The sequence below is a fragment of the Panthera uncia genome, chromosome C2 (assembly GCF_023721935.1).
Source record: "Panthera uncia isolate 11264 chromosome C2, Puncia_PCG_1.0, whole genome shotgun sequence".
NCBI classification, from domain to species: Eukaryota; Metazoa; Chordata; class Mammalia; order Carnivora; family Felidae; genus Panthera; species Panthera uncia.
In genome coordinates this window covers 154,517,977-154,589,296 of record NC_064810.1, presented here as the reverse complement: position 1 = coordinate 154,589,296, position 71,320 = coordinate 154,517,977, and the positions used below count along the sequence as shown (strand labels likewise).

The window sequence follows — 71,320 nt, the reverse complement described above, 5'->3', positions numbered from 1 at the left end:
AGGTGGGGATGTGGGACCCCTACCGTGCTGGGAGGTAGATGTTGGAGCCACCACTGTGGACGGCTTTCAGGCAGCATTCAGCAAAATTCAGAATCTGCTGTCTCCACCCGCCCACACACACAATCCACCCCTGGTCCCATAAATCCCATGGGAATTCTCACAAAACACCGGGTGGTTTACTGTAGTGTTTTTATGTTGGGGAGCTGGAGGCAGGCTGGTGTCTTTCGCTAGGGAAATAAGTAAACTGTGACAATGCATACTTTAGAATAACATTCAGCACTCAGAAGCAAAACAGACATCTGCAGAGCAACACGCAGAGTGAGAAAAGTCGAACCAGGATGAGATTTATAGCAAAATTCCATTATGCAAATTAAGAACCAATGCAAGGCAGTCCTGCATATTTCACGAGGCTATATACATATGCAAGGACATACACCAAACACATTTAATGGCTAAGGATGGCTAAGGGTGGGGTGGGATGGAAAGCAGCAACAAGAAGTTAAAAAAGGACCCTCATGAGAAGAGCAAAATTTTAAACCATAACATGATAACACAGGAGAAGATCCTTATGACCACGGAGTAAGAAAAAATTTCTCATGCAAAGCATAAACCTTAACGAAAAAGACTGCTAAATCTGGCAATATTCGAATTTAAAGCCTTTCGTGCAATACACTCCATGTAAGAAATGAAAAGATAAACCACAGACTGAGAGAAGATAATTGGAACGCAGGAGACTGAAAATGGATCGGTATAAAGATTATACAAACTCCTCCAAATAATGGCCAATATTTATTGCATGCTATTGAATGCTTACAAAGTGCCAGGCACTGTACTGCTCAAGGCACTTCACATGGGTGGATTAAATATAAAGCAATTAGGAAAATACACACTGGCAAAGGCAATTCAGAACCAAGGCACATTGCACAAGCAGTTCTTGGGTTATTTTGTGTGACATTATGCGAATATTACAACCCACAGAAATTGTGTTCCCTCCTTGCTTGGCATCTCAAAATCCTGCCCCAGCTCTCAGGAGGTAATGTGGCTGAGTAAAAGCTCTGTCGGCCATGGGGAGCCAAGATCTCAACCCAAGATCCTGACCCACTCTGACCTTCTGTCTCCCCTTTGGTAGGATGATAATATCTCCCAGTGTGGTTTGAAGGGCCTAGCCCAGGATTTAGCGCACAGTAAACACCCAATAAATGGTTGTTCTTTTTCTGAAGCAAAATAACAATAACTCGCATGTAGTAAGGACCTGGCCCCAAGCTTTCCATGTGCATAGTCTCAACTAATGTCCACAGCAGGTTTCTCAAGTAAATTGCTGTTATTATTCTCATTTTGCAGATGAGGAAATTGAGTCTTGGGAGGTTAGGAGACCGTCTGGGTAATGCAGTGAGATCAGTCAGGCCTACATTCTGAACTGCCATATGGCGGCTTCTATCATTAACACATAAGCTTACCAAGTCCAACTTTCAATCCAAAAAAGTATCTGGAACTATAGAAATCTTCTGTTGATGAAGCTGAATATGTTTCCAAATAACGCAGGGCAGGGAGAGGGATGTAGACGTTAAACTGTGTATTCTGACCCAGTAGGTCTGGGGGAACCCGAGAAAGTGCTTTTCTATCAAGCTCCCAGGTCGTCTGAGCCTATGGGTCCTCACATCTCACTGGGTGATTCTGGTTCTAGTGGTCACTAAGCCACTTTTTCCACACCCCAGTGGGCTCATCTTGTTATATACACTAATCCTAAAGTTTTGTGTTTGAACTTAGGGACAATAGGGGCTCTACAAGCTTTAGAAGACGGCATATGTCCTCACACACACAACAGACGCCAGAGTTCACAGCAAATTGTGGATTAAATTCCTCCGCACCTCTGTGGTTCACTGTTTTAATATAAGATTGCTGGGATGACTCAGGCACTGACTGTTCTGGGCCTCGGTCAGGTGACAGCTGATTTACAGGAAGAATGCTGTGTCTTGAGAGAGTCACATGGTTTGCTCATCGGCGACGTAGCTCCTGCTGTGAGCCAGACCCTGGACACTCACAACAGGGAAGGCCAGGATGAATGCACCTTGTGGCCAGGAGCTTGGAGTGTGTCTGGAAATGCCTTTGGTGGACCAGGTGCACGAAGCTGGGAAGATCAGGCTGCCCAGGTGTTTGCCCTAGAGCCAAAGTCAGGGGTCACCAGCAGAAGCCCTCTCCCAGGGCAGGGAGGGGAAGTTTATGGGAGGGAAGGAGCCGCCAGGGGAAAACAACAGTGGAAGCACCAGGGCAAGGGAGGAACAGGTGCTGAAGAGCCAGCTGGCCTTCTCATCCCCTCCTCCTTCCTGCCGGGCTGGTTCACCTTGCCCTGGCCCTATAATGGGGCCACACCAGCCTGACTACATGCCAGCCGCCAGTGACAAAGTCTGTGTCTCTTGGCTCCAATTCTTGAGAGGTAAGAGCTGATTGATTCATTTTGTGCCGTGGGCGGATGGTTTCTTTAGAATTGGCCAAGGCAGTCCAGAGCAGGAAACCTGCCCACGGCGGTCCACCCCTTTGCCTGCCAGTTTCACAGCCCATTTTCCGATGCAACACTTCTAAAGGATCTTCCATTTACCATGATCTAAAGGCACAAATGCACAAACACGTACACCCTTGCCACTTGCCAATGAGGGACACCCAAAGTCACGGCCAACTGGGTACAGCTGGGGGTGATACCGCTCCCCACTGTTCTCAGAGTCCAGCATTTCCAGTAATATTTTCACTCTCTGGGCCCCCAAACAGTCAAGCCCAGTGTTACCTCCCCACAGTTGTATAACCTAAGGACTCCGGCAGTAGATTTCCCTTTCGCTAATATGCCTTACACACAGTAATGAAATACAAACAGAGCAAGTTCAAAAACACTTCCCATTTGGAAAGGGGTGAAGCAGATCTGCCTCAAGGACAGCACCTTACATTGTCCCTCAGTCCACAGCAAATTTCATAATGTCATACAATGGCACACAGCAGCACAGGCCCTCCTCATCCAGTTGCCGCTGAAAGGCAGGATTCTCGTGAACAACCAGGAACGTGATAGGCCCAGAGAGTCCCACGAGCGTCATTTGTTGACCGGCCTCCGTGGCACGGGAGTGAGGCCTTTGGTCAGCAAACCTGGCTTCCAGGTGGGCAGGGACCATATCCTTGTCATCATTATATTCCTCACAGTGCTTACTAAGACAGGCTCTCTGCCCACACGAGCTTTGGTTCATTGTAAAACTATCTTTCAGGGTTGAGACGGTGCAGAATCTCAATGCTTGGTGTTCAGGATGGAGAGGAGAAGAAAGGAGAATGGCTGGGGCGTGAGCCGGTTGCTGTTGGCGGGAGACAGACGCCTGGACTGATGAAGTGTCAAGGAAGGAGGCTGGTGTGGGATGGAGAGCAGGTGGCGGCCTCGAGCTGCTTTTGCACTCCGAGGGGCCACGTGAGGCAGAAGCGACGAAGCTTTGTTCTGCTCTTTATACCCATGTCCTTGGTCCCGTCCACTTCAGAGCCAGCAGATGGCTGCCTCTCCCACCCAGCTCAGGTAGGTTGATAACGGCTGCCAGGCAGGAGCCCGGCCGGGGCGAGGGTACGGAGGCAAGCTGCTGACTCAAGGGAGGGATACTCACTAGGCCACGGGCCTAGAATTTAAGTTTGTGCCACTGTTCAGCATAATCCTAATATTTTTCACCGAGTGTTTCCCGCATCCGAGCAACAGCCTATGTGCTTTTCTGGTACGTGCCATCTCGTGTCATCTTATGCCAACCCCGTGAAGAACACACAGCAGTAGCCCCATTTCCTTTCCAGGTGGGTCTCGTGGACCTAAGTGGATTCCTTGAGGTCACGTGCAGTAGACACAGTCCGTGCCTGCCCGCTAGGCAAACAACAACTCGCACGTGCCTCCACGGCAATGGCCAGTCCCCGTGTCACTGTGGGGGACCCTTGCCCTCAGACTGCCAGAGTCCACTTTGTCCACCTGCAGGAATGCCTTTGGTGCCTGGGAATTGAGGTCTTCTGGGGGGACGCTGACGCTGGGGCTGCTGGGTGCAGGAGTATAAATGTTCTGCTGCGTTGCCTCCGATAGAGAACCCTGAGAGATGACCTACGCTGATCCCAGAGCTCCCAGAACCAGCCAAGCGGGAGCCCTCCTCCGTGGGCTGTCGTTTGCTGCCTCACGTGTCACCCCTGCCTGCTCCCACTTCCCTTCCCTCCTGGCTCTTCCTGGGAGCATTTCCCAACGAAACACTTGCATGTAAAGTCTCATCTGGAGGTCTCCTTCTGGAGAACCAGACCTTGGACATCACTTGGCTGTAAGTGCCAAAGCCTCAGTTCAAATTCAGGTCCAACGATCTACCGTGTAAACTGCCTCAAAAAGAGCACCACCCTGAGGGGCTCCTGGGTGGCTCTGTCAGTTAAGCATCCGACTTTTGATTTTGGCTCAGGTCATGATCTCACAGCTCATGAGTTCGAGCCCCATGTTGGGCTCTGCACTGACAGCACAGAGCCTGCTTGGGATTTTCTGTCCGCCTCTCTCTCTGCCCTGCTCACTCTCTCCCTCCCTCTCTCAAAAATAAAGAAAGAAACTGAAAACAAAGAAAGAGAGAGAGAGTGTCACCCTGCCAGAAACAATGACAACAACGTAACAGTAAACTTCCAAATAGAAAGACGGAAGACCTGAACTAGAACTCTCACCAGTGCCGGGCGCGGACAGCCTCTGCCTGTGGGCCACGTGGAGCTTTAACGCCCCCACCCCCACCCCATGCTTCCTCCTCCGTCGACAGGCCCAGCATAATTACGGTGGAGAAAGGGATTCCAGTTTGGGAAGCGAGGAAGGCTTTCCCAAGCCCGCTAACTTTTTTGTTCTTTCTTTCAAACCTCTCCGCAAAGAGTAGAAGTTAATTGATTGTCCTACAGCTCGGTGTGTTCCATTGTTCTCTTTTCCACAGCCAAATGAGTGTGCAGATTTGATGCGTGCGAAGTAACATCTTCTGTAGCTCCTCCCACTCGCAGAGAGAAGGGAAAGACACTCACCATGGCACTTGTAGTTCACACATTCTTCCACTCAAGTGGCAGGGAAGCAAAACGCCTCAAGCTGGGGGTGGAGGTCGGAGCGGGGAGCAGAGCGCTTTCCCTGTCTCGCCATATTTGGGAAATCATCCTAGAGTAGGGAAAACAAGATGCCATCATCGTGAATATAATCTCACATAGAGAGAAAGGAAAGTGTCTTGTGACTGTCATGAAACCCCACCTATCCAGAGTCTCCTGGAAATGCTGAGGTCCGTGGATCTCAGGAACGCTCTCACTTAACCCTTCCCCGGCCCTCCAACTCTCTCCCAGCACGGGCTTCACTTCCTCCCCGCCGCACCCCCCACACCCAGCCAGAGAACTTCTGTGGAAGAGTTTCGAGGTGACTCCTGAATGAGATGCTTTAGGGATTACGCGAGGTGACAGGAGATCCAGGATTGGCTGAAGTAAGAGTCTAGAACATTCCTTACTTTAATTGCGGGAAATTCTACCTGTAGAGCTAAAGCCAGGGGCTATGTTCCCCTTTGCTCACGCCGACTCAGAAGCCAAGCACCTTTCAGAGGGACAATGGCTTCCTTCAAGAGCAGTTGTCACTACGGGTTTGCCTCCCTGGTGGAAGTTTGCACCAGGAGCAACACAAGTAAACTTGAATCAGTCATACCCCTTATCTGGCCTTGCCTACACACACTGAGTATTTTGTCTGCTGTTTCCCAGACATTTCTGGTTCACCTCCCTCCATGAATATGATGGGATTGCATGCCTGGGCCCCCGTAGTTGCTTGAGGACATGACCAACTCTAGCCAATAAGCTGTAATGAAGTGGCATTTAATTGCCAAGGCGAGGTCCTCCAGAAGTCTCTTTTCCCTGTGGCGTGAGACCAGCAGTGCTCAAGATAGCAATGCTTCCATCAGCCTTTGCTCTCTGAATGACTATGAGCAGACCCTTCCACATCCATGATGACCCACAGTGGACATGTGAACAAGCAGGAAATTAATCTCTGTTGCTTTAAGATACTGAGATCGGGGTTGTGCAGCATCACCCAGCCTATCCTGACTTGATACACACCTGATATTATCTGTTGTTTGGCAATTGATGTAATTTTTCTAAGGGATGTAGGTAAATTATGACTAAATATATCGTATTAGGAAAATATCCTTAGGGAAAAAAAGTGTCTATCAATGAATGGTACACAAGAACAAAAGAAGGGCAAAAACTGATGTCAGAGTATATTAAAAGATAAAAGCAGGGGATAGAATTTGCCATGTGGATGAGTTTTACCAAGGATCCGGCCGGCTCCAGAGGTGCCCCTATTGGGAGTATGAATCAGGAGGATTTGGGCGATAAAAACAGCAACCCAGGTTATATGCCCCTGACGCCAGAAGCCCATTGGAGGAAAGAACAGTGTAAAATTGTTACCAAAAGGGCTGCAGCTCCTCCTTGGCTGCTACCAGCAGGGGCCAATCAGTCAATGTCACCCAGAAAACCAGCACAGCGAGAAGAGAAAGACGTTGTTACACAATAGTCATTCTCCCTCTGTAAAGTTACGAATAAAAATGCAAATTATGTCCTGGTTAGTGCGGCGTTCAGTTTAAAATACTCCCTTTCCCAGACTCCCTTGCAACTAGAGGGTGGTCAGGAGACCAATTCTAGCCAGTGGGATATAAGCTGCAACGTACTGGGTGGAGCTTCCAGGAGGATTCTGCTCCCCTAAAGGCACAGACCCAGTACCTTGTGCCTTTCCCGGAAGCGATGCCTTTCCCGGAAGCGATGCCTTTCCCGGAAGTGATGCCTGGCGGCGCTGCCTCCGTCCTGTGAGCATAAGGGTGAGCGCCACGGGCCCAGGAGAGTGGAGATGAGCCAAGCCTGGGCTTCTGACCCAGCCCTGGGAACCGCCACATCAGCCCTGCGCCATCTCCTGACACCTCAGCCCTGCACGGCCACCTGACACCTCGCGCTGGGTGACAAAGCCAACTTCGCTGGCTTAGGCCCCCCTTGGCGGGTTCCTGCTGCGCACAGCTGGACCTACCCCCACCGGCCCACCTGGGAAAGTGCAGCTCCCGGCGAGGGCCTGACCCACAAAAGGGTCTGGCTTGGCCAGCAGAGCGTTTTAAGTGGTGATGTTTTAAATGTGGGGAACCGCATTCCAATTTCAGGTTTCTGGCTTCTTTTGAGGAGCTCTAGGGTATGAGAAGATTGGGCATCCCTACGTGGCGGTGCTGCCCTCTCTGCTCCTGGGGCTCCCTCTGACTACGGCGAGGGTCCCCCGAGGTGGCCCTGCTCATGCAGACGCTCAACCCGTCCCTGAGCTGCTCCAGCCACTGTTTTGCTTGCTTGGCCCCCGCAGCCGTGAGTCTGAAGCCCTCGTGGAGGAAGGGGCGCAGGCTTGGCAGTGGCCACTTCAAATCCCTGCTCCGAGCCAGTTATTCGGTGTCTCTGAGAGATAAACAGCTACCAGAAGGGGACTGTGGGTTTAGAGGGGACGGTGTAAAAGCACTTCACGCGTTATCTGCTATTTCAAATAAATCCATAGAGCCCCTCAATAAATCTTAGTTCCTCTTCTCTCCTCTGTCCTTGAGTTCTCACGCCTCAAGGCGTGACTGAATAGCTCAGGGGTATGCTTGCCCAGGCTTAAACACACCAACGTCCCGTCCAGAGGTGACACCCCCAATTTAGTGACCAAGTTCCGCCTCTGACTTCTGACTTTCAGGACGGTCCCGGGCAGAGCCTCCTTTACAAACATCAGAGTTGGATTCTGAAAAATTCCCTTCAGTGAAATGAACCTAATGTGACCAACAGGTCCTTTTTCTGGCCCCCCTTTCCAGCCTGGAACATTTGTCGAGGTCTCTTGTCCATCGTGGTCCCCTAGGGCTTAATGGTTTCTGTTGGCCCAGGGTCCAGGCAGCTCCACCCCATCCGTCAGGGATTCTGAGCCACAAAAGGGGTGCACCTCTTTCTCTGCCTTCCTCCCTAACGAGCTGGGTGAGGCTGAGGGTGGGAGTCAGGTTGAGGCGGGAGAGAAGGGGTGAGCAGAGGGAGGGTACAAAGAAACAGTGGCTGACAGAGGGGCACAGTTACCACATCAAGGGGGGATGTTCTGAGGGGCCCAGTCTCTCCCCCCCCCCGGTTTTTTGCCCCCCCCCCCCCCCACCGTATCTGTGACACATCTGTGCCTTCATAGCATCCAGCCCAATCCCCGGCATAACACCACCACCTGGCCTCCCCGCCTCTCCTCTGACTCGCCAAGCCACGGGTACCACCCCCAGATCAGGTGCCTTCTGGACCTGACCATCCTCTCTCCCGACTGTACTTCTATTTCTCCCCCGGCGTGGGGCGGGGTGGGAGGGTCACCTCCTGTTCTCTCTTGCAGGCCATCAGTCCCTCGCCCCCACCTATGCCTCCCAAATAACATCTTTCCCCACAGAAACCTTCTCCCCACAGCTACAAAGACATTATTTGCACCTTTAAATGGGGTCACATGGGAAGTTTTCACGCTTGCCGTATCAGAGAATTCAGTTTACGGTTGGCCTTGGGAACCTGCACACCTCCACCTGAGGGTCCCCCGATTGCTGGGCCCTAACTGCCTGGAGGGGTGAATGTGTGTCTCAGAGGCTACGTCTGACTCCAGAACCAGCAGGACCAAAATCTCAGGATCTCGGGCCCTTCACCAGTCCCCAACTGGGACTTGGAGGAGGCGCAGTTCCTCCTAGAGGGCAGAAGGCCGGCCCACTTCTCTGAATCCCAGGGACAGAGGGGACCACTACGGGCTCTGGTGAGCTTTCACAAGCAAGAAGGGCAGGCATAGCCTTCCTCACCCAGGCAGCAGCCTGTGGAGGGCTGGGCAACTTAGAGACCTCACCGAAGGTGTTGGTAAGTTACTGACTAGCCAGGAGCCCCAACAAATCCCTTGATTTGAATAATACATATCCAAGAATCCCTGTGGAGGCCCTCTTTTGCTAGAGCCAGAATTACAGATTTTCTTTGTGAAACCCCCACCTGTATAAGGAAAATAAATACATGGAATTGGTCATATTGATAATGAGCATGCCGATTGGGTTTTTCTGTGTGTTAAATATTTATATGCATTTTCTCAGACACAACTTAAAACTTCTTGACACTTCTCATAATCTCCCCAAACAAGAAGGGCCCCCACCCATCACACACCAACACTAATGCCCAGTGTGGTCCCCTGCCGCCTTCTTATCCGCTAGGCAGCCACAGGCAGGCAGGCACTCGTTCAGTCAGTCGCTGCACATCTACTAGGTTCTTACTCTGTATTTTCCAGAGTGTTGGAGGTATTTCCCAGGTATTGGAGGAAACCACCGCAAACGAGACCAACAGCAAAATCAGCCCATGGATCCTCTATGCCATGGGCCGAGAGGAATAAACCAACAAAAACTTCAAAGAGGGCTAACGAAGAAATACACAGGGGCGGGAGGTACGGGGGAAGGAGGGAGGAAGAGGGGTCTCTCTGACCTTGAAGCACATCTCTTCATAGGTGACTTTTCCTTCCTTCACTCCTTGATGCAGCAAACATTTATTAAGCACCTACTATGTGCAGGGCACTTGGCCCTGGGATACAGCAGTGACGGAAAGAGGCCAGAACGCCTGTCCTCATGGAGCTTACATTCCAGGGGGCAGAAACAGAACGAAAGGACTAAAAAGAAGATATGTCAGATGGGATAAGTATGGTGGGGACTCATCTCGAGGTGGCAGTTGAACAGGCCACAGGGAGGACGGGTGGGGGAAGATCCTTCCAGAGAGAGGGAACAGTGTCTGCCAGGGGGCTCTGGATAGAGCCCAGAGGGTACCGAGACAAGACCTAAGTGATGATAAGGAATCAGCCTCGCAGAGCCAGAGCGGAGGGCACTGGGCAGAGGGAACAGCAAGGACAGGCTGGGTGTGATCAAGGAGCAGAGTGGGTCTGACCAGCAAGAGCGGAGTGGCAGCTCTTGGGGGGCGGGGCGTCCTCCTCTATGGCAGGAAGAGGCCCAAGTTCACATCTTGGCGTCTTGGCTGATGCTGTGCACCTGTAGGGATGCCGTTCCCACCCTCTTCTTAGAAAGTAGAAAACAAGCACCCACTGGTTCGGGCTCACTCCTGATGCTCTGCCCTCTCCTCTTGGGCAGAAAGATTTACTCCGTCTTCAGAGTTTCCTCGTTAGCTGAGCCTCAGTCACATTAAATGGCAGGCAGTCTAGTAGGAAAGACGGTATTTTAATAGTCTCGGCCATCGCTCAGTGCCTGGGCCGAGCTCAGCCGCTGCTTAGTAAATAAGATGACACCCCATTCCTCCTGACACCCCATTTCCTGTCGCACCGGTCCACAGCTCTGGCAACGCGTGACTCTCGGCTGCCACCCTGTCTCTGTCACACAAGCGTGTCCCCATTCCTTCTGTCTCGAAGGAAGAGAGCCTCCCTGAAGACTGCTTCCCTGCACGTGTGGCCCATTCTCTGGTTCCCTCTGCAGCAGGCACTCTGGGGGGTTGTGTGGATGGCCTGTCTCCAGCCGGGCCCCTGCCGGTCAGCTGTGAGCCCCGCCCCCCATCCCCGTACCGCTCAGCAGCGCCCCCACCCCCATCTGGCTGGTGCCACTCTCACTGCTGTCTGAGAAACGTGTACCGGCCGGGCACAAATGCCCCCACGGCCTCTTGGTTCCCCCGGCCTGGCAGCTTCCTCACCTCCCCAGTGTCGACACATTAATGAACAGCCAGCTCTCAGTCTCTGGATTCAAAATATATTAATGAACAGCCAGCTCTCAGTCTTTGGATTTATTATATATAATATATAAAACATATATTACACATAAAATATGTATGTACTTATATATAATATAATTTTACATAATATATTTTATATAATATATTTCATATATAACGTATATCTTATATGTAATATATAAAATATACATATATAGTATATAAAATATACATATATTTATATTATGTATGTGTGTATAGATATGTGCTGAGTGCTGGCTGTTTATTAACGTGTCTAGATTTATGTATCCTCATTCCCTTGGTGACCTCATCTAATCCCACAGATTTAAATGCTATCTGTATGTAGCCCAGTATGCTTTCCTTATATATGCGGCCACCACCAGACGTGGCCACTTGGAGGCTTATCGGTCAGGAAAAGCTAGATTATGATGCAGAACAAACAACTCCCGCTCCCACATCTCAGTGGCTTAACACTACCCAGTTGTGTTCTTGCTGGCGCTCCCTGCCCGCCACAGGTCAGCCGGGGCTCGGGAACCCCTGGCCGGTGGAGGCCCCCCATCCTGTGAGCAGCCCCGCCCACGCAGAGCCTCCGGGCGTGTCGTGGCAGGGACTGGAGCGTGGAGAGCCACGCACTTGCCGAACCCCCAACCTCTGGCATGTCTAGCTGGTGTCTTCTCTGTCATCAGCTTAAGCAGTTTTTAGAAAGAAAACATACAGACGCACACACGCGCGCAAATAGACGTCCACTCCATAAACTTCACACACGACAGTCCGCTTCCGCAAGCAACAGAGTTAATGTTTTCACAACCTTCCCCACCTAGGAAGGAGTTACAACCAAGTCTTGTGGGCAGTCAGGATTAGACCTTCAGCAAGTGAGGGTTTCCCAGTCGGGTACTGATAAATGTTTGACAACCCACTTTCTCAGAAACCCCAAAGCCCTGATTTGAACCGTTTGCCAATCACCGCGGCGTAAATACCCCCGCTGTGGCTGATCTTCACCAAGATTCTCACCGCCAGCTCACAGAGTTACTGAGTATGTCCCCATTAGCTCCCATGAGCTGATAGGAGCCAGCTCTGGCACCGTCCCGGTTTTACACCAACACCGCTTGACCTGCTCTCCTGAAAGAGAATGAACGGGGAGAGGACATATATCCAGTCACTGTGACAACATTTTGTGTGCACTTGTTAAGACTGGTACTAGTTGGTATTTGGGTTCCACCGCTTTAACCAAAGACCCAAAATAACCTGTACACCCGTGTTCATAGCAGCATTATTCACAATCACGAAGAAGTGGAAACAACCCAAGTGTCCATCAGCAGACGGATGGGTGAATACAGTGTGGTCTAGACCCGCAATGGAACACCATTCACCCTCAAGAAGGAGTGAGGTCTGGTACGTGCTGCCACATGGGTGGGGCCCGACAACTGGGCTGAATGACAAGAGCCAGACGCAAAAGGACAACCATTGTACGATGCCACCTGCATGCAGCCTCTGGAACAGTCAGATTCGTAGAGACGGAAAGTGACACAGTGGTGCTCAGGGGCTGTGTGGTGGGAGGGAATGAGGAGCTGGTGTTGAGCGGGTACGCAGTTTCCGTTTGGGATGATGCAAAGTTCTGGAAATCGACAGCGCTGATGGTTACACCACAATGGAACGTGCTTAGTGCCACTGACGTACGCACTTAAGAATGCTTGAAACGGTAAGTGTTATGTTATATGTATTTTACCACAATAAGAAACGTTTTCAAGAGCACTCAAAATAATAGAGGCTTGAACACCCTTTCTGTCGCTCACAAAAGGCTGGTGGTGGTCCAGGGCTGGCCCGGGGACTCCGGGCTGCTGGCCAAGTCCTCTTCCACCCGGGTACCACGCCACCACCACGTGGGCCGTCCCCCGTCACGGTCTGCACGGCTGCTTCCTTTCCCTCCACCCCACCGGCCTCGCCACCAGCAAGACGAGGGCACGTGGCAGCGGGAGCCGTGTCCCTTCCCCCCGGGACTCATGGCCTGGATATCTTCCATGCGACTCGGGAACCAGAAGGGATTTAGCTGCAGCAGAGGCTGGAAAGTGGTAGTCTTTCATCCAGACAGGTATGTGTCCGGCTGAAAATTCTCCTGGTCTGTACAAGGGGGAGAACGGATATTGGGTCACGGTTAGTGGTCCCTCTTCCGAAGGCCGTAGTGACCCTGTGGAGTAACCGACATTACCCCACCTCAGCGAAGACGCGTCTGAGGCTCAGAGTGATTAACTCCCCCGGCCCCGAAACCCTGACAAATGCCGCCACGTCGGGCCCCCCGCAGCCTGTGCTCATTCCCTCCAAGAGGTGAGGTTCCTCTGACGCCACCTGCAGAGCTGATGCGCGAGAGAACGATGGCTGGGGGTGCAGGAGGGGGAGCTGCACAGCATCACCTCTTACTGGACCTGAGCCCCCGGACTCAACCCCAGGGGCACTTGGGTGGTGGCTGAGAAGTGACTTTGAGCTGCTAAACGGCGGTACGTGTGGCATGTGTTGGAGTCGCCTCCCGTGAGAATCGGGACGGGAGACGTGAGAATTATCGGGAGTTTTGCGACCACCACAAAATTAAGGTGTGTACGTTGACACTGAAATTATATGAAGAGCAAAGATGAGACTCAAATCTGCCACTTCCCACTATCTCACCGCATTTTACCATTTCTCTGTGCTCTTGGGGTTCCTTCCGTGGATTGCTGTGTACACGGTGGAAAGACCGTCAGCCGGTGAGCGGCTGGCCGCCTCCCGCCGACTCTGTGTTCAGCAACGGCACTTTGGTAACTGGGTATCAGCCTTGGGGGGCGGGGGGCGGGCGGGAAGTCTGCGGTACAGAAATCAGCCAAGGTTACAGATCAGAGCCTGTAGCCACTCACGAACACATCACTGTCTATATGTGCAGAGGTGGTGACAAGTGGGGTGACTGGGAGACAGCCAGCTGGGCCGGCTCTCTCCCTTCCCGGCTACGTTCTGGCGTCTCCTCAAAAAGGCCTGCAGAAGGAAGTTGCCTGACTGCATTTTTTTTACAGCCGTTCACATTCGCTTGGAGTTCAATTAGTTCTCGCCTCGCATAGTTGGATGCTCTGTTCTTACGCAGGAGCACATTAAGGATTAGCGTGTCTTCTTGGAAAACTGACCCCTTTATCATTATGTAAGGCCCTTCTTTGTCCCCAGTAACTTTCCTCGCTCGGAATTCTGCTCTGAGTTAACGCGTAACTACTCCTGCTCTCTCGATATGGGTTAGCATGGCACATTTTTCTCCCCCCATTTGCTCTTAACCGATATGTATCTTTATATCTAAAGTGGGCTTCTTGTAGGCAACATACGGTTGGGTCTGGTCTGACCATCCCTGTCTTTTAATTGGGGCACTTAATTGTTTTTTAATGTTTATTTTTGAGACAGAGAGAAAGAGAGACAGAGCACAAGTGAGGGAGGGGCAGAGAGTGAGGGGGACAGAATCCAAAGCAGGCTCCAGGCTCCGAGCTGTCAGCGCAGAGCCCGATGCAGGGCTCGAACTCACGAACCGTGAGATCACGACCTGAGCCGAAGTCGGACGCTTAACCGACCGAGCCACCCGGGAGCCCCTAATTGGGACATTTAGACGTTGACGTTCCAGGCGATTTTTTATACTGTTGGATTCATATCCATCAGACTCGCTACTGTTTTCGATTTGTTGCCCTTGTCCTTTATTCTTATTTCTGCCTTCCGCTCTTTTTTGGCCTTTTGGGGTTTTTTATTATTCCATTTCCCCTTCTTTGTTAGCATGCCAGCTACACTTGCTTTCTCGCCTTTTTTTAGTTGTCACCCTAGAGTTTGCAATATGCGCTTGCAACTGATCCCAGTCCGCTTTCAAACAAGACTATACCACTGCACAAGTGCCGTGGGGACGTCATGATCCACTCCTCGCCCCTTCTCTCACCGCCCGGCATTCACTTCACCTGCATACAAGCAGACATGTACGTTGTCAGACACCCTGTTGGTATTGTTTGGAGCAAACGTATCTGTCAGATCAATGAAAAATAAGAGGCATAAAAGTTTTCATTTTCTTCCCATTACACACGTGTTGCACAGTCCCAAGCTCCTCGCATACTCTGTTCTTCTTCTAGTCTGTGTTCTCCTCGCTTTTCGGTTTTCAAGGAATCTATTGATATGTCCTCCAGCCCCTAGCTTCTTTCCTTAGCTGTGCCCGGTCGACTCAGAAGCCCGTCAAAGCTTTCTCTGTTTCTGTCCGTGTTTGATCTCCATTGTTTTCCGTTTTTCGTTTTCTGCGTTGCTGTTGCTGTTGCTGTTGCTGTTCCTTGTTGGGATTTCCCTCCCCGCTTCCATCGTCTACCCGCTCTTGCGTGCTGCCTACTTTATCCTCTGGAGCCCTCGCATGTGAATTCCAACTGTTTTAAATTCCTGGCCTCATGACGCCAATATCCCCGTCGCGTCTGGTGTCACCGCCTGGTCTACTCCGCAAGTCGTGCTTCTGTCTCTTGCTGCACCTTGTGCTTTTTACTTCAAGCCAGAAGTGAGGTACTGGGTGAGAGGAAGTGTGAATGGGCCTTTGGTGGTGTGCTGGCGAGGTGGGGGGAGGGGGGAGCCCCCGTCTTCCTGGGGGCGGGCTCGGTCTCCCCGTGAGCCAGCGCCTCTGGACCGTGCACTTCACAAGAGTTTCTCAGTTTTCGCACCCCCTCCCAACTTGGATGGAACGGATGGCTGGAGTGGGCCGGTGCTGGGGATTGACCTTCCCCCAAGTCACTTAGGCTCTGGTTCAGTAGCTTCCCCTGAGAACTGGTCTTGTTAAGAAAGGCAGAGTGCTCGGCACATTGAAAAATGGTCCTTTATCCCTCCCTGTGCCAGGAGCCTGATTTTTTCCCAGATATTTGTGGTGGGAAACCAGTGGAGCCACGGAGGTAAGTCTCACAATAGGAGCCACTGGAGGCAAGTATCGCCACAATACTGTGGGGACCCCCCTTCGTGGGGTCCCCCTTCGTGGAGTTGTGTCCCCTGAGCTCCAGCAACTGGCCGGTTATAGTGGAAGTGGAGGCTTATCCCACCCACGCGCTGGCCCCCACCATGCTTCCTCGTCCCTTCTCAGGGAAGCCAAGGCCACCATGCTCACCTGCCTCCCCAGTCTCAGGGGCGGTGATTTGCCCTGAGTCCTCCTCCCTTTTATGGATCCCAAAAGATTTGTGGATCTCAGTCTCCGTAGCTTGTCACTTGTTGGGATGAGATGGCAACTTCCAAGCTCCTTACATGTGGAGCAGAAACCCTAAATCCCTGCAGATTTAGGGGTGGGATTTCTGGTAAGGTGTTCAGGGATCGACGGAGAAAAGTGATCCGGGCTGGGATCCACATCCCTACTATAGCTTTCTGGGGCTCCACTCGTGGCTGCCCGATCGCCCCGCGCCCTTCTGTTCTCACAAGCTGCGGTGTGACTAGCGGGTCCTCTTCCTCGCCAGAGGGCCGAGGCAGGCGCCAGGAGGCAGGTCTGATGGGCGGGGATGAGTGGCTCTCTGCCCTTTGAGGGGACAATGTCCATTTCCCTCGTGAGCCATGAATCACGTGATCACGTGATGCCCCCTGCCCAGCTCTGGATTCATTATGTGACCTGCGGGCAGCGGGGGGCTGGAGGATCCGGAAGAGAAGACGGACAGCGGGCAGAGGCCGAAGGCAGGCCCGAGCGTGGCTCAGCCAGGCAGGCCGGTGCTGCTTCCCCAGGAATCCACGGTCACCAGGCCCAAGAGCTCGGCTTCTTGTCTCTTATCAAGACACACGCGCACAGGCGCCCACACGTCACCTTCAGAAGAGAGAAAACAAAAGCCGAAACACGCAGTGAAAGATGAGGGGTCTCCTGCCTCGCTGTGTTTTCTGTGCTAAAAACAAAAGCAGCAGGGAGAAAGCCCTACCTAGAATGCAAAGCTGAGTCCCCTCAGCCCCAACCACAGCTTCCTTCTCGGCAAGGACTGTCCTCACCGTCCAGAGACGTGTTCTGGTTCTGCGAAGGGCAAGGATGGGCTGGCAGTGTCCACATTTGGCCCCCATGGCTAGGCTTTTGTACCCTTGGCTGGCTCGAGTGCCAAGTGTAGGCTGTGACCTTGGGCTAGGCAGATGCGAGACAGTTACGCCAGGGGCTGTGGGCCACCCTGTCCTTGCTCGTGTCTGCCACACGAACAGGAGCATTCTGATGCCACGTGTGGGGCTGAAGTTCTCAGCAAGGCTCTGTTTGCGTCTTTAAATTTTTTTTTAATGTTTATTTATTTTTGGTAAACAGAGAACACCAGCGGGGGAGGGGGAGAGAGAGAGGGAGACACAGAATCCCAAGCAGGCTCCAGGCCCCGAGCTGTCAGCACAGAGCCCGACGCGGGGCTCGAACCCACCAACTGTGAGATCGTGACCTGAGCCGAAGTCGGACACTCGACCGACTGAGCCCCCCAAGCGCCCCTTCCAATTCCTTTTTATAAAATGGGGTTGAAGACTCCATGAGCTCACGGCATTGGAGCCCTGGGCAGACGTGTGTACCTTTGTCCCCTCACTTCCTGCCTCTCGTCCCCACCCCCCAGGAGGAGGCAGGACCGTCCTCTCCTTCCTTCTCTGCATCACACATTGTTCACCCCCTTTCTCTCACTTCCTCAGGGTCCCGGTTCCCGTCAGCACTGTTGGCAGAGGGGACCCTTTTCAAAGCACCTGTTCAGCTTCCAAACTTCCAGAATCAAGGTCTCTGAAAGAACAATGGCCACCCCTGCCTTGGCCACTGCCCACGCCCGCACTTAAATTCTCAGTGGCGTCCCAGAGCCTCCCGGACGCATTAGCTTCCCTTTGCCGCTGTACGGACGACCACGATTTAGTAGCTGAAAACAACAGAAATTCACTATCTTCTAGTTCTGGAGTTCAGAAGTCCAAAACGGGTCTCTCCGAATCAAGATCACAAGGCTTATGCCCCTGTCCAGAGGCACAAGTGGAGGGTCTGTCTCCTGGCATTGCCCGGCCCGTGGCCCCCTCCCATCTTCAAAGTCAGCAGCGTCTGGCCGAGGGCTCTGTGCCACCGCGTCCCCGTGACTTTGACTCTCCCGTGTCCCTCTTCTGCCTTTCGAGCCCCTCGTGATTACATCGGGCCCGCCTGATAATCCGGGCGACTCTCCCCACTTTAAGGTCAGCTGATTAGCGACCTACTTCCCTCTTGCCGTGGGCACAACGTGTTCACAGGGTTCGGGAATTAAGGCACCGACGTCACCAGAGGAGCCATTATTCCGTCCATCACGCAGGCCTAGGTCAGAACGCCCTCCCGGCATCTTTCCCACACAATGCGGCGGGACGCGAGTCAGTGAGTCATCCCCGGCTGCGCCCATCCACTGATTTAAGGAAGCGACCCGGAACCAAATCCCTCAGGCCCGAAGGGTCTGGCCCCTGCTTTCCCCTTTGGCCTCGTCTCGGGCCTCTCTTGCCTCCTCTCCCGCCTCCTGACCGGCAAGCTTCAAATAGTCCCTCATCCTGACCCAGCCCTGTCCTGCCACCCGGCCTCCGCAAGGGCCGCTCCCTTTGTGCGAACTGCCCTTCCCTTTCCACTCTGCGTGAGGAGTCCTTCTCAGCCTCCAGGCCTCGGCCTGAGGGTCACTCCCTCACCTCCCTGATGCCTCTGTCCGCCCCTCCACGCTTTCACTTGCCGTGATGTATGTAGCAGCTCCCCGGGTGAAAGCTGCCGTGGGGACGGGGTGGTGGGCAGAACGGTGCCCCCTTCCCCAGAGATGCCCACCTCCAAATCCCCAGAACCTGCAACACAGTGCCTGCTGGCAAAGAGGGCTTTGCGGGTGTGATCAACTTCGGGCTCTTGAGGTAGGGCGATCAGCCAAGACGAGGCGTCGTGTCATCACGGGGATCCCTATAGGGGGGAGCAAGAGAGCCAGAGGTCAGAAGGAGGAGATGGGAGGGCAGAAGTAGCGGCAGGCAGGAGGGAGGTGCTGCGAGGGTGGAGGAGGGGACACGAACTGAGGAGTGTAGACGGCCTCTGCAGCTGGAGAAGGCCGGAAGCAGGCTCTCCTCGGAAGCTTTCGGAGGAAACCAGCCCCACCGACATCTGGAACTACCACATGGTGAGTTTGTGCTGCTTTAAGCCAAAGTCCATGGTAACTTATTACAATGGGCTAGAGGCAACCGATCCAGACAGGAAACTGCATTTACATCTACTCGAAACGGTGTTGCCCGAGCCCAGGAGAGAGCTTCTGGTATAGTAGAGGCTCCGTAAATCTTTTTATTTTTTGATGTTTATTTATTTATTTTGAGAGAGTAAGAGGGTGCACGCACGAGTTGAGGAGGGGCAGAGAGAGAGGGAGAGAGAGAGAACCCCAAGCAGGCTCCCTGCGCAGTGCAGAGCCCGACGCGGGCTCAATCCCACAAACCGTGAGACGGTGACCCGAGCTGAAACCAAGAGACGCTTAACCGACTGAGCCACCCAGGCGCCCCGAGGCTCCATAAGTCCCTGATGAATGAGAAGTGAACCCAGCATTCAGGCATAGTGGCCCCCAGCTTCTCCCTGCCTTCCCGTGCCCGAAGGAAGTAATGTGGGAAACCACTCCTCCAACTTCCCATGCACGAGACAACAAGAGGAAGGCCAGAGGGGTGCCTGGGGGGCTCAGTCGGTCGGGCGTCCGACTTCAGCTCGGGTCATGACTCATCGTTCGTGGATTCGAGCCCCTCGTCGGGCTCTGTGCTGACAGCTGGGAGCCTGGAGCCTGCTTGGGATTCTGCGTCTCCCTCGCTCTCTGCCCCTCCCCAGCTCATGCTCTGTCTCTCTCTGTCTCTCAAAAGTGAATAAAACAAAATTAAAAAAAAACATTTTGGGGTGCCTGGGTGACTCAGTCAGTTAGGCAACCGACTTCGGCTCAGGTGATAGTCTCTCAGTTCGTGAGTTTGAGCCCTGCACTGGGCTCTGTGCTGATGGCTCGGAGCCTGGAGCCTGCTTGGGATTCTGTGTCTCCCTCGCTCTCTGCCCCTCCCCCACTTGTGCTCTCTCTCTCTCTCTCTCTCTCTCAAAAATAAATAAAATGTAAAAAAAAAAAAATTAAAAGGAAGCCTAGGAAGACAGGCTGCTGCGTCGGGACAGATGGGGGGGTTGCTACCCCCCAGCCTAAAGTGGCCACAGGGTGCAGCCCAGATGCCTCTGGTACCAAGGAAGAGGCTGTCCCGTGGGAGAAGACTTTTCCAGGTCACTTCGTCACGGGAGGGGCAGGGGGAGCTTCCCGGGGCCTCTGAGTGTGGGGGGGGGGGTTCCTTTTGATGTACATGGTCACAGGGAGGCGGCGGGCCAGGCTGCACAGACAGGCTCGTGGGGGTGGGAGCGGGCGCCCTGCACACCCCTCTCCCCGCACCCCCTGCTGCACTGGGCGCACAAATGAATGGAGCTCAGAGCCAGAACTCTGACAGCTTCTCGGGGTAGGAAAGCAGAAAACCGACAAAGGAGGTGCGAGTGTGACAGGAGGCGGTGGGTGGAGAAGATGAGCTGGAGGGGGTGGGGGTGTAAGGAGGGAATTCAAACGTGTCCACGATGTTTATGTTCTTAAAAAGAAGGGAATCCGAATATGGCAAAGACAATGGCGTTTGTTGAATCTAAGAGTTATAATTGGTCATTTTTTCTGCCTTTCAAATGCTTTTTAAAAGAATAGAAGAACGGACAAAGTACTGCTCTCTGATCTGCATGCATAAAGGAATCCCGCAAATTCTCTATCACACACACACTGGTGTCTACAGGGGCTAACTGCCCACCCTGTCTCCTTTTCTTCCCATCATTAAATCATTTTCTGTGTATATAGAATTTATATAATTACAGTAAGTAGTTTTAGTGCTTTTTAAAAATTCAATGAGTTTTCTTATCAATTTAATTATTTCAACACATTGTTCGAGTTAATTAACTTTCACTGAGTTGATTTACTTTTATAGTCAAAAAAGGTTTTTAAAGCTCAACAAAAAAGATTTTTGGAAGTCAACATAAAAATGCATGTTTATTATTGAACCCGTCGTGTGTAAAACATGTATCTGTATTTTCCAATCACCCTACCAGCTACTGCCCAGACATAAACTCTTTTAAGATTTTATATATTTCCTTTTGATTGCTTTTAAGCAATCTTATTTCCTTTGACTGCCACGCATCTGTATTCTTTTTTCCCCTTGACGCTCTACCATAAGCATTTTCATCAAATTTTTAAGAACTTTTTCTAAGCAGAATTTTAATGGATCCTTAACCTTCATTATAGTATATGTTCCATAAATTTTTTACACACCCGCTTCTCACCAGCATTTGGAATGTGCTGAGGCGAACATCTCTGTGTGTGAATCTTGACCTGAAGCGTGTTTGTCTCCTCCAGGCATTTTCTAGAATTGGAGTTACCAGGGAAAAGGGCACCCAGTGCGTAAAGTCCCTGTGACACCGGCTGCCAAATTCCTTCTAGAAAGGATGTGACCCCGTAATGTGGCCACCAGAGAATATGTGCATGCCAGTCAGCTTAGCAAGAATTTCAGAAGCCTAGCTCTTTGGTATAACTTGCTTTTCTTGCATCATGAGTTAATTTGAACATTTTTTTCATTTTTTTTAAAGTTCATTTATTTATTTTGAGATTGGGAGGGAGAGGGAGAGAGAGAATCCAAGGCAGCCTTTGCACTGTCAGCGTGGAGCCCAGCGCGGGGCTCGATCTCACGAACCATGAGATGATGACCTGAGCCGAAATCAAGAGTCGGACGCCTAATCGACTGAGCCACCCAGGTGCCCCAGAACATTTTTTTCTTAACTGTCTGGAGCGTTTTTTTAATGTCTAACTGGCGCGTGCTCTCTCTGGAATCTGTGCCCAGCCCCTACCCGCAGGTACAAGTCCTTTATCTACCAAGGACAGCATCCCTTTGTCTGTTTTGTCCTTGAAAATCCTCTTGCCCCAGTTTACATTAGCTTCTGCTCCAAGTAAACCCACCTCTGGCCGTGAGTCTTTGGCTCTAGAGTGGCAGCTTGCCCTGTGGCCTCCGTTCTGTGAGGAGTCCTAGAGAAACCCTGGACTTCTGGGTTTTCCAGCTTTCTCTTAAGGGCGGGAGTAAGGACTGCTCTGTCCTCTACACGTCACAGCTGAAACCAGAAGAGGCTTATTTCTTCCGGAGCTTTTACATTCTGAATTCAATTTCTCTAATGGTTATAGGACCATTCGGCCGTGAAAGAAGTTGGGTTTGTAATTAACAAGCTCCCAAAAAGACACCTCCAGGCCCAGATGGCTTCACCGGAGAAGTCTAGCAAATGCTGATAGTTCTATGCCTTTTTTAAATGCTCTGCCTGAGTGATTTTCTGGATCTAATCCTCTATTCCTACACGTTTTCATTCTAACCCGAATGTGCTTCCAGTTTGTATGTCCAGCCGGGTATTTGCCTTCCGTGGTGACCATCGGACGGTGGGTTTTGCCGTCGCTCTGCCTTGCACACCGTCTTCATCACCGCGTGCATTTAGCACATTTTCCAACTCTTCCAACTTCCTCTCCTTTCTCTTTGTGCACTTTCTGACTTTGCTGATAGAATTTTGCAGGTGCTCATAGAAACGAAGGACCCCTTGTATCAACTGCCTTTGAGAGCGGTACGACACGGCCCCTTTGGATTTTCATCGGCATGTAAACCAACAAGCACAACGACAACAGGACACAGTGGAACAGCTCAGTCCCTTCGTCGTGTTTGCTCCATTCGAGGGCTGGTTCCCCTCCCTTCCTTCTGTGGGGGTGGAAGGCACGCGGCTGGTGCCGTGCTTAAACACGGTACTGGGGGCTCTTGGCGGCAGGAACCGCGTCCTAACCCTGAACTTCCTGGCTCCGTCTGCCAGACCGTAGCAGAGTCGGGCAGAGAGGCCAGGGGCAGCATGGGCACAGTTTGGGGGCAGTCACTTCAGCTCTGTTCCAGGGCCCGCAGAAGTCTCGAGAGGCCCGTAGGCCAGGATTCCAAAAACCAGGCCGCACGTCCGACGCACTCAAGAAACTCGGCAAAGACAGACCCCTGACCTCCGTGCCGAGAGTCTGATTCAGTAGGCTGGGCCTCGGAAGTTTTAACACGAACCCCAAGGCTACTCTGCCACGTGACCAGCTTCAATGCCGGGCATTCCTCTGCCCCCATGAAGCCGCCCACCTGTGCAGGTCTCAGAAGCCCTGAGAGGGCTCCTTTCTCTGGAGATCATTTTTAGAAAACTATTTTTGGTTCCCCCTTCCTGGTGGTGATCAGTCCGTAGACTTTCCTGAGTTATTCCCCTTCAGCTCCTGAGTACATGGCCAGCTTCGGAGCGGGACACCCCCGGGGCCTTGAGTCAAAGCAAGAGATGAGAAGTTTGCTTGAGTTTAATTTCCGGGCAAGCGGTATGAACGTTACGGCCACGTGATGGGTCCCCCACTCCACAGCCGAGATCAGGATTTTAAAAGCAGCACGGGGAGATGCCTCTGTCCCCGCCGGAACCAGGCCCGTGAGTCTCCCTTGGGAGGTAATGCTCACGGCCCTGCTGAGCAGACCGGATTCCCGGGAAGCAACGGCCTTACCCATGTCCCAGCAGGACCTCCTCGCTCTCCCCACCTCTCCCTCCCTGGCCCACGTCCATTCTTCCAGCCTCGTCTCATTCGCCCCCGACTCCTGAGCATGGCACTGTGTCCCAGCACGTGCTGGGCAGAACTCCTCACGACGGGCTTCGCCAGCAGCCTGGAGCTTGTCAGACAAATGCGTTTTCCACCCGCCTTATCCAATCCCGGCCCGATCCGCTCAAAGCAGCTCCTTCTTCAATCTCTCTCCTGCATTTTGTCCTGTTCTTGGGCTGCTGGAGTTGCTGCTGCTGGGAACAGCCGAAGGTTTAACCGGCTTTGCACTGGCCCACAGCCCCGGGAGCCCAGGAATGGAGTTCCAGGGAAGTGAGGACTAAGACCTTTCTAGTCCATTCCCACACGTGTGGTGCTGCCACGAGAGGGTTTCCTTCTGTAATGCTGACCTGGCCACACCCCGCTTCCACGCAGGAGCAGAGCTGCACCTACGAAGCAGGGTGGCCAGATTCCATGAGAGCAGGTCACCAGGTCCACCTGCTTTCCTCACACCCTGGGAAACAGGGCCTCACGTCATCCTACACCCTCTTGTCAACTGCGGAGAGCCTGATTTTCCTGGAGGGCATAAACCTTTGGGCAGGTTAGGTGGCCATCCCACTTTCTTCTCCGAGGTCCTTCCACATTCCGTCACTCCCACCCCACCAAGGACCAGGGTGCTGCTCTCCGGGCCCCAATACTTAGCCATTCCCAGGGTAGCACCGTCTAGATTGTAATGTATGATGTGCATGTCACGTATGATGGTGCAGTCTGTGCACTGCTCAAGTCCACAGGAGTGGGCAAACTTTGGCCCACAGACTGGGTGGCTGGTTTTGGAAAGCTGTATTGGCTCCCAGCCACACCCGTTCCTCTACATATTGTCTATGGCTCCTTTGGCACAAGCCCAGTAAAGGGGATCCGGCTGGAGAACCACAGCACCTAATCATGTTCACCCCTGAGAGCTCACTGTGGACTGACAGGTCCCTGAAAGGCTCAGAGAGATTTTTCATCTGAACCTCTCCTCCCGCAAACAACAAAACCGTAGTACAGACGGGGAGCTCATCTGTGCTAGAGCTGGGACAAGAGTCCGGGCTTCCTGACTTTCCGACACGGCTTTGCAGGGTGAGCACCGGCCTGATTCTTGTGCCGGGAAAAAACCGGCGGCGGTGTTAGAGAATCAATTCTCAACGAACGTCATCTAACAGGCACCAATGGAGGGGGTTCACCTAACGCAGTCACTGCGCTTTGCACACAGTCTTTTAAAATTTTATGGCACTATTCTTCTGGAAAAGTATCTATGTATCCAAAAATATGTTTTTTCTCTCTGAGAAAAGGACATTTAAAAGGAAGTGCTGTATTTGTTCCAGTTTCTTCAAGAGAAACGTGATTCCAATGTAAACGGCCGAGAAGGGCAAGACTAGGACAATGGTCCAGATGTGAAAGGCAAACACAAGGGTGTACTGTGGAAAATTTTGTTCTTGAATGTTTAAGCTCTTTTTTTTTTTTTTTTATTGCATGGCTTGAAATTTTGACCTTTTAATACACAAAACTGACAAATCGGTTTTATGATGCAAATCTAAAACAACCTATTAGCGGTGCCAGACTCTGTTTTCTCAAAGCCGCCTTCATTTGCAACACATCGATATGTTCATTGGACAAATAGTGGCTACATGATTGCCTTTGAACCCACGCGAGATGTTTATGGGCAAGACATTTGCTCTGCCGACTTCAGGGAGACCAGGCAGGGCTTTCTGGAGACCGAGGGCACCACCGGGTCTCCGGCAGCTGGCAGACCCTACTGAGAAGGCACACGGCGGCAAACAGGCTGAAAGCCGTCCCAGCAACCCCTGCTAGCTGGTGTCCGTGCCTCTGTGTGAGCCCCTCCCTCCCTGGAGTGTGGGGGAGTCACGTGACTTCTTCTAACCAACAGAACCTGGCAAAGCTGAGAAGGTGTTACTTCTGTGATTACAGTGCCTAAGATGGTAATTTCTGTCTTGGCGGCCCATTCCATTGCCTTCTTAGCTTACAAGCTTTGGTGAGCGGAGTGACCACACCGGGGAGGTTCACATGGCAAAGGACTGAGGGTGGCCTCAGCTGACAACCAGGCAGGAACGGAAGCCCTCCATCTATCAGGCCGAGTGGAACTGAATCCCCCCCGGCAACCACGTGCGCCTGGAAAAGTCCTTCCCCACTCAAGCCTTCAGATGAGAGCCCCACCCTGGGCGCCGTCATAACTGCAGCCTTGGGAAAGGTCCTGAGGCACAGGACGAGTGACCCCGTGCCCAGGTTCCTCATCCACAAGCTGTGAGATAATAAATATGTTTTGCTTTAAGCCGCTAATTTTGTGGTAATTTGTCACACAGCAGTAGGTGCTCAAGGCCTTTGCAGAGGAAAACGCCTCCAGAAGAGAAGGAGCTGGAGGAGGCAGGGCGGGCTGACCTGTGCGAAAGGGAAGACAGAAGAAGGAAACGAGACATGAAGGTCACAGACCACGGTGAGGCTCCAGGAAGGCTTCTGGCAGTGGCCGGGGAGTGCCCGCTGGGCGAGCCCCACGTCAGGCAGGGACGCCTGGCTGCTGAGCCCCCCACCACGCTCGGTCACTGGCTGGGGCTGGCTGGGATAAGTGTGGCCTCGAGGGGAACACAGAGGCGGGTCTGGAGGGGCCGCTTCTGGGGCCGTCAGTCCATCTTTCCCCAGAGCAGAAGCTCCGAGCGGCACCTGCTGAGGTCACCTCACCCTTTTCTGAGAAGGGAGGCCGCGTCCTGCAGCCTGTCCCCCAGCTGAAGATCCACTCTTCGACGTGTCCCTGGCCACCAGCCACAGAGTCTCAACGGCAGCGCCCAGAGTGTGCATCCCAGTGCTCCTAGAAGCTGTAATTATTTATGTAGATCTAAACGAATGCCTTTAAAAAAATTTTTTTTTAATGTTTATTTTTGAGACAGAGAGAGACAGAGCATGAACGGGGGAGGGTCAGAAAGAGGGAGACACAGAATCCGAAACAGGCTCCAGGCTCTGAGCTGTCAGCACAGAGCCCGACACGGGGCTCAAACTCCTGGACCGCGAGATCGTGACCTGAGCCGAAGTCGGACGCTTAACCGACTGAGCCACCAGGTGCCCCTAAACGAATGCCTTTTAAACCGCTCCTCTCCCCAGCCTTAAGTGCCCGGGACACGTTCAAGACCAGAGGCTCATCCGTCCTGTTCGCTTAGTTAGCTCCCTGGCTGGCACACATACATGTGGAACACGTACGTTAGAGTGAAGAAAGCTTCACAACTCGTTTGATGTTGTTGTTCTCGTGTCGATGGCAGACAACTGAATTTCCACCCCAGCGTTTTGGAGTATTTGTTTCGTCCCGGCTTTGATTTTGTATTAGTTGAGAGTCTGTCTCTGTCACCGAGGGCAAAATAACTTCCCACTGCTGCTGTAACCCGTCACCACCAAGTCGGTGGTTTAAAAGAGCCCAGATTTATCGTCTTACGGTTCTGGGGGCCCAACGTCCAAATGGCTCTGGCTGGGCTAAAATCAAGGTGTGTTACCTCAGGCTGCTCTGGGAGACAACGCACTTCTTTGCCATCCCGGCTTCTGGAAGCTGCCTGCGTTCCTTGACTCGGGCCCCCTTTGCCCCTTCAGAGCCAGCAATGGCTGGCAGCCTTTCCCTCATCGCATCACAGTGACTCTGACTCTTCTGCCATTGTTGCCACGCTAAAATTCCTAATATAGTTTCTAACGAGAGGCTCCACTATTTCATTTTGCGCCCCACAAATTGTACATCCAGCCTCGGCTGGGATTTTGCAAGTTCAAGAGCATCGTTATTTTGCTCTCACTCTTTTTTCTTTAGTTTTTTAAAATGGTTTTATTTATTTTTGAGACAGAGAGGGATAAAGCATGAGCAGGGGAGGGGCAGAGAGAGAGAGAGGGAGACACAGAATCCAAAGCGGGCTCCAGGCTCCGAGCTGTCAGCACAGAGCCCGACGCGGGGCTCGAGCTCCCGGACCGTGAGATCATGGCCTGAGCCGAAGTCGGACGCTCAACCGACTGAGCCACCCAGGCGCCCCTGGAGATACCTGTTAAATGTACCTTGTCCCACCCCCCACCCTCCTCATACACACTTCCGCAGCTGCACATTGGCCTTAGGATGGAACCCACGCGATTATGAGGTCCACAGAACTGGTAGCCAGGGTGGAACAGGCACCAGCTTATTCCTTGCTGCCCAGTCTCTCAGGAGCCAGGAAACCCTTGCTCTTACAAGCCTCCCAGCAGATTGAAAAGAGCAGTTTCCATCTGTGGTGAGAATGCCAGCTGCTTGAGTGTTGAGGGAGGATCTCTGCGTCTTCCTGCACCCGGGGTCTTATGTTCAAGGCTCAGTGGTGGCTGTTTTCGGCGCTCAGGCCTTATTCCCCTTCCGGGCTCTCAGCGGTGTCTCCGGTAGTTGGAGGAGAGGTATGTGTGCGACCTCTGACCTAACGACCGGCTCCTGTCCCCCCAGGCCAAAGATTAATGATGAGGTACGTGTCAGAGCCCCAATTCACAGGTCACAGGACTGTGATTACCGGAATTCCAGATCCTCCCTCCTCCGAATCAGCATAGTAAACAAACCCCTTCTGAGATCAGATCATTATTTTCAAACTCCTTTGTGATCGGCATTGGACGGCGGAGATGCGGAGGGAACGTGTCAGGAGCGTGATCACCCTTTAGGGTTTTGGGGGTTAGTTTTAGGGGACTGGGAATAGTCTCCATCAGCAATGAGGAAGTTTGAAAGCGTTCACCCCTCGAGCCTGTTGCCGGCTTCCAGGCTACTAAGCCTTCACTAATCTTCCACTACAGTTGACGCCGCGGGGTTCCGAGTAAGGCAGAATATTGCACCTCTCCACCAACCGAAGTCGAATCTGGCATTCCTCAAGAATTCAACCGTTTTGCTTCTGTCGGCTTCGTAAAAATTTGCGGCACTAAGGCTACTGGATGACAGCGAACCAGCCTGGCTCCAACCATAAACAGGAGAAGTAAATTCCAGAGAGGGCAGAGGCCTCCGGAACAGTGTACCAGTGAAATGTTGCAAGTTTCTGGAGCCCTCGGTGGCAGGGAGAGCAAGGCCTGTGAGGCCACTGAAAGCTCAGGATAGACGGGCTTAAAAAAAAAAAAAGAAAAAAGGCAGCCTTAGAGAGAGGAGACAGAAATGGTGGTTTCCAGACGGGATATTGACGGCAAACTATATTTGGTTTTCATCTCAGCTAAGTGTGGGGCCTCATTCTCTAAAAGCAGTGCAAATACCCACACTGCTTTTCCTGCCTGGGCTAATTCTTATTTACATTTTTCCGGTAAACCGAAACATCCACGGATCGCTAGATGTGGCCACAACAGTCTGAGGGTGAGTAAAGTAGGTACAGAAATAACACGCAAGTGTGTGTTACAGCAAAGCCCGCCTCCACCTAGCCAAGTCTCAAGCTTGTACGGAAAGAACACTAGGGGACGGTGATTCCCAAAGTCTGGGAGCGAACAGCTAAGTCCCAGTTCTTAGCCTAAGAGAAGCCACAAGGTGGGGAGAGGCCCAGAACTCCGGTGGAAAACCGGGAGTCTGGGTTTTAAGAAGCAGAAGACAGAGTTCAGGGCAAGCACGGCCACTGCAAAATGAGGAGGGAGCCCTGCAAAGCCACAGACCGGAGCCCCAGGTCTGACTGTGACCTCTGCCCGTTTCTGGCTGTGTGCAGAGGGCAGACCACAGCCGATGAGACCTCAGCGGCCGCCGAGAAACAGCGTCTGCAAGTCGAGTCCAACCCAACCGACTGATGAACCACAGAATCGACACTCCCCGCTCCGACGTATTGAGGAATTGGGGGCGGGGGGGGGTTGCGCCCGTTGAAAATGTAGATTCCCAGTCCCTACCCACAGATCTGCAGAATCAGAATCTCTTGGGTACAGTGCCTCGACTGTGCGCTTGTAACAAGCAGCCTCGATGACTCAGACACACGAGAGTTTGTGCTTGGCGGCTCTGAGAGCTGGCACGGTCCACATCTCATGCTTAGCTTTTGCCAAAACAGGCTGCGCTTGAGGGCGTGGCGTCTGTCGTGGCCAAGGAAGTCTGTCATCTGCCAAGAAGATGTGTCAGCTGCCTGAATCCTCGGTGCCGGCCACACGAAGCTGAGAGGTCGTTCGGAAGCACGGAGGAGATGCTTCTCCCCGAAGAGCATCACAGAAACCTCCTTGATATGGAAGAGCGCCACGGAGAGACGAGACAGCCGTCCGTCAGCATGAGGCCTTCCCCCGCTGCTCTCTTGGACTCCCCAGACCCCCTTACCCTGGTGCTTCTCCCACTTCACGGAAAGCAGCTCTTTCAAGTCTTGAGCAGATAGGTGTTAAAGACCTGCTGGGGTTCTCGCAGGCCAGCAGGCATCTAGCAAGCTGCTTGGCTCAGGAAGGTGAGATACTGGTCATTCGCGTCTGGCACCCTGGTCGCCCCATTCAATTGTTCCCGTGGCTGTTATGTTCCAATTATAAAAACCTTCACAGATAACAAAACAAGGACGCAACTTGCAATCAACACGACGGACACAGCAGCGATGTCTGTCACGCACTTAATCTCCCCACGCTGGTCATTGTGACTGACGTGTCTGATTTTACCAAGGAGTAAAGGCGGCCCTGTCTCCACAAGTGTCCAGTGTCCTGCAATGTGGCGAAACTGACTTGGAACTCCCAGCCCTCACGTCTGTCAGCCAAGCGACCCCTCTCTCAGGACGATTGCAATGGTTACTAAAGAAAAAGTAGGCATGGGATATTCTAAATTTTCAATTAATGGGCTCTTCATGGAAACCTGTTAAGCCTTGAATATGTAGAATTTTTTGAAGGATTAAAACATACGGTGGACTAGAATTCCTCACCCATTCATTTGGAAAACTACTTGCTAAGAATGTTCTCCAATCTTAAATCTGGGAGCTGATCTAATTAAGTGATCCCAAAGCCAGGCTACAGCCGGAAAACAGAAAAATACATTTTAATCAGTTCTAACTTAACATTAAAATAGCAGGAGATATGGTGGTGCATATGAGATGGGGAGAGAGAGAGAAAAAGGTAGAGACATCAAGATATATACATATATGTCTATTATAATATATATTATATATAGTAGACTTAGATATATCTTATCTTAGTAGACTTATATATATTATATATAGTAGACTTAGAAGTATAGAGAACTATATATATCCTAATTCAGATGCCCCTTGCTACAGGTGTATGCAAAATTAAACAAATGAAGAGGGCAGTTTCCTGTCGGGACCGTGTTTCTGTTTTAGAACAGAGGCAGACAAATTGTGACTTTAGAGCTCAGTTTTAATTAAATCACTGAGGCTTAGAGCCTTACCAACTCTGAACGCCTGCCCCTCTTTCCCGAGTCTGGGTCTGCACATCCACACAGATAACACCACAACTGGTAAGTTACTTTCTTACCTAGTTAGCATTAGCCAAGGTGTTGGGTTTTTCTTTCCTATTTATGTATTTTTACCAAAACAATGAATACACCAGGTTCCGAAATTTACAAGAACATATAAAACAGGCTTGCCCTTGTTCAAAGCTAACTGCTATTAACAAACTCATGTACATGTTTATCCTCCCAAAAATGTCTATTTATATCAGCATGAAAGTATATCCTTATGTAACTTCTGAGGCACACACTCTTCTATATGTATTTATATATGTGTGCATATATGTATGTGTGTGATATATATATTATACACACACAATTCTTAGTTCTTTTTCATTATTTTCATTAAAGATATTTTGAAAATTTTCCATATTTTCACTTAGAGATCTACATTATAGATCTACCTCGTATTTTTTCAGCTTCATTGAGATGTTACTGGCATATGATGTAAGTTTAAAGTACACAATGGGATGATTTGATACGCTTATATATTGAGACCTACCTCATTTTTAAGGCTGCATAATATTCCAGAGTATGAATGTATTAGAATTTAGGCAGATATTGGGTTCCAGACTTCTAATGTTACAATGCTGCAATAAACATCTTGTAGATGTTTTTTGCACATTGGTGCTGATGTATTTGTGAGACTGAGAACTGGAAACAAAATTGCTGTGTCAGGTGACATTTATAATTTTACCATATAAATTACCTGCCGAGGGGTAATAGCTATTTACAGTCCTACCGAAAGTTATGTGGGAATTCCTATTTGCCCTCAGCCTTGCTAGTGCATCACCCCCACCATTCTCTCCTGCAACACCATTTCCCCCCCACCCCTCTCTGCTGGGTCATTCATCAGGTTCCCCCTCTACTATTAACACTTGGCTGCTCTTTACTTCTAAAAAAAAAAAAAAAAAGTTGTCTATACTGGCAGTCTCCATCTCTCCCCGTTCTCGTCCATCCTTAAATTCCTGTTATGGAAATTCTTAAGCATGCATCAGAGTAGAACAGAATAATAACCCCCGATATAAGCCCCTCTATATCTGTCACTCAGCTTCAACATAACATTCTGCTCATTTTATTTCCTGCCCTCTTTTTCCTAAGTATTTTCAGTCATAAATTCGACCACAAAGACTTCAGTGTGTGTGTCTAATAGATAAGGGCTTTAAAAAAAACAAATGTAGTCACTATATCATTTTACCCACCATAATTAATAATTATTTAATATCATCTGATATCCAAGCCATCTTAAATTTTTCTGTCTCAAAGAAAGTCTAAGATGGTTTTGTTCAAATCAGGATGCAAACAAGTTATGTTCCTTAGTCTTTAAGTCCAACCATCCATTTTTTTTTTTTAATGTTTATTTATTTTTGATACAGAGAGAGACAGAGCATGAATGGGGGAGGGGCAGAGAGAGAGGGAGACACAGGATCGGAAGCAGGCTCCAGGCTCTGAGCCATCAGCCCAGAGCCCGACGCAGGGCTCGAACTCACGAACCGTGAGATCGTGACCTGAGCTGAAGTCGGACGCTCAACCAACTGAGCCACCCAGGCGCCCCCATCCATTCTTTATTTTACATCTGCAATTTGTTGAAGAAGCTGGGTAATCTGTCCTGTGGAATTTCCCACATTCTGGATTTCGTGTGCTGTTGACCATGTTCTTCAATATCCCACACCTTTACAAACTGATCTTCCGACGTGGAGGCTTGATTACATTCAAGTTTTGTTTTGGCCAATAATTCATTCAACACCGCTGGTGTTGGGTCCTTGCTCTTGCGACACATTGGAGGCATTAACCTCTGGCTGTTCCTTTTTTAGTAACACTAAGATCGATCACTGGGTTCACATTTATCAACCCGGGCCATTCAACAAAACGTTTCCCATCAACCTTTCACCTTTCAGCAGTCTAGGTCCATTATTTCACTAGAAGTGACAAAATGGTGCTTTGTTAATCCTATCGTTTCTCTGACATCTAGCTATGACTCTCACGTGAAGAACTTTCCCTTATCAGGCCAAGTGGATCCACAAAATGCTCAGGATAAATGCTTTGTTTTTCCAGTTCGCAATTTTCAAAATAATGGGTTGGAGCCCCAGTCATCTCCAAATAGTTTTTTTTGTTTTTTTTTTTTAATATTTATTTACTTTTCTTTTTTTTTTTTTTTTTTTTCAACGTTTTTTATTTATTTTTGGGACAGAGAGAGACAGAGCATGAACGGGGGAGGGGCAGAGAGAGAGGGAGACACAGAATCGGAAACAGGCTCCAGGCTCCGAGCCATCAGCCCAGAGCCTGACGCGGGGCTCGAACTCACGGACCGCGAGATCGTGACCTGGCTGAAGTCGGATGCTTAACCGACTGCGCCACCCAGGCGCCCCAAAATATTTATCTACTTTTCAAGGGAGAGTGAGTGGGGGAGGGGCAAAGAGGGGGAGAGAGAGAATATCCCAAGCAGACTCTGCACTGTCAGCACACAGCCTGACGCGGGGCTTGAACTCATGAACTGTGAGATCATGACCCGAGCTGAAACCAAGAGTTAGACTTAACTCACTAAGCAGCCCAGACGCCCCTAGTTTTGGTGTTTTAACCATCATTGTGACCTCGTGCATCTTTATGCATTTCTCATTTCAGTCCACTCTTTTTTTTTTCTAGTGTTTATTTTTGAGACAGAGAGAGACAGAGCATGAGTGGGGGAGGGGCAGAGAGAGAGGGAGACACAGAATCCGAAGCAGCTCCAGGCTCTGAGCTGTCAGTGCAGAGCCCGACGTGGGGCTCGAACTCACGACCTGCAAGATCATGACCTGAGCCAAAGTCGGATGCTTAGCCGACTGAGCCACCCAGGTGCCCCATATATAGAGACGTTTCAAAAGTGTTTTCTAAATAATATTCTGAAACCAACTCTAGGAAAACTTTGTTTTGAAAATTCGTTTTAGAAGGAAGCGGACATCCCACTAAGGGAGGCACTAAGCCAGGAACAGCCGTGCGTGGCCGTCGGAGTCCCGCACAGCAGCCTTCCCTCCCAACGCCCACCAGTGTTACTTCCCGCACACCCACTGGATCCATGGTCCTACGGTAACTCGTGTAAACAGACCGGGCCACACCAAAAACCCAAGAAAAATACAGCAGCTTTGTGCAACTATCACAGTAAAATTTATTCTGTAAAATCCAGTTAAAGTACACTGTGCATAATTTAGCAAAGATCAAATACCGTAATAGAATTTTTTTAGGAAAACATTTAGCACCCACAGTATTCTCAGGAATTTTGAGGACCGTGACCGTCTCTGCTAGCTCAATTTTCACAAGGTTACACGTTGTACAACCTAAGGGAAGATTCAACTTTTAAGAAGGCTGACAATATTTTTCAAATAAAGCAAAATCAGTTAGCAGGAAAATAAGTTCCACCTGACATCTGGGTACATCTTTTCCCCGAATCACCTGGCATGTCGTGGCCAGAAACTCCACTTACTAAGTGAACTAGTAGCTTCCCTCCAAGGGTTGGGACCAAGTTTCCTTCACAGAAATCCTCCTGTACCAGTGAAAACTGTCATTTGCCCAATTAAGAGAGACTGCAGAGCGTGTCAAAAATGCAAAAACGGTCCCCAAATTACTTGTACCACTTAAAGGTTTTGGAGCTAGTCCTCAAAGACACTGACTGCAAAGTACGGACTACTTTTGTTCGTCAGGCAGAGAACTCGGGCAGCGTGCCTGGGCTCTCGTGTTACCTTTGGCCGTAACCTAGTTTAGGTGCCAAGTGAGACGAACTGTTCGCTGGGAACTATCTGTTGTGCTACAGTACAATTTGCCTTTTCCTTAGTAGGGAAGGTATGGTTGAAAACAGAACATTCGGTCTTTCTGGCAGTTAATCAACATGATACAACCTTATGTTTCTTAACTGTAGATTTCCTAATCAACCATTTAAAAAAGGTAACAGTCAACACCATTAAACCTTTCTTTGCTCTAGTTCACCGTTTTTATTTATATAACCACCTTTCTCCCAGACAAGCAATGTTACTGGAACGTAAGGCAAAGATGCCTCGTTGCTCACAATCCTGTTCCTCTTTTGGAGCGTCTTCTCAGCAGCCAGTTACCACACGGTAATTTTCACAGTTTCAAAGTTTTCCTCGTTTTAAAACAGCAACAAAGTGTTATACTTGATGGCAGTTATGGTCAAAGAGTTCCATCAACCTTATACAGTTTTCATAATATAACTTCAAGTATGTGTGTCATTTCATCAACACAAACCTCGCAAATGAAAACCAACCACCTAGTGCCATCTCCCTTCTGGTGCCTTGAGACATAAGAGCACCACCTATTTGTCTATTTCAGTGGTTGAAACGTAATCCCGTTTCAGCACCCATCGACGAGAGTTCGAGCTTAACGACAATACATGATGGCTTACTGAAAGGTAACAGTCTTAACATCCCCTCAGAAGGAAGTCTGTTCCTTCTGCTGCAGCTGGCTCCTAGAAAAGAGTGTTGACGGGGGAAGTAGGACAGATGTCTAGTTAGGGCTGTGCAGTCCTTAAATCGCGTAAGTATTAATGTCGTGTTTCCCTGGAAGTACACAATTATACCAGATATAAAAGATGTCAAGGAATTATGTTGTTGAGATACATCAGGATGAGCCACATTTAAAATGTTGACCATGGCTTTGCAGCCTTAAATAGAGAACAGAGGAAAAGCACAGAAATTAATGCTGGTGATCAACTCCCACCTTTTTAAACCAAAATGCCGTTTCATCAGCACTCCACTTCGAAAACAAAGCGGAGGATTCCAAACAAGTGATAAATTTTACACAACATCGTGATGACCTAGATCAGTCATTAGACATGGTAAATACAAGCAAAGAAAATAAAGTGCACCTTTCCAGTATATAAAGTTATAGACCCAGTAGTCACTTGTTTAATTGGCAAAATAGACTGAAATATAAAAAGTACTGGACACAACAAAGTTACACAGAAAGTAGTACTATTTCAGTTGAAAAGTGACAATCTTTCAGTACAGCAGAGGGACAGATAACCTTTTATTAAAGCTATTAGATTTGGAGACTCTTGAATAGTTTGATTTTGTGTAGGAGAAAGGAAAGCCATTCTTCTAGAAGGCACTAACTGAGTTAAATGTGCAGGCAACTTCACAAAGAAAGTGTGTGCGAAGGACAGTCGACAAGACCGCTTGGTCTTTTGCTGTAGTCCTTACTCTGCAGGGTGCACTGTGCACTATCGCGGAGGCACCGTATCAGTCCGCAGGCTGCCCCACGTCCCCGCCAGTATGCTCAGTCGACGGTCTCACAGATCTCCTTGACCTTCTGGTTGAAGTCTTCCGGTTGATCTGCATACACATAATGCCCCGCCCCGAGAATGGCCTGGGAAAGGAAGGCGTCAGGAGGTCGGTGAGCAAAAGCATTTAAAAAAACACGAGGACATAAACAAGGCACCTAGCAATGAAAGTGACAACAGCTACACAGAAATAAAACGTAAGGGGATGAGCAACACTGATCTGCAGTAACTTTTATGTATCTCCATCAACTAAAGAATCTGAGAACCAAGGGAAAGATCTATTGGACCTTACTACAAGTTTACATGCAGAGAGCCATTCTAAATTGACCCGCGCCAGCAGATCAAGTGAACCGAGGGAGAACATGCTGCCTTGTGAGGGGGGAGCTGCTCAGGGGCCACTGGAGTGTCCTTCTCCCGCGTGGGAGATGCCACAGCTCTAGGGACAGGCAAGGCTGGCCTGGACAGGTGTGCGAGTCAAGCCCTGTCCGTCGTCACACGTGGCATCAGGTCCTGACGGAGGCTCTGAACGCTCGGGGATGATGCGGAATCTCCCCGCAGGCCGACACGACGGAGCAGGCTGCACCTGCAACTGGAAGCCCAGACTGACCCCACACTTACTATCGTCTTCACGTACGAATGTGGTCGCAAGGACTGGATGCTGGTGCCGGAATTGCCATCTATGCAGGATCGGGCGCCATAGATCACCGAAACCGGAATGTCAGGGTGCATTTTGCCAATTCGCTGGAGCATTGGCCTTTTTGCCCATCCGTAGGGAATGGTCATATTTTTGAACGCTGTCTCACCACTTAAGGAAAAGGAAAACAACATACATGTGACTTCGGGGGAGGAGCATGCATCGCACTCCCACCGTCTCTATCAAAACGCTCATATTTAACTTCTCCCGAAGAAAAACCTCAGTTTAAACAGAAAATGACGCACTAGAAAGCGTAAGAAACAAACCCCACAGAAGGTACACGCTTTTGTTAGATAAACAAGATTTTCTCAACTCCAGCTGATTAAAAGTCACCCTCTTCTAAATCAAACATGCAACCCTAGTTCCCGATCATTAAATTATTCAATTCCCTATGGGGAGAGTTAACATGTTTTCTTCACTGTAACTCATTTTGAAATGTAGAACATAGCTTTCCAACACGTGCACGGCACCAACTTTTTACCTGCAATAGTAAAGATACCAAGATGAGAAGAAATGCAGATTGAGTATTCCTTGTGTGTTTACATTTTTTCTTTCCTGCATATCATGACATTTGCTGTTTAAAAAGCCCTTTCTGGCAAGGGAGAGGCCGCCTCCTGGAGCAGCCCATTCTCAGAGACGGCGAAGGGCTCACCCGGGACCACGCCGGTCACCTGCCAGCTAGCAGTCCAGCAGTGCCACGCCTCTTCCGTCCTGCCCACCACCCAGGAGGCAGCGTCCCTCTGCCTCAGTCGTCCAGGGCCGGGCACCAGGCAACGAGTGACCAAGCCCCGGATCTCAGAGCCTACCGAAGCCGGTCCACTAGCTGGTCCTAAACCGTCTGCCGCGCCCGGCCTTGCCTCTCCTGAAGGACCCAATAAAAGTTCTGGCCTCACTTTCCCTTCACGCTTGTTTTCTGCCACGTGACCAAAGTCTCGTGCTTCCCTGTCCCGCCTCGTGGCATTCAGTGACCCCTTTCTAGGTCCTGTGAGTATAACAAACTTTGCTTTCTTGAGCCTGTGTCTTCTCTTGTGGCCACACCTGACCGCCCGTCACACAAAAGAACACAGCACACTCTGCAAACTCCCAGGACGGATCCGCTCAGCTGTCACTTCGGTTTCCTTGCAGTACTAGGCAGAGCTCTGAACTGCCTGTTGTGAAGAATCCAAGTTCCACCGTAAGAAAGACAGCGAACTGGCACCGTGCCGGCACACGCAGTCACGAAACGTAGGGGGACAGGAAAGCAGGGAGACCACGCGGGAAAACAGGTGAGGTACCTGGGACTGGCCGCTAAAAACTGCTGGACGACTCTGTACAGGGTGCCGTCCTAATCTGCCAGACCCCACGGCCCAGTGAGTCACAAAGTCGTCAATCTCTTCGGGACCCCAAACCTCCCAGCCTCCCTCACTCCTGGCAGAGGAGCTCTAACCCACTTTACTAACAAGACTCAGACTTCAGCACAACAGTGGCCACGGCCTCGCCCCTTAACTAAGCAGGCGTGCGCGTTCTCAGCCAAAAGCGAGGGAGGCTGCCTCTGCACCTGGCCTCTCGGCGTGTCACCCAAGTCGGAACCTCGGAAGGCTGGGGTACCACCTGCAGGTTCCGAAGTGTGGCCCGTGACCCACCCACACTGGAGTCATCTGAAGGATTTAACATGCAGCCCCGCCCACCGAATCAGTCTTAGAAACAGAGAGTTCAGGGGTCACACTTTTGACAGTCCCCCCCCCCCCCGCCCTGCCCCCAGCAAGTCTGGTATGCCATGAGGCAGGAGAACCGGGGCTCTCCTCGGCCTGCCGTGTGCTTGACCCTCTCCCTACAACTCCGCGGCCCTGTCTTCCAGGCTCCTCCTAGCTCCCCACTATCTTCAGGCTGTTCTGTCCACTGGTGCCTTGCACCTAACATCTCTAAGTCATATTTAAAAACAAGAAAGAAACACCTTTGTTTGGCCCTCTTGCTCCCTGTGGTGTCTCCCCTCTTCTACTCACTGACAAAACGCCTGTACAACTCCCTCCCTGTCTCCCAGCCCTCAGGTATTCCTCACCCACTGGAGCAGAGCTTCTCCCGCCGGCCCAGGGTCATTAAAAAAGTGCTCAGCAAAAGAGGAGCGTTGTCATCACGTGACCTGGAACCACGCTGCAGGGCATCTCCCGGGCGTTTGTGAAGTTTGTGAGACCAAATGCCCTTTGGCAGAGCAAAAGTCTCCAAAAAGATCCGTGGTGTCGCCAACTATTTCCTTTTGTTTAATCTGGCAGCCCTTTTCTCGCGGAACATGCAGACTCGGTTCAGAAACGCGGTTTTATCTGCAATGCTGCTTTATCTCCCACCTCCGACCCCCTCCTGCAGGTGCCCAGGACCACGGCCCCCTCGGCTTACCCAGGACACTGTGCAGGGAGACAGCACACACTGCTGCCTCATCTCCCAGCGGAACCCGGGACAGTTTTGCGTAGCAGACATCCCACGAGCAGGGGGTACGTTAACAAGCATCCGTCATTTAAGTACTGATAAAAGTCTCGACTACTCGCATGCTTTCAAAGAAGGAATGTGTCAAACGCCGACACGGTAAACTGGAACCCTAACCCGTACCTTGGAGTCTGCACGTTGCAGTGGTAGATGTACTCTGTCACAGTGTCATCGTCAAACATTGAAGAATACTTCCGCTTGAAGTCAGGCCTTAAACGCTGCACGAGACTTAAGCCTATGTAACGGGAAGTGAACGTTTTGAGTTACAGTCAACTGGCCGACTAACAGAGAGAGGCTTTGTGTTTGCTCCCAGAACGGGCGTTACACGCAGACACAGCCACATGTGTTAAAGTGTATATTTTAGGTGGAAAAGAGCACAGGGCCTAGTAGCTGCTCTCCTCAGGTTCCCTAAGCATTAAAATAAGGAGTAAAGAGTATTCTACATTGACTTACAGGTGTGTTTCAGGAGCTCAAAACGTACAAGTTAACTTTCTAAGACTTGTCTTCATAGGAAAATAAATTCCATTAAACATGGCTTAAGTTAATTTATTAATCGTTAGTTCTCCCGCAATTGTAACACATTAGCCTCTAAATAAACAAAGTGGGATATACAAGTCTTTCTGTGGAAAAATGAGCCGAGTCTCTGCGGGATTTTGGACACTTCCAATCCTCCCGGCTAAGGCCATCCACTCCTGAGGTGAGAAGTAGGGCCAAGGCCCCCAGAGGAAAAAGGATGAAGGGCAGAAGCTTCCATCTGGTCCCTATTGCCCCTACTGGGGCCCCAGGGGCTAGCCAGTTTCCCTTTCTGCTGTCACCGCCCATCATTCTAGCAAGGTCTTCTTCACCGGCCCTCCTTCCCACCTCTGAAGGAATTTTACAGCTCGGTGGAGAATTCTGATGATGTGGTTGATATTCTACATGACCCCCCCACCCCGACCATGTGCAGCAACAGTGGCAGACAGAGGGCATGGCGGGAGGGGCCACTCCTAAGGAGCCCCCCTCCCTCCCCAACTACTGTCTCCTAGTTTCTTTTCATACTTTACTCTTCCCACACTTGCTACATGTGGAACTGTGATCAAGCATAATCCACTTGTATTTCAGGACTGTACAGACTAAATACAGTTTTGAATAGTCCATCAAAGGAGGACCGGACACCTAAGAGGAGTGGCTCTGTACTACTGGGGGGGGGGGGGGGGACGGTGAAAGGGTTGTGGGTGGGGCACAAAGACTATCTGTCAGAGCGCTGAGGAAGAGTGCTGTGGTCACCAACCCAAACCCTGTGCAGTTCCGTGGTTCTCCCTATCCCAAAGGGGCATAGGGCAAAGAGGGGCCTAATACTTAGGAAGAGGGGAGCAGAATCTACAGCCGCCTCTGCAGCAGTTATTTCCACACCCTCCCCCATCCCTCTCCTCTCGTCTTGCTGACAGAAGCTGACTCTTGTCTGTGAGTTAGGCAGCAACATGCCCAGGTAAGTGGGCCCCTCACTCCAGCCCCTGGCAGCAAATCATGATCGATCAGCCACAGATACGTATTGTTCCTTGCCAGTGCAAGAACCAGGGGTGGGCAGAGCCGTATGGGGAGGCCTGCTGGGGCCTTCCAAGGAAACTTTCTTCCCTGACCAAGAGCATCATGGGGAGAAGGCCATTCTCCACTCTTTCCTTTCTTCTTGCTCAGAGCGCTGCTTCGTGAGATGAGGCTTCCCGCCATAGCAGCCAAACAACGTGAGGAAAAAAGGTCAGGAATCACAGCTGCAGGCCCCAAGGCCAACGTCAACGAGCCAGCTAGTACAACAAATTCGGACCACCTGCCTCCAGCCTGCTTGCTACGGGAACAACGAAAGGCCCTGTGGTTCAGACCACTTCGGTGTTCAGCTACTTGCGGCTACCAGCACTCCTCACGGATACAAGCGATGAGAGGGGAGCAGAGGTCCAGACCATCGCCATCGGGTCAAAGAGGAAAGGCAATTAATTCCCTTGGCTTTGGGGTGGAGACAGAGGAGCTGAGGGTGGAATCAGCTCTAAATCAGAGACTAACCCCTGTATTTCAAAATATGACCAGAAACACAGATCACGAGTCCCCAGAACCTCAGGTGGAAAAGGGTGATTTTATCTTCTTAACACTCTGACATTATGGGGCAATTAGGGAATCTGGCCATACCCAGTTGCCCCATGGTCAATCAAGTCAGGCTTTGTGATCTGCCAGCTGCGTATTGCCAACTAGCCAAAGCCTCTCTAATATCCCCAACAGGTCAACAAGCTTCACTTCTTCTCCTCGTGCCCTGGGCTAGCTCACCTGCGGCATTTCCTGCCTTCTCAGTTCTGCTAATTACCTGTAATGTTTACAGTATGTTATATATATAAATCTATCTACCTACCTATCTATCTATAAATCTCCTCTTTGAGAAGATCCAGTTTCATTATCTTTATGAAAGGACTGGTACTTTTTAGAGAAGGAGGAAAAAAAGTAATTTAGTAAATTAGTAATTCAGAGGAGGAGAAAAAGATTCAGTCTGTTTTTAAGGTTCTGACCAACAGTGGCGATCAGTAAATACTCCTCTACTACCAATATATAAACACATAGCTTTCCTAAGATACGGATGTAAGCACTCACCAAAGGGGCCTGCAATCCTGAGGCCAGCCAAAGGGTTAAAGGGAGTCAGTGCTGCTCCCAAGGCTCTGATCCACACTGGGATTGGCCTGTCTTGATCGGCAAGGTCCGGCCGCTCAGGAAAACCCCAAGGCTCCACTAAAATGAGATGATTAACCCTGTAGGGAGGAAGAACAGAAACAATTTCATTTGGCAATCTCACCCCAGGACTCTAAAGAATTAACATAGTTTATAAAGCAAAGGTAGAATCAACCACCTCAAAAACTTTCATACTAAAGACAAGACTAATGGCTGACCAGTCACATCATGATCTTATTGCGTGTAAACTTTCAGATGTGATAGGAGCTGAGAGGTTTACGGGAGGAAGAGGGCTTCCTTTTTCCTGGAGGTAAACGTGGATAATAAAGGCTACAACAAGAGTAGCGTCACAACAGTGGCTGACACTGTAGAAATGACTGAAGATCAATATTACCCTCGTCAAATAGCTTCAGATACCAACAACAGAGATCTCCTGTGAAGCAGTCATTCTAAAAATTTAAGAGGCATTAATTAGCACTTAAGGTGGGTTCAAAAAGACTTTTAAATAAACTTTCCATAAACACAGACAATGGGCTGAAATCTCCCCTAGTCTGGTAAGCATGAGCACATCTGCCCTACCCATGAGATCACAATACACTGAGAACAGATTCTGTTCCTAACCCTTTCCTAATTTTCTTCTTTAATGACCAAAGACATAGAAAATTCTCAGCCCAATCTCACATAAAATCCTTTCCTATCACTAACAGTTCTAATTGTTCCATCTTATGAAACCTCCTCCTGACGAGGGAGGACCAGAATTACCAGCAGTACTCCCACGTGCCCGCATCCGGTGTCATAGGCCATAAAGATCCTGAACAGGGCACAAAGGTCCTCATGACTCACGTGATATTCAGCGATAACCAAAACAGCCAAAAAATGCCAGCAAAAACATCCCAAGGACAAATGGACAATGATTCCTACGTCCCTTCCCTAAGTCATGACTGAAACAGAAAGGTAATGAAGCCAGAACATGGGCACAGATGGCTACTATTCCCAATGTAAAATGTTTTATTGTTTTTGCCACCACAGAGAAAGATGAGTTGATAAGGAGTCCTTTGCTTTGACTGCATTTTCTCAAATACAAAGCTTTAGAGGACGGACCCAGAGCACAGAGCTCCAAGGGCCCTTGAGAACACGCAGCCCAATGTTTCATCTCACAGATGAGAAGGAAACTGAGGTGCACTGTGTGACCTGCGCCGGGACATACGGCTACTTAATGCGGAAGCAGGGATAAACCCCCATTTCCCGATTGCAGTAAACTAAACCGTGCCAACAGGCCATAGAGCAGAAGGTTCTCTCTCTCCCCCAAGAACAGGCCAAGCAACATAAGATGACATATAAGTAAAGGTAAAGCTTAACTTGTATCAACTCTAGGCCAGTCCTAACCCTGAAATACCAGATTTCGAGCACTGAAAAGATTTGTAGAGTGTAGCTACCAATCTTGTGTGGAGATGTGTAATAAGTGAGATTTCCATATACTTCATGAGACTATTTTCTACTGGCGTATGGGAAGGGGATGAAAAGGAGTTTGTTTGCTTTTTTTTTAACGGCAGAGGCTAACTGATAATGGACTTCCTCCTAAATTCCTTATTACAGCCCACAGTGAGACCTGAGGGGCGGGGAGAGGCAGGCATGCCAGAGGTTTCAGTGGAATTAATGACACAGTCACCCAGTCGAAAGCAGCAGAGATTCCCATTAGGAAACAGCTCGTAGTATTCACTATGACTCGGCTCCTGAAGAGAAAAATGAACTCTTTGTTAACACATATTTTACCTTAAAAACTTTAAGGTAAATTAAACTTTGTTATGAATTTCTTTGGGGGTCCTGCCCCGTCTATTCTAGGCTCGTACTGATCTGCTGAGCCAAGAAGGGGGAGGACAAAGGAAACTGTGAGGGAGGTCAGGTCCGGTCTATCTCTAGCTAAGTGACTGCCTTGTTTCTGCCTTAGTTTTGGCTTGCCTGGTTTCATACAGATCTTCAAAACAGCATCCGTAGATAAAAATGCCAGTTTAACAAATTATGTAAAGTACACACACTAGAGAAGGCTAACTTTCTTTTTTTTTTGAAGGGAGTGAATTGACCCAACAATTGTTCAGTCTTGTGTCTTCAGCCTAGCATGGTGCTTAGCACACAGCAGACGCTCAGTAAACATCTGGAGTATTAGGTTGTTCCATGTTTCCACTCAGAAAGGAAAGCATGTAAGTATATAGAAATTTTACTAACTATACCCATAAAGTAAGCACAGCACTTAGTGCAAGTCTGGATTGTTTTGGTCACTATTATTTCTTATATTAGCCTTGCAGGCCACTACCCATTAGTGGGAGTCAGCCAGCTGGTCTTTTTAATTGCACGGTTTGGAACAGAAAAATATTTAACAAGTGTGAGTACCATTCCATGGAACTTTTATCTCAGACACACATACGATTCTTAGTGAGAGAGTATTGTCAAAAAAGCTTGAAAACAACTTTTTAAAAGCACTGCCAAAACGTCTAACCTGGAGTTACAGATCATCTGCCTCCACTCGATGTAAAATGCCTCAGAAAAGAACTTGCTTATTTCTGGTTAGAAGACTTCTAAATGAGACAGACCATCAGAGCACTTAGGTTGCGGCTGTTAATAAATGTCCAGGAAATGTTATCCAGTTATAGCAGCAAAACTGGGAAGGCTAGTAGAGAAGACTTTTTGTAGGGGGCGTGAGAAGACAGTGGCCAGAACCACGTGCGCAGTGAGGCACTGAACTTTGAGTCTTCAAGAAAGCCTGACCACAGGTTATTACAACCTCGCACCAGTCCGAGTTCCCAGGCTACCTTCTCACCGGCTCTGCTGGTGACAAGATTACCTCCTTGCCTGACAGAAGTTATTGGGTTTAAATGTGTATCTAAACTTACAGTAATGTCGACCCAACCCTCTGATAGTCCACAGAGGACAGCCTGACGGGATTGCTGGTTCACATCCAGGATTAAGGAATGAGTCTGGCAAGATGGCATACGTGAGTCACGCTATCAGACTCCTTCGCCAAGAAAGAGAGACTGATTCAAACGACAGGAAAAGAACTGGCAGAGCAGGAAGGAGAGAAGAGCCTATCCGTTTCGAAACGCTTGAAGAGGCATTCTTCAAATTGGCCACCGGAGTAGGTCTCGAATTTGAAGATGGTGAGCACATTACAGCCCAAGGGCAGAGCAGGGGATGACCTCTGCTCCGACAGGCGGGGAGGAGGGAGTCTGAATGCCAACAAGGGTATTTTATATAAACCTGACTCTCATGGACTTTAAGGTCAGCCACCAGCCAGAAATGATACAAGAAGACAATCAGGCCTAGAACCAAAGAGCACAAGGGAACCAAAGGACCTACTTACAGAAGAAGGAAAGGAGCAGGGAAAGCCAGAGGAAGAACCCTCGGCCCCAAGGCCAGCCCCAAGGCACTTCCCGCCGGCTCCCGCCTCTGAGGGACAAGGCAGCAGCTCCGAGAACAACGCACGAAAGACCCCCGACTTCAGGCCAAGTAGAGGAGCCTCTCTTCTCAAGTGGGGCTGGCAGGAAAATGCTCAGCCTGTCTCTGTACCGTCAGGAGACAGAGCCAGGCAAGGCTGCAGGTCAGAAGACCTGAAGGTCATTCCGTGCAGAAGAAAGGACCCGTCGTAACCTTTTCTACTGTATCTATTCTCTTGGCCAAACACTTCCTAAATCAGTAAGTTTCCACACGGGCCTTTTCCGTAGTTTATGACAAGGTGTTTATGGCGTAGTGCGCTTGGCTCACTCGACGCTCTCCCACGCCCACCTTACGGGGGATCACACAGCCTGAAGAGGAAGGTAGTGGGATGGCAGCCCGTGACGCCTCACACCGCGAGTGGCCCTACTGTTTGCGACACAGCACATCAACCTACAAATGGAACGACGATGGCATCTCTCATACACATCGTGGTAAGCGAACCGAGATGAACGAAGCTCATTTGGGGGATGGGACATAGTGATTGTGCCCCCATTTAAAGAAACCTACACACCAGTTTGTAACCGCGCTGCTCACCAGCCACATGGCCTTTCCAGAAGGGCCCAAGCTGTCCACCTAGCAATTTCTTTCCCCACTGCCTAGAATGCTCTCCCCTTGAGACTCAACCTCAGCTTACACTGCACTTCTTCAGGTGTCATACTGGGCCAGGTTCTCCTCGAGAGCTCCCACGGACCTGCCCACCCCCTTCACACCCCTCAGCAGGTTAAGTTGTACCTCTTCTCCAGCACATCTTAAGCCTTCTAAAAACATACAGTCTCTCAACATTCGTTAGGGGCGCCTGGGTGGCTCAGTCGGCTAAGCATCCGACTTCAGCTCAGGTCGTGATCTCACGGTATTTGAGTTCAAGCCCCGCGTCGGGCTCTGTGCTGACGGCTCAGAGCCTGGAGCCTGCTTTAGTCTCCCTCTCTCTCTGCCCCTCGCCAGCTCATGCTCTGTCTCTCTCTTTCAAAAATAAACAGGGGCGCCTGGGTGGCGCAGTCGGTTAAGCGTCCGACTTCAGCCAGGTCACGATCTCGCGGTCCGTGAGTTCGAGCCCCGCGTCAGGCTCTGGGCTGATGGCTCAGAGCCTGGAGCCTGTTTCCGATTCTGTGTCTCCCTCTCTCTCTCCCCTCCCCCGTTCATGCTCTGTCTCTCTCTGTCCCAAAAATAAATAAACGTTGAAAAAAAAAAACAAAAATAAACATAAAAAAACTTATATAAAAAACATTCTTTAAACACAACCAACCTGCTGGAATGTAATGTTAAAGTATTTCATTCATTACCAGTATTTCAGTGGAGGAATCATCCAGGTGCTTTTCTACATAAAGCATCACAACCGCTGAACGCTCAGTTTTCAACCATTTTATTAAGAATTGGGAAAATACGTGACTGCCGCCACAAGTTAGGCCACAAAACAACTTTTATGGACAGAGACACTCTGCTGCTCATCGACATGAAGCATCTTATGTTGACTGAATGAAGCAAAAATTAGGGAAAGAAATGGATCGGGTTTTATCTGTTCTCTAGCAAAAGAACGCTTCCTAAACAAGTACATTAAACTAGTAAACTATGCACTTTCATTCTGTACCTCAAACTGCCCTATAAAAATAAAAAAGGAAGAATGGGGCTACCCATAAAAGATGAGAACAGAAATAGGTATGGACTGTTGTCTTTGGGTTTGTTCCTGCACGTGTAGAAAAAAATTGTTTTACTTCAGAAAGAAAAAGAAAGATTGTATTTGTTATACTGGAGGAAACAAAGAAAAAGGTAACTCTCTCAGAGTCCATTAGGAGAAAAAACAGAGACACAAGAAAAGATGCACAGTGAGTGAAGGAAATTATGTGCATCTCATCTGATCTCAACTAGATCATTTTTTCCTTCTTCTCAACCCCCTCCCTGCAAAATCTTCCTGAAAAGCAAAGATTTATATATTTTAATGTTTATTCATTTTTGAGAGACAGCGAGCGAAGAGAGAGAGAGAACATGAGAACACGGGGGAGGGGCCGAGAGAGAGGGGGACAGAATAGCCAGACGGGGCTGTGCGCGGACGGTAGTGAGCCAATATGGGGCTCAAATCATTGGCTCACATCGTGAGATCATGACTTGAGCCAAAGTTGGATGCTCAACCGACTGAGGCACCAGGGTGGCCCTCAAAGATTTAATCTCATGACAGCACAATAAAAAAATGGTACCTGTGGGAAGGGCTATGTGTAGTGTAGAGGCAGGAATTATACAGGAAATGTCTGTACCTCCCTCTCAATGTGGTGGTAAACCTAAAACTGCTCTAAAAAAAAATGAAAATCTTTTCAAAGAGCTGGATCAAGTGAAAGCTGGGTAAGAGACATTGAGAGTAGGTAGTTCCATACTCAGTTAATACTGTTAAAAGATAAAGCAGGCATATTGAAAACGTCCAGAGTTTATTTGAGCAAAAATGTGAATGTGGCAGTGAGTGGTTAGATACGCTCCAGCAAAAGGAGCGGGGCAAAGACTTATGTAGAGAATGCGTGGAAGCTAAGAAATTATCTGACTGGCTGTAGGTTAAAACCAAGTTGGCTATTTGTGATTGGTTGTTTTTAGGCTTCAATTCCATAACCTTGAGGCAATTACAGGTTTGGATTGTAATCTGCTTACGTAGGCCACGAGAGCATCACAGCCACCTCAGTCTGACGGCCTCCTTGTTTCATGAACTTAACACTGGGCACCACCATGTGCCCAACCACAGTGGTCCGACTGAATGTCATGCATGATTTGGGATATCTGAAAATCCAGAGGACCTCACTATTTCGAAATTAACTTCTGTTTAATAATGTAAGTAATACAGGTAAGAATATAGGCTTGAATAGCCAACATGGTCTATAGACTTCTTCTCAAATACTGGGTCGCAATCGCTCGATTTAAACATGCTAATTATTTCAAGCATTCTCTTGGTGGTTCTCGGTCCCGACACATTTCTTTAGTTTTATTTCTAGCATTAGGCACAAGCATTCAAAACGCATTTTCTAAACTGCGGCCCACTGCAGGAACCACTGGCTTGCTTTCAGAGACTTGTGCTGCCCACCATGCCATTCAAAGTATGTTGCTGTTCTTTCTCTTTCATAGAAAGTTTGAAGGTGCTCATTCTTCACTGGGTGTTGCATGTAAGTGAAGAATCACTGAAGTCTATCCCTGAAACCAGTATTTCACTGTATGTTAACTAATTAAAATTTAAATAAATAAATAAACAAATAAAAACAAAGTGCTCATTCTCTTTTGAATCACTGATTTCTTCGGAGTACTTCGTAACTGCAAATGAAACTCTCACCAACTGACCTAAATGGTAAATAGCCATGAAGGGCCAGGATTCACGGCCAGGGTCTAGCCCACATAGTCCTGTATCACGGCGCCAAAGAATAAATACCACAAGAGAAACATAATAAACCCCTGATGAGAAACAAAGGAAGCCCAGCCCCGCTGCAAAGAGTCCCCTGTTATCTTACGCCTGAAAAGTATCCACTTCCTTCTCTTACTTTCCACTACGAGTAGGACACAGTAGAAGATAGTAAATTCCAAAAGCCAACTAGAAACAGAAAATTTGCTGGCTTTTTTTGGAAGAAGGGGTCTGTCATCTGACAAGACTACAACCGGCTAGCACACCCAGGACTACAAACTCTCCAAAGGGCAGAAAGTGTTAAAGCTGAAGTTGAGACAAAGAACGTGTACAGAAAAAGCCACTGCCTGAGGGAAGAAAACCTCAGGGACGCAGGGCTGCTGCCCCACGCTTCCAAGTGTCGACGGCACACCTGAGGTCACGTGACGGGGCGGCCTCACAGGTGCGTGCATGCCATCTGAAAACAAACGACCATCATCCGAGGTTTCCTTCACAGACCTCACTGTCAAAGTTGGCTGCAATTCTGGATTTAAAAATTAGTCCAATGAGAAAATGCACTGGCAACATAAGAATGTTGATTTTTTTTGTCTCTTTCCGAATGATAAGGAAAAAAAAAGCTTTTCTTCTATTTTCTCAGCACTCAAATGTGACCTTCACTCAGAGCTGAAACAAATAGGAAATAGCACAAGAAAATAAGGTAAACAAAGAAAGCAGAAGTACAAAGATTCTGAAGCAAAATTCAAGTCATTAATTCAAAATGACTCTGAAAAACGAATCTGTAACAATAAAGGTAGGGCACAGATAATAAAAACCCTGTCAGATACACTATGCAGATATATTTTCTGTAGTTTACAGGTGAGAAAACTGAAGCTTCCAGGCTGAAGGATTTGCTCTAAACCAAAAAATAACATTGGCCCCCAGGACTTCTAATTTCTCACCTTTGGGTTCCTGTTACACTTTATTATAACCTGAAAAAGGTTAGTAAAAGCCTGTTGGGCCCAGAGATCTAATGATAACAATAACAATAAACAATACCACTAAAAGAATTCTGTTTTTTTTTTTTTTAACATTTATTTATTTTTGAGAGAGAGAGAGAGAGAGAGAGAGAGAGAGAGAGAGAGAGAGAGACATCATGAGATCATGAGCAGGGGAGGGGCAGAGAGAGAGAGGGAAACAAAGAATCCCAAGCAGGCTCTGCACTACAGTGCACAGCCTGATGTGGGACTTTGAACTCACAAACCATGCAATCATGACCTGAGCCAAAATCAAGAGTTGGACACTTAACCAACTGAGCCACCCAGGCACCCCACCCCTGAAACAATTCTTACTTGTGGTTTAAATTGTAGACACTCTCAAGTTTGGCAAACAGAAAGTCCTTTCCTCAAGCCTTCTACCAATGTTTAGCAAGTGTAACAAGAAAACACTGACATCAATATTTCAGTCACTAAACTGGCCACTGGTTGTGCCTATTTGGTCTCAAGGATCCTGTAAGAGAATCTGTCTTGAAAGGCTCAAACACCAACAGCCACCAAAGACAGGCAGGCTAGCAGAGACCAGCAGCTGGCTGTCTCTCTTCTGTCACCATCACTTACCTTGAGGGGTACTTCAGAGAGTAAGCAGCAGCCAAGAACCCACCCAGGTTGTGTCCAAGCAAGATCATTTTGTCCAATCCCAGGGCACATCTCCACTCTTCAATGGATTCCACAAACTGATTCTCCACTTCTTCCGCATCACTGTCAAACCTGGGCCTGCTACTTCGTCCAAAGCCCAACAGGTCAAAGGCATAGATGGGTCTATCGTTGCAAAGATCTCCATAATTCAGTGCCCAGAGTCCAAGACCTCCTCCAAAACCATGGAGGAGGACAAGCGGAGTCTTGTTTGAAATATTGTGAGAGAACTTCAGTGTCCATATCTTATTCCCATTCGATATACAAACGGGTTCTTTCTTGTATGTGCAGGGGACACCTAATGAAAACATAAAAAAGAAATTCTGCTTAGTTTCCCTACTTCTCCTGAGAAGAGGAGTATTCTCAGAGCAATCAGAAATTAATAATCTTCTAGACTGGTATCAATTCATAGGATTTTAGCCTTTATTAGGTCATTCCAAAAAAAAAAAAAAAAAAAGCATACATCTTATTGAAGCAAGTAATTCTCATCTAAGTGGGAAGATCTATCCCAGGGAAGTCTCAAGTACCTGCCGCCGAGGTCTTTTGGCAAGTCATGTTAGTTCTTTGGACTTCTTTTCACATCTACCAAATGAGGGTCTGAGGCTTCTAGAATTGGAGAGGAACTTAGTGCTCACGGACCCACTGTTTGGAGGTCTCTAACTGTGCAGACCATAGCAAAAGAATACCTTGAATTTGTCTAACACTGGAAGATTAATCACTGAAGATTGAAGTCAGACTCAAAAGGAACATTTTTCCCTAAAAAGTGACCAGGAATTTAGGGAAGGACTAACAGTATCTGTATTAAACACATAACCGGAATCTTAAGTCATTTCAAAGTTTAGTAGAAAAGAGGTGACAGGGTATGGCAGGAAGTCTTGGCACGAAGTTTTGGTTCAAGTCCAACAATAATGCAGAGAATCACAGTTTTGTAGATAAAAACTTACTTGCCTTCAGTGCTGTGGGACTCAACACTTTAAATCTCCCCCAAATTGACTAAAGACAAAACCAATTTGAAATTCCTTTATGTTAAATTATCACCTGAATTATTGACACTTTAGATATACCACTTACTTGCCCGTATTCACCCGCAGTGGACAAACACCAGAGAACTGGGAGTTTCTGCCCTTTAACCAAACAAATAATCTCAGGTTTTGTACCACACAGTAGCAGTAAAGAGGAAACTCAGCATTCATTCAGAATAGTAATGGAGCCCAGGCCTCCAAATGGGGGGAAATGCCGTCGGTTTAGAAAAGGACACGATCCAGCATCGGTACCAAAGCAAAGCCTGGCAGCATTTTGAACACAGATGTCTGCGTATTCCCGTCAACACCAGCTGTAACCTCTACTGGGCAGCTCACCCCACTTGTTTTCACATCTGACACTGAACCAGGGCCCGATTCTCATTCCTTTTTGCACCCCCAGACTCTCTCGGTAGGGAATCAGTAGGGAGCCAGTAAGCACCACTGCCAGGAAGTATATACCCAGAGATACCAGGACTGCCCTGCCCCAACAGTGCAGGTTTGGGCAAATTTCAGCGCTCGTAAGAAATTTTAAAAACAGGTTTCCACACCACTGAAACGCAGAATTAAGGAATCCTACGAAACTAGCACCAGAAGGAACTCTAAGGATCATCCTGCCCCTTCATTTTACAGGTAGCAAATGGGAAACTGACGGTGGCTCGTCCAAGGTCCTGACACCACCAGACTGCAGGTCTGGGCCTGGACCAGGTTACCTTGTTCCAGTCCAGTAAGTGCTTCACCACACAAGGCCATGTGTTCTGGAACACCTAGAGCATGTGATCAGGCACAGTCAGGATCTCTGGGGAGTCCCTGAGACCCTTCCAGGAGATCTAGGAGGTCAAAACTGTTTTCATGACAAAACTAATTTTTTACTCTCATTCTTTGATGGGTATGCAGTGGAGTTTCCAGCGATCACATGGATGTGATTACCAACAGTCTTAATGCAGAAGCAGATCCGACAATCCAGTTAACCTTATATTAAGCCAAACGTTAAAGAGATTTGCACACAATGCTACTTTTCTCGCTACATTTCTGCTTGGGAAGTAGTTATTTTTAGAAAACATGAATCTGTAATAGGTTTCTTACTATTACTTTAAAATGAATAAATTAACATATTTCAAATAATTCCATTTTAATTTCTAGTTGGTAAACATTGATAGCTATAACTGATAAACAAAGCTCCTTAAGGTCCTTACTAATTTAAGTCCTTTAATTAATTTAAGAGTATAGCAGGGGGGGCGCCTGGGTGACTCAGTTGGTTCAGCGTCCAACTTCGGTTCAGGTCATGATCTCACCATTCGTGGGTTCAAGCCCCACGTCGGGCTCTGTGCTGACAGCTCAGAGCCTGGAGCCTGCTTCGGATTCTGTGTCTCCCTCTCCCTCTGCCCCTCCCCTGCTTGCACGCTGTCTCTCTTAAAAATAAACATTAAAAAATTATTTTTTCTTAAAGAGTATAATAGGGACCCAAGACCAAAAAGTTTGAGAACCCCTGCTTCCCAGCGTTTCTGCACTTGTTAAGAACATGGTAAAGGGAAAAACAGACCACACACAGAACCTTTTCTCCAGTTTCTGGGCAGTGTGACCTATGAGATCTAGTTCAGCAAATAGCTCAGTTAACTTACAGGAAGAAAACCTTACATTTTAAAATTTTCTCTTCAGCTTCTTTAAGGTGTGATGTAGATGTAGGGCACCAGGTGGGAAGCCAACCAGTTAGCCATCCTGACCTAGAGCATCAAAAACAAAATACAAAGAGAGATGTTAATGCCCTTCTCAACTCCCAGCTGTCACATCTAAAGAAAAGCAGAACAGGAAACTCATCGTCCATACGACGGTGAAGCTGTCTACCTGTGGCACAACCCACCTAATACATACAAAGCATTGTGGTAAAGTACCGGGCGGCAGACATTCAACTTCAGCCTGTGAACCTACAGGTAGACATGGCTGGCCTAGAGTGACCTGGTTAACTGTCGATGAAGAAGCTTCAGGCTCCAATAAATAGCAGATGAAAAGAATGACCCAGGTATCTGGCAGGGGGGGACAGAAGCAAGCCTGAGGCGACCAGTAAGGCAAGGTGTGGGGACACGAGAAAAGACAGGCTTTGCTAGTAGCTAACGAAGGAGAGGACGAACCTTTAACTCCCGGCCTGGCAGCAGCAGACCACAAGCTCATCCTAACAATCTGGGAAAACACAAAGCGTCAGCAGTTCTGTGACAGTCAGTGAGAGCTAGCTCCTGACCAGGAACATCCAAAGTGAAGAGCTTCCCGATTAAAGAGAAAATGAGTCCGAGAAGGAAGAAAGACAAACCACTGCAGCTTCCAGATGAGAGGTATGGGCCTAAACCAAGGCTATGGCACCAAGAAGATGAGGCCAAGGAATATTTAAAAATAAAACAGGCTGAAGGATACAAACTAGAAGATACAACTAGAAGAGGCCTAAGTTCCGGAGATCTAAAGCAGAGCGCACGGATATGGTCTGTAACATGCACGCTTCAAAACTAAGAGACCAAATCTTAAGTGTCGCCACCTCAAAAGAAATGGCACTTACGTAATGTTGTAAGAGGTGTTAGCTAAAGTGTAACCAGACTGCAGTATATAAATGGCATATAAATAGTGTCAAATCAACACAGTTGATTTGTTGATAAACTTATACAATGTTGTATCAAAGGGGGAGGGTGGAATCTAATGGAGGAAACAGGTGACCCGGCAACTATAATACATATACATACATAATACATAATACATATATACATAAATATAATCATGTGGAATGAATTCATTCCACAAGTACTTACTGAGCACTTAACTATCTGTGAGGAACTACTTTAATCACTTGGGACATACCAATTATCAAACAGAGGTAAGAGTGATTAGTTCTCCTTGAGGGCATCAGAGAGTTACTTTTGAGCTACATCTTCTAGGTAAACAGGATTTAGAGTGGTAATTTAGGCATCCCCCATGAAGGGCATGAGCACAAGCACAGAAGGAAGTGTGTGATGTGTGTTCTCAAGTAACAAGGGCATTGTTTCCAACGGCTGCTATAACAAATTACAAACTTCATAGCCTAAAACAACAGAAATTTATTCAGGGCCACACTCCCAATAGAGGCTCTATCAGAAAATCCTTGGGGCGCCTGGGTGGCGCAGTCGGTTAAGCATCCGACTTCAGCCAGGTCACGATCTCGCGGTCCGTGAGTTCGAGCCCCGCGTCAGGCTCTGGGCTGACGGCTCGGAGCCTGGAGCCTGTTTCCGATTCTGTGTCTCCCTCTCTCTCTCTGCCCCTCCCCCGTTCATGCTTTGTCTCTCTCTGTCCCAAAAATAAATAAAAAACATTGAAAAAAAAAAATTTAAAAAAAAAAAGAAAATCCTTGCCTCTTCTGGGTTCTGGTGACTGCCGGTATTCTTTATCCTAAGGCAGGGTCACTCCAGTTGTCCCCATCCATTACCACACTGCCTTCTGTGTGACGTCCTTCTCCCCATCTGTAATCAATCTCCCTCTGCCTTTCACTTATAGAATCACTAGTGATTGCATTCAGGGCCCACCCAGACATCCCAGGATCATCGCAGTGTTCAAAGTAATTGTAATTAGTTAAATTAAAAGTCTGCAGAATCTTTCCCATATAAAGTAACATTCACAGGTGCCAAGGATTAGAAAATGGACACGTCTTTTGAGACCATTACCTTTGGGGACCACGACCACAGATGTAAAGCATGGAGTATATTCCAAGATAAAATATTTATTTATTTACTTACTTACTTATTTTACTTATTTATTTTTTATTAAAAAAAAATTTTTTTTAACGTTTATTTATTTTTCAGACAGAGAGAGACAAAGCATGAACGGGGGAGGGGCAGAGAGAGAGGGAGACACAGAATTTGAAGCAGGCTCCAGGCTCCGAGCCATCAGCACAGAGCCCAACGCGGGGCTTGAACTCACAAACCGCGAGATCATGACCTGAGCCAAAGTCGGCCGCCCAACCGACTGAGCCACCCAGGCGCCCCGTTACTTACTTATTTTTAATGTTTGTTTATTTTGAGAGAGAGCGAGACAGCATAAGTGGGGGAGGGGCAGAGAGAGAGAGAGAAAGAGAGAGAGAGAGAGACACACAGAATCGGAAGCAGGCTCCAGGCTCTAAGCTATTAGCACAGTCTGACGCGGGGCCTGAACTTGCCAACTGCGAAATAATGACCTGAGTCAAAGTCGGACATTTAACCGACTGAGCCATCCAGGCGCCCCCAAGATAAAATACTGAAACGTTCAATAAATGGTAGTTGACATTATACTGATGACAAAGGAACAATTCACTAAAATCATGTGATGTTAATTAGTAATTCCTAAAATGAGAATTTTAAGTAAGGTTCAGAAGAACTTTGAAGATGGAAATTGACAAAGAACGGTCATATTGCATCACTCCTTACCTCCAAGGTAAGGCTACTTCTAGCTACCTACAATAGGAAGCTCAGCCCTGCTCCAGCCTTTTACTTGATATTCTAGTGTCATTTTTGCCATTTCTTATTCTGTTTCTGGCCACACAATATCCCCTGTTCTCTTGCTTCCTGGGCCTGAATAGCCTTAGAACACGTATCTCCCCTTCTTGTCACGATCCATTATACCTCTTACCACCCTCTGATTCGATTTCATTTCCCCTTTGCCCACATGCCCAAACAGGACTAGACCAAGATGGCAGGATTAACACCCAATACACAAACTCTATTCTCTTCCTTCTCAAGTTGTGTTATAACGTTCATATTTACTCATCAATATACGCGCCCAGCTGTAAGATCCTCGAAGGTAAGGACTCTGTGTTCACCAATGTATATCACCATACATTGCTGTCATAAATGAAGTTATTGCTTCACCTGAAATGCATTAGCTACAGTGAATTGCAAGCAGATCACTTGAATATAAGAGAATTTTCTGAGATGGCAGTGGCATTCTCTAAACAGGTGGTTGAATTACACAGATGTATGCATATGTCGCAATCCAGCAGATAAACACTTAAGATGTAAGCATTTCATCATAATAAAATTTTATACTAAAAAAGGAAAACAGGCTGGATTTGATAACTGGTTGGATATAAAGAAGGTGTAACAGAGGATTTCTAGGTTTCTGACTCAGGTACCACTAATAACCACACAGAACGCACAACCAGGAATAGGTGTGAGTAGAGAAATCCAGCTTTTTCTAAGCTTTGTAGGTCCATCCTACATTTCCCTGTCCTATAGAATCTCTCTGGGCATTATGTATAATAGCTGCTCAATAAATGTCTGCATAATGATTAAGTCACTCAGAATCAGGGTATTTTCGGTCCAAGTTATCCCCATTTTGCAGATGTTCAAAGTAAGGTTCAGAAATGTTAAGCACAACATCCAAGGGTATTAAGGTAGTAAGGAAGTGACACAAGTAGAAATTTAAATTCAATTCTGTCTGGCTTCAAAACCTCTTTTTTCTCAGGTGACTATCTTTCTTAAAATGCGTGAGGAATTGTCATGACCTACAGGATAAAGTCACAGGACAAAGGCACATTCCTTAGACCTGCAAGGCAAAGAAGACACACAGTAGCCTACATTCTAACCAGGCTCCACTCCAAATGTTCTCTGTGCTGGTTTCAAACCTTCTACATTAACAGGGTAAGATGATATGACCCCTAGGCATCTCCCACAAATGGTACATAGAACTTATTAACAAGGTATAAACATAATAGAAAACATCATTATTAGTCTATAAATATATAAGGCTATTTACAAATCATCGAGGAAAGACAATTCAAAGTTTTAGCAATGAGTTTTTCAATCATTCAACAATTTGTCAACTGTTGGCAAAAAAAGCAGTTAACGGGCAATTAAAAGAATCTCCTGATATTTAGAGCTTAAAATTTAAAAAGTAAACCATTATTAAGCTGAAGCTCTTTTGTCCTTGACCAGGAATGGTCATCAAAGTCTGTTAGGCCACAAAAATATGAGCTAGTACCAAAAGGAAGCCACTTATAACTCAATCTCATCATTGTTCTTATATATCCCTCAAACTATAGCACAGTTCTTTGCCAGAATCAGAGGTTGGTACTAAACAAACAAATAAATAAAGTGAAATGAACTATAATCTACTAGTGCTTCAAAAGACATCACAGACACGTTGGGGCAAAGAAAACACAAATGCAGTCTTTGTTTCTGTCTGTTTTGTTTTGTTTTTTTTTTTTTTGTAAGTTTATTTATTTTGAGAGAGAGAGAGAGAGATAGAGAGCGCACAGACATGCACGCAGGAGTGGGGGGAAGGGCAGAGAGGAAGAGAGAGAATGCCAAGCAGGCTCCACCCCCAGCACAGACCCTGACGCAGGGCTTGATCCCATGAACCGAGCTGAAATCAAGAGTTGGATGTTCAACCTACTGCGCTACCCAGGTGCCCCATGTTACAGTCTTTTTGAAAAATTTACATTGTCTGAATACCTGCTACGTACAGGTCCTCGAGTTTAAAATGTTATACAGCAGCCTGCAATATAGGAATTATGCCTACACCAGCTTTCAAAGGACAGATCCGGTCCACTCATCTTTGCCTCCTGATGATGGGCTTAACTCAGAGAAAAGGCAAAACAGCATTTTTATGTTTGCAAGCCTAGTGCATCACACTAAAACTCAGGGCTTTTCAACCACAGGAGCCACCAATCCTCTTCAGGTTTTCAAGGCAACCTTTTCATCAAAGCAGCTAATTGTTTTTAAGTGAATTTTTCTGAAGTACATTTAAACTGAAAAACCTATATTTAACAAAGCATAGTAAAATATTTTATTTTTACTCATTGGAACTGTAAAGATACCTCTCCTCTCCTAAGCCTTGATAGTATTTCTGTCCAATCAGTTTGCCTAAACCAGATGATAATATGTTTTATAGAAACTGTCTTCTTTCTTAGAGATACTCCACATGATTGACTCCAAGCCACATAATAGGCTCAAAGGAACGTTTCTAAAGAGTGCAAAGCTGGGGCCTTCTTTTCCGTCCTTTTCTTGATCGCTCCTCATTCCCAGTTCCCCGTCTGGAGCTGGCCGCCTCTACTGCTTCAGCCCTCCAAGACGCTCATCCGGCTTCGCCTTCTGCCTTCCGGGTATAAACCTCATCTTCCAAGAGACCCTCTGCCCCTTCCACAAGATCTCCTGTGTCCTCCAGCGTTGTTCTGCATCCTGGGCTTGGTGCGCGAAACTGGCACTAAGGACACAAGGCCGGAGCCTGTCAGATCCCCAGCAATTCTTCTGAGGTCACAAAATCCAAAGTAAATATGAAACTCACGTGGCCCAGATATAAACCGTAAACAAGAAAACAAACAAAAAGGTAACCAAGATACAGGCTGCCTTCTCATAGCTTCAGAAAACAAACAGAAAAGCAAAACTTCCCTGTTTTATTTAAGCAGATCATTGATAAATACCATTCATCCACTGGCTGAGGCCCTAACTTCAGAAGCAACCCAAAGGTCAGTCACGATACAAAGAAACAGTCATTCACGATGGGGACTAACACCTATCTAGGACAACAGGAAGACTTACCAATGTGCACCAAAACATTTTCTACACGCCTATTAGCAAGACTGGAGATCCCAGCCCTAAACATCAAATCAAAAGCCAAATAAAACAAATCTTGCTTTATAATCTCTGTAATAAACACAGAGAATCTTTTTAGTGAGCAGACTTCGGAGTTAAAAAAGGAAGGAAGGAAGGAAGGAAGGAAGGAAGGAAGGAAGGAAGAAAAAGTAAAAAAGAATTTGAAAGACTGCAGGAGAGGTGGCAACTCTAAGACAAAGATATGCTTAACATATCAATAGAGTTCTTAAGTTAATAAACTTAAGAATCTGATTTTAAGTATCCTGAGTTTGAGAGATAAAACACTACATTTTTTACCTTAACTTTCTACCTAATTTTTCAAATATCTTTAACAAAGTATTTATAACCTATTGCCATCAACATTTAAGTTTCCTGGTAATCCCTGTTTTGTTCTCTAAAACATCTATCTATAGTATTACCAAACCTGAATTGCACAATCTATAAATATTGTGAAACAGGTTTCAACGCTTTCTGAAGAAAACATACAGAAGGCTGGCCAATTTCCACACACTGTTGGCCACTTAAATAACAGTTCTAATTAGGTTATAAGTAAAGAGGATTTCATTATATTACGATTTTGGTTAATATGACTTTCCATCTCTATACTGGTGCTGTCCAGAGAGAAAAGCTGTTTATTACCGCTCTCTATCCTACTCTAAAGCACAGTGTTCTACCTCATTTAGAAACTATGAGGTTTTGCTTCTTTTGCAAATATCCAAATTTGAGGTGTGAATATATATATTCCTCTAAAATAATTCCTCACCCAGTGAATGATTAAAAACTTTCAAGTTGGACATTACGACCCTTCTGTAAATAAAGGCCTTCTTTCCTGGGTAATGGTTTCCTAAATCCTATTCTTGGAAAAGAGGAAACAAAAAGAATTATGTCTCATATAACCGTAACTTAGGCAACTAACACGCCCTTTCATTTTAAATAAATAATACTTGGGGCCCCTGGGTGGCTCAGTCGGTTAAGCGGCCGACTTCGGCTCAGGTCACGATCTCGCGGTCCGTGAGTTCGAGCCCCACTTCGGGCTCTGTGCTGACAGCTCAGAGCCTGGAGCCTGTTTCAGATTCTGTGTCTCCCTCTCGCTGACCCTCCCCTGTTCATGCTCTGTCTCTCTCTGTCTCAAAAATAAATAAACATTAAAAAAAAAAAAATTAAATAATACTTACATAATTCAAATTATCACTAACCATTAGATCAATGACCATCCAAGCCCCTCTGACATATTTTAACATATTAATTCACATTCTTTAACTTTTTACCCCCTATATTTTTAACATCTAACTTTTAAAGACCGACCTAGAGCTGGACAATCAGTATTTTAGACAAAGTCATGTGCTGGTGATACTTTCCCCCAATTGTTTCCTACCTTTTTTCACACAGTAAACACCATTCTGGAGTCAGACACAGCACCAAACATACTTAAATAGAACTACAGGTGTACTTTTAGATTTACGCTGCTTAACAAATCTAAGGGACATTTCATGTTAGTTCTAAAATAAGTTTATCTAGGGGCACCTAGGTGGCTCAGTTGGCTGAGTGACTGACTTCAGCTCAAGTCTTGATCTTGGAGTTCACAAACTGGAGCCCCACACTGGGCTCTGGGCTGAGGGCTCAGGGCCTGGAGCCTGCTTCAGAGGCTACATCTCCCTCTCTCTGCCCCTCCCTCACTCATGTTCTGTCTGTCTGTCTCTCTCTCTCAAAAATAAATAAAAAACATTTAAAAATTTTTTTAAAAAGCTTTAAAATAAGTTTATCTACTAGATAAATAAACTAAAAATCCTAGACCAAACTGAATAATAATTTAGACAATTTTTTTTAGTGTTTATTTATTTTTGAGAGATAGAGTGCCAGTGGGGGAAGGGCAGAGAGAGAGGGAGACACAGAATCTGAAGCAGGCTCCAGGCTCTGAGCTGTCAGCAAAGAGCCTGACTCAGGGCTTAAACTCGTGAACTGCAAGATCATGGCCTGAGCCCAAGTCAGATGCTCAGCCGACTGAGCCACCCAGGCGCCCCAATAATAACTTTAATAAAATCATCTTTCCACACAAATCTTTATGATTCACAATCAGGGGTGGGGAATTACAGGTGACTCCATTCAGAGTCATCTGTAATTCTCAAACGTACTATCCAGTGTTGTTTTTATTAAGTGGACCATCCTGGGACTTTACAATCTTTTGTTAAATTCTTTGTCCCAGCACTAAAATCTCCATTTGCTGGTCTGTGACTGGCATTTTGGAGAACAGGCAAAACAATGAAGTATGAGTTGGTTCATCCAAGGTCAAGAAATAGAACCATATTCCCAACCTCCTCAATGTAACTTAAGTTCAGGATCTTATTGTTATCCTAGTCAAATTCAAACTTTGAATTCTTATGAATGTATCTTTTGATGTTCTTTGAATATCTTAGGATGTAAAAACATCAAGTTACAAAGCTGCAAAATATAAAATCAATTACTAGGGTTTTTTTTCTTAATGTTTGTGTCGGCATAAGTTCATAATATTGAAGTGTTTAATTCAATAAACATTAATTGAAGCTTACTATTTACAAAACCCCATCAGGCTCCACCAGACATCTGAGTGTGACAAAGGTTTGTCCTCAATGAGCTGACAAAACAAATATACAAATAACTGTACTAGAAAACAGGGTAGAAGCACCATCAAGGAAAACACCACAGACCTTTAGGGAAGGGAGACTACAATCTGTTTTGGGTCACAGACAACAGTGTGAACCAAGCCAAGGGAGGAAAGAGAGGTAAGGAACACGTTTAGGAAACAACGAAAGACGAGAGCCCAGCACAACAGGAGGAAATAAGACTCCAAAGACAGATAAGAAAGAGCCACACTGTGTGCAAAGGGCTTGAAGTCAGGCTGAGTAGTTACAATAAAGCCACTCTGTGTGGCTACACTGCAAACTAGACGGTGTCTGTTGGAGAGATAAAAGTAACTAATGAAATAAGCGATGTTGAAAGCACAGGAACAAAACGAGTCGCTAAAGCCTGCTATGATCCGGGAAAGGGAGTAAGAAGGGTTTGAGCCAGGTGGTTCCCCAGCGACACTGGAAACGGAAAGCGGATGTACCTGGGATCAGCTGGGCTTGGTAGATCTGGAATTCAGGGCAAAGAAGATGGACGGAAGGGGGCAAAGACCAGGCCACAGTTCTGAATCCGGATGACCAGGAGCACGGAAGTGCCCTAAGGAAAATGAGGACGTCAAGGAGAAGAACCGGACTTTCGGTATTGTTTAGTTCGGGGGAAGAAAGGTGAAAATGAGATCCTAGTCTGGACACGTTACATCTAAGGAATGAGTTGCAAGCGTCTGGCACACAATTAGAAACATCACTAGAACACGGAAGACGGCACCAGCATGAGGATGACATTTCGGTTCCCTCCACAAAAGAGACACTTCAAGGATGAGTGGAACTACAAGACAAAAGATGAAAGATGAAGAGACGGTCTTGGAGAAGTACGACATTGAAAGAACGGGAAAGGGGCGTCTGGCTGACTCAGTTCGCTGAACATCCGACTTCGGCTCAGGTCACGATCTCGTGGTTTGTGAGTTGGAGCCCCCCCACGTCGGGCTCTGTGCTGACAGCTCAGATTCCCTGTCTCCCTTTCTCTCCGCCCCTCCCCCACTCATGCGCTGCCTCTGTGTCTCTCAAAAATAAATAAAGAGTAAAAAAAAATTTTTTTTAAATAAAGAACGGGGAAAAGAAAAGAACCTAACAAAAGTGACTACTGGTCTGAGGTAAGGCACAAAGCAAAATGTCTTAAGAGCTACAAGGTCTGGTAAGAATTTCAAACACTGAAAACTCAAGACCCCAGAAAGATTAAGTACCCAGAAAAATAAAAACCCACTGGGATGTGTCATGCAGAAATGTTATGATTTTTAAGAAGCTGGGTGGCAAGGATATGGGAAAGGGAGATGGCAACGGAGAGAAGTCACTGATCTTAGCGGCGTTTTAAAAGATAGAGAAATCCACTATCCTATCTGTACGGCAAAGAACTACAGTCAAATTCTAATGTAAATCCAACAGGAGGCTGGTAAACCCACTGGAGGAGAGAGGGAGAAACAACAATCCTGTATTTATAGCATGTGATGGTTTCCGTGGTGTGAATACTGCCACCGTGGCTGATTTCAAGCTGCCAAAAGCTGCCGGCACAGGGCAGCTCCAACACACCCCTGCAAACCACCTGTTCTGTCCACCCTGCAGCTGAGCCACTCCGGGGCGGTTTTCCCCTCAACTCCACTGACACGTAATCATTCTGTGCGAGACCCGTGCAGCAATTCGCAGAAGTCCACCCCGCTCCTGTTACGTTTAGCTTTCTCAACTACATTGCAAGGAAAGGGGCTAGATGTTGAAAGCCAAAGGGTGTCCAGGCATGGCTATCTATGTAAGTCACAGAAAAAAACCAAGAAGCGTAAGCACCAAGAAAGCCTTCCTAAACCATTTTATGATTGTTTCCTTTGTTACTGTCCATTCTCCGTCTAAACCTGAAATGTCTTAGAAAACACGATCCAAGATTTGTGTTTTCCCGGCAACCAACACTGGCTCTTGGGACAGTTCTACGCGTCGATGCAAGGAATAAATAACAAAGTGTCAGCAGAGTAAAAGAAACAAGAACCAAGCTCCTGCGTGAGTCCCAGTCCCACTGAGAGGCAGCAGAGACGTGGTTTAAACTAAGTCAAGACACCTGGGCTCCAACCCAGCTCTGCCGCTTGCTAATGGGGTGCCGGTCCCCCTCTCAGGTGCAGTTCCAAATGAAAAACGAACAGTAATACTGCGCACACAGGGTTGACCTTAGCTTGAACACGAGCACGTTCAGGCAACGCCTAGCAGGAGTGGGTGGTTGATCGCCTGCTTGGTAAAGTTCAGAAGGCCACACTAGTCTGGACACTGGACCCTGCTCAAGTACAGGGCCAGGAATACCCAGGAGGCCCGCCTCTGTGTGGGACTGCGGCTGGTCAGCTCCCTACGATTCTTCAGAGTCTGTGCCCACTGATCTGCGGACATCGCCCCAGCCACCAATTCCTTTCACAGTCGTGTCCTAGAGTCTCAGGCCCCACCACAACACGGAGACCAGAAAGTCCACCTAAACACAGTTTCAGAAGGAGCAAGAAATGTTGCAACAAACTAGAGGGGATCAAGCTACCAATCAGGCTCCTACTCGTGTCCACGTGAGGGCATTCCGCATCTTACGTCACCAGGAAGTTCATCAACAAACCAAAACAATCGGCCCACTGATACTGTAAACAACCTTCGTGGGAAGGACCAGTTTCTAATATTCAAAACTGCCTCCCACCCCGCATCTTTCCAAATACACCTGTCTTCACGGTACTCCACGTGATCTTCTTTTAGGTTACATGTCGCATGCAACTTTGTGTAGACATCTGAAGCAGAACTGCTATCAAAATAGTAAATATATATACGGATGGGGCCCCGGGGGGCTCAGTTGGTTAAGCCTCGGACTCCTGGCTCAGGTCGGGATCTCAGGGTTCGTGGGCTCCAGCCCTGTGTCCAGCTCTGTGCTGACAGTCAGGGCCTGCCTGGGGTTCTCTCTCTCCACCCCCCGCCTTTGCCCCTCCCCCGCGCTCTCTCTCATTCTCTCCAAATAAATAAGTAAACTTAAAAAAAAAATACATATATATATATATATATATATGTAAGCACAAAAGTTTATTTTCCAAAAGAAAGTACTACCCTTGAAATAGACGGCAATAATATTCGTAATTTAATTTTTCCACGAATTAGTTGCCGTCAAGGGCATGAAGTTCGTTACAGGTGGAAAACTTAGTATGCTCATCGATCGGGTTTCACGCTGGACATCTGCCCTCCCTCCACTTCCACAAAGTTTTCTACAGACGCACGTCCTCTGACACGCACACAACACTCAGAAGCAAAGACCCCTGCTTGAAAGGTTGTTAATTTTGGGGGCGCCCGGGTGGCTCGGTCGGTTGGGCGTCCGACTTCGGCTCAGGTCACGATCTTGTGGCTTTGCGAGTTCGAGCCCCGCGCCGGGCTCCGTGCTGACAGCTCGGAGCCTGGAGCCTGTTTCAGATTCTGTGTCTCCCTCTCTCTGCCCCTCCCCCGTTCATGCTCTGTCTCTCTCTGTCTCAAAAATAAATAAACTTAAAAAAAAAAAAAAGAAAAGAAAGGTTGTTAATTTTGACCTCGCTACCTGTTAACTTTCTCCTAAGTATCTACGAATTAAACGCTTCCGGAAACCCAGCCACGTAGCCACGCCCCCAAGCCGCTCTCCCTCGCTGGGCTCCTCCCCTCGACCCCCCGACCCCCGCAACCTCCCGCGGCTCCTCGGGAGACGGCCGCAGGGAAGCACCGCCCCTTCCTCCCGGCTCCCGGGGCTCAGTCCCGACCGCACCTCCAGGCGGAACAGCTTTCCCAAGCGAGCGGAGAGCCGCAGTCGTTTCCCGCGGCGCGAGGCAGGTGCGGGGACGGCCGGTCACCGCCCGCCGGCCGCCCTCGGGCAGGCGGGGTCAGAGGAGACACCCAGGCCGGCGGGCCCGGTTGTGTGGGTGCCGAGCCACCCCGCCGCCGGCCCCGCAGGGACGCTTACGCCGCATCGCGGCCGCCTCTCCGTGCGGGGGGTCCAGCGGCCTCCGGCGCAGCCGGGTCGGCGCCGACGGGCGCCCTCCAGGGGCAGAGCTAGGCCGGGGCGTCTCCTCGGGGCGCAGCGCGGTCTCACGCCGGGCCGGACGACGGAGAGACCAGGCGGGGTGCGAGTCCTCTGCGATGCCGCCCGGCCCGGTCCCGGCCCTCGTGGGGGGCGCGTGCCCGAACCCCACGAAGTCCCCGCCGCGCTCACCTCTCGCAGGTGTCCGCCGAGCCCACCTCCTCCTCCTCCGCCGCCATAGCCGTCGTCGCCGCGCGAACGCCGGACCGCGCCTCCCAGCCGGCTGACTGGCCGACTGAGACACCCGGCGCTGCCGCCGCCCTTAAGGCCGCCGCCGCCCGCGCATGCGTCGCCCTCCCACTCGCGCGACGCGGCCGCGCGCGAGCGCGCGCCCGGCCATCCCCGCCTACACCCACCGGCTGCGCATGCGTCCCCCGGGCCGGTGTGACCCGGGATGGGCGCTGGGCGGGGCTGTCAACAGAAGCGCTGGTGAGGCTCGCCTGGCAGTGTCTGGCAGTAACTGCTTTCAGTAATGACTTTGTGAATGCATCAAACGCTGGTATTAACTGTCCGTGCTGGGCACTGGGCAGGCATTCTGTCAGTGCCTTGGGACTGAGGCGCGTCACCTTCCCTGGAAGAGCCAAGATAGTATCCGATAGATGCTGCAAAGGCGCATGGAACTGCAGAAATGGAGGGGACTCTGGCCTTCCGCCAGCCCTTCCCTCCAGGTGGGTAGGTAAGGGGAAAGGGTGACTCGGGACCCTCCGTCGGGAATCACTGCCGTGCAGGGACCGGTCTAGGCGCTGCCAGAACCAGCAACTCCGCTTAGCCCCGCGCTCTGGACACACTGGAGGGGTGTAGAGTCAGTAGAGCTCTTGCGGGGGAGTCACTAACGTAGATGTAAACATGCTTGAGCTGTTTTCAAGCCTTGTAGCCATCAGACACTGTCTGGGATTGTGATTACACCTCTCCGTATTGCAGGGGCCGACGGCAGGCTGCCCCAAATGTGCTACTTTGGCGTATTGATTATTTCAAACACGTTACTTAAGAGACCACCTGTGTAGGAAGGACACTCAGACCCTCCTCTGTCCCCTGAAAACAGGAAATCAATCGCCACGGGAAAGGTACCCTCTTTGTATCAGGAGATAAGGAGCCATCCTTATCACCAGAAATGTAGAGCCAAGAAGGCTTTATAAACAACCCTTGCTACTTTTTACTAATTTACTACCCCAGCCCACATTCTGTTTAGAATTCCTTACTAATTGAAGCTTCCAAAGTTAGGTTTTCTATATCCTGTCAATTCTTCCCAGATCTATTGTCTCCGTCTGGAAAGTATAAAGCCTTCCTGCTTTGGTCATTTCTTTAGGCCTCAATTTCATGATTTGGCCTCTGTAATAAAATGTTGGATTTTTTTTCTCCTGCCAGTCTGTCTCATGTAAATTTAATTCTTAGTCCAGTTGGAAGACCTGTAGGTAGAGAAGAATTTTTCATCCATCCTTATCTACTGTGTGCCTGTTGTGTGTCCACTCTGTTTTAGGACCTGAGAAACAATGTATTAAAATGTCTGAGAGCAGATCTCCCAACGTTCCAGGACAACCTGGTGCCCTATTTCCAAATCCACTTCCTTTTGGTGACCCACTATCCACTTAACCTTGAGCAAGCATGTTTATGTTAGATCACCAGCCCCTGCTTTGTCCAATCAGATAGTCAGGTGTGACATTTTTAAGGTGAGTACGTGGCCTGTTCTGAATGCTGTTCCCCAGCTGTGGCATCTGAAAAACTAAATGCAGCCGTTATATCACCACGACTAAATGTACCATACAGGTTGATGGCTGGTGCCCCACTGGTTCCAAGGTGGGCTTTAATTTCTAGCCCACCCCACCCCCTAGCAGGGAGTTTTTTTTTTTTTTTTTTCTTTAGGGAAAATGCTATCACAGGAACCTGGATCTTTCTCCAAAGTCTGCCAAGCAGGCACTAGCAAACCAGAATGAGGCTGAGGCATGGAGGGTTTTCCGAGGGCCCCAATGGCCTTGCTGACTTATAAATGTTTATAAAGTGCTATAATTAAACAAAGTGAGAAAGTGAGTATGGTAGGGAGATAATAAGAAGGACATAGGATAGTAAGGGAAATGGTGCCTGGGTCAAGGGAAGGGCCTGGACATCAGCTGTTTGACCTTAGGGGAAAAAAAAATCACATGGTTAGGGCTTCTTAGACTCTAACCTGCATGCAAACTTCCTGGGGGATATTTTTTAATTGCAGATTCCAATTCTGTAGGTCTGGTATGTGGCCTGATTATTAATTGAGATTCTCTCTCTCTTTTTTTTTTAATGTTTATTTATTTTTGAGAGAGAGAGCGCAAGTGGGGGAGGAACAGAGAGAGAGGGAGACACAGAATCTGAAGCAGGCTGGAGGCTCTGAGCTGTAAGCACAGAGCCTGATGCAGGGCTTGAACTCACAAGCTGTGAGATCATCACCTGAGCTGAAGTCAGAAGCTTAACCGACTGAGCCACCCAGGCACCCCGCGATTCTGTATTTCTAATCAGCTCCAAGTGATGCCTCTGGTCTTGCTATATGGGTCAGCACACGACCCTTTAAATAACAAAGCTCTAGAGCAGCCACTAGAACTTTCTGCAGTGATGGAAACAGTCTAAATCCTACTGTCCAGTAAAGTAGCCATGAGGCACGTGTAGCTATCGAGCATTTAAAATTTGGTTTGTGTGACCGAGTTTTTTACTTTAACTTAAACTTAAAAACCCACATGTAGCCAATGGCTACCATGTTGGACAGCAAGGTCTAGATTGTATACTCCTTATCTATGAAAATGAGAGTTTGAAACTGGATGATTTTCTATATTCCTTCTGGTGTCCTCTGGTCCCAAGTTGTTTTCAAGGTGTGTATGGAGGGAGGGGATGGATGAGGGAGCAAGATGTTACAGATGTTAAAATTTGGTATGAAGGACGAGGGATCAAGAGCTCTACCATGGTGGGGTGGTGGAAGCGGGCCATGATCACCTAAGGGAGGGATTCTAGAACTCAGCGGTAGAATTGCCCTCCAGAGACAAGAGACTCTGAGTAGCCAATGAATGTCGGTTGAACTCTTCAAAAGCAGATAAAAGGCCTTCTTTAGCAAGATACAAATGCCAGGCCATAAAGGAAAAGAGCAAGTAATATAACCACATCAAAATTTAAAGTTTCTGTGTGGAAAAAAAAAAAAGATACACGATGAAACACAATGCAAAAATTTGAAACAGACCTGGGTTTAATGTCTTCAATATATAAAGAAAAATTAAATGATAAAAAAATATAAAATAGATTTTTAAAATCCTTCTCAAAAAACTCTCAAGTCATGAACAGACACAAGATGCCTATACTCATCTGGGATCAAGAGAATGGAAATTCAAACCATGATGACATAACTAAAAAAGGTTCATGGTACTAAATATTGGCAAGAACGTGGGTTGATGGGGAATACTTCCACCCAGTCCATGGGAGTGCCAACTGATACAACCATTTGGAAAACAGTTTGGAAGTGACCCGTTTAAAAAATGTAAAATTAATATACCTTCTGACCAAGCAATATAATTTCTAGAAGCCCAGCCCCTCTCATGTGCATATAGAGATACATAAAAGGATGTTTCAGTATTTTAATAGTAAGAAGAAGGAGAAGAAGAAGAAAAGAAAGAAAAGAGAAGAAAAAGAAAACGAAATAAAGATGCCCATGATTAAATAAATTCTGATACCCCCATAATATGAAATGCCTTGACAGCAATTAATAAAAATGAGGTAAATCTGTATTCACTAATTTGGAAAGCTCTCCAGAACATACCGATATGTAAAAAAAAAGCAAAATCCATGAAATATGAGCCAAAAGTTGGTTCTTTGAGATTAATAAAATTGATAAACTCCTAGCTAACTAATCAAGAAAAAAAAAATAGAATTGAAGGCTACAGATTTGGGAAAGAGGATGTGACTACAGATTCTACCAACATTAGGATGATAATGAGGCAGTATTACAAACAGCTTTATGCGAATGAATTTGACAACTTAGATAAAATAGACAAGATTTTATCTTAAGTTAGAGAACATAACTTACCAAAAACTGACAGGATAAAATAAGAAACTTGAATAAAATAAAATTAAATTAAATTAAAATAATGGTGTCAAAACCCTTTAAGAAAAAAAGAAACTTGAACAACTCAATATTTATTTTTAAAAACGTGAATAGGGGTGCCTGGGTGGCTCAGTCAGTTGAGCGTCCGACTTCGGCTCAGATCATGATCTCGCAGTTCATGAGTTCGAACCCCACGTTGCACTTTGTGCTGGCAGCTGAGAGGCTGGAGCCTGCTTCAGATTCTGTGTCTCCCTCTCTCTCTGCCCCTTCCCCGCTCATACTCTGCCTCTCTCTGTCTGTCAAAAATGAATAAACGTTAAAAAAAAATTTTTAACGTGAATATATAATTCTTAAAAACTGCCTACATAGAAACTTTTTTTTTTTTGAAGAATTAAACAATCTCCCCCAAGGGTGGAGTAAGATGGTCATAAATTCTTTACTCCTTCTCACACTGAAAGTTGGAGGCTATTTTCTCTCCCCTTTGGTCTGAGCTGAGATTTGTTGGGACCAATAAAATGTTTCAGAAATGATGCTCGTAATTTCCGAGTCTGGGACTTAAGAGATCTGTGGCTTCAGTGTTTACCAATTCGTGTTAATTCCTCTCGAAAGTCCGACTGCCCCGTGACCACCACGCTGTGAGGAAACTCTGCTGACCATGCGGCACCAGACTTAAGATTTCTGGCCCAGCCTCTGCTACTGAATGCCCCCAAGTGAATGACACCAACCGACAACACGTGGATTAAAATATCTGCCCAGATGAGCTTAAGTTCCTGACAGAGAACGGTAAAAACAAAATAATGGTCGTTTCAAGCCACTATATTTTGAGGTCGTTTGTTATATAGCAATAGGCAATTGAATCACCTTTGCATCCCATAGGGATAACGCTTTACCTCACCAATGTGTGACGCTGCTATTTCATAGAGGAAATTAAGTAGTTGATTTATTGAGTTCAAGACTTTTTTCACCGTTTTTTTCACTTTTTGTTTTGAGGTAATTGCAGGTTTACATGCAGTGGAAAGAATATGGCGCGATCCCATGCATCCTTTACAAACAGTTTTCCCTTGCGGTAACATGATGCAAAACTGCAGTTCAACGTCACAACCAGGATATTAACAGTGACGTAAAAAAGACATAGGACATTTCCATCATCACAAGGGTCCCTTGTGTTGCCGTTTTGTAGCCACACCCACTTCCCTCCTACACACACACCACACCCCTCCATCCTTAACCTCTGGTTAACGACTAACTTGCCTCTATGGTTTTGTCACTTCAAGGAACTTCTGTAAATGGAGTCATACAATAGGTAGCCTTTTGAGATTGACTTGTTTCTCTCAGCATAACTCCCTGGAGATTTATTGAAGTGGTCAGATGTGTTAGTAGCTTGCTCCTTTTTATAGCTGAATACTATTCCATGGTTGGATATACCACCGCTTGTTTAACCATTCACCTATTGAAGGACATCTGGGTTATTTCCAGTTTGAACCTTACAAATAAATCTACCATAAAAATTCATGCACAGGTTTTTGTGTGAACTGAAGTTTTCATTTTTCTGGGATAAATGACAATGCAATTGCCAAGTCACAGTTGCATGTTTAGTTTTTTAAGAAGCTGCCAGACTCTTCCAGAGTGTCTGTACCATTTTTT

The 71,320-nt window shown here is 47.9% G+C and overlaps 1 protein-coding gene across 5 annotated transcripts; it reads right to left on the bottom strand.

The window, feature by feature from the left end:
- Window positions 1-18,532: 18,532 nt before the first annotated feature.
- Window positions 18,533-65,894, bottom strand: ABHD5 (abhydrolase domain containing 5, lysophosphatidic acid acyltransferase). 5 transcript variants are annotated; one of them, XR_007457442.1, is made up of 8 exons: window positions 65,758-65,894; window positions 52,988-53,073; window positions 50,256-50,628; window positions 41,736-41,890; window positions 39,249-39,360; window positions 36,593-36,779; window positions 29,175-29,790; window positions 28,330-28,418 (listed from the first exon to the last, which is right to left on the bottom strand). XR_007457442.1 is itself a non-coding variant. In XM_049629108.1 (7 exons), exons 1-7 carry the CDS (start codon window positions 65,802-65,804, stop codon window positions 18,596-18,598), a joined length of 972 nt encoding a protein of 323 aa, XP_049485065.1. In that variant the 5' UTR covers window positions 65,805-65,894; the 3' UTR covers window positions 18,533-18,595. The 5 variants fall into 5 exon arrangements, 4 of the variants coding, with proteins under 4 accessions (XP_049485065.1, XP_049485062.1, XP_049485064.1 ...); XM_049629108.1 differs by lacking the exons at window positions 28,330-28,418; window positions 29,175-29,790 and adding an exon at window positions 18,533-18,607; XM_049629105.1 differs by lacking the exon at window positions 29,175-29,790 and having other exon boundaries at window positions 20,689-28,418.
- Window positions 65,895-71,320: the final 5,426 nt, after the last annotated feature.

Excerpts from the sequence above, each read along its gene's own strand:
- ABHD5 (XM_049629105.1), bottom strand. The coding sequence starts at position 65,804 with ATGGCGGCGGAGGAGGAGGAGGTGGGCTCGGCGGACACCTGCGAGAG. Across the intron at positions 53,074-65,757 it reads TCGGCGGACACCTGCGAGAG|GTCAGGATGGCTAACTGGTT; the intron begins GTGAGCGCGGCG and ends TTGATGCTCTAG. Across the intron at positions 39,361-41,735 it reads CAGGATTGCAGGCCCCTTTG|GCTTAAGTCTCGTGCAGCGT; the intron begins GTGAGTGCTTAC and ends CCCGTTACATAG.